Source organism: Phaenicophaeus curvirostris, chromosome 3 (genome assembly GCF_032191515.1).
Source record: "Phaenicophaeus curvirostris isolate KB17595 chromosome 3, BPBGC_Pcur_1.0, whole genome shotgun sequence".
In the NCBI taxonomy this organism is placed as follows: domain Eukaryota; kingdom Metazoa; phylum Chordata; class Aves; order Cuculiformes; family Cuculidae; genus Phaenicophaeus; species Phaenicophaeus curvirostris.
The window spans coordinates 53,409,084-53,481,172 of NC_091394.1; the positions used below are offsets into that span (position 1 = coordinate 53,409,084).

Genomic DNA, 72,089 nt, shown 5'->3' on the forward strand with positions numbered 1-72,089 from the left:
GATCTTAGGATAGAATAGAATTAGAAGGATAGAATAGAATAGAATAGAATAGAATAGAATAGAATAGAATAGAATAGAATAGAATAGAATAGAATAGAATAGAATAGAATAGAATATATGTCAGTTGAATGTGACCTACAACAAACATTCAGTCCAACTGCCTGACCAATTCAGGGCTGACCAAAAGTTAAAGGAAGTTATTAAGGGCATTGCCCAAATACATCTTAAACACTGATAGGCTTGGGGCGTCAACCAGCTCTCTAGGAAGCCTATACAAATGTTTGACCACCCTCTCAGTAAAAAAGTTCTTCTTGTTTGAACCTTTCCTGGCACAGCTTTGGACATTATCTTAAGACATAATAAACTATTAAAGTGTTGTGTCATAACTTTAGCATTTAATTTAATTATGGACAACAAAGATAGCTTACTTCCATTTAAGAAATTACTCTTGGGAAATAGTTAATTACATTTAAGATTTCAGTAACAGATTTTATATGAGGAATTTTAGCTATTTTTGTCCTTAATTTTAGTATCATTAGTTAATATAATGCATAATGAGAAATTTTGAGCCAATCAGGAGCACAGTCATTCACCTACTTTATAAGCATGATTATGTTGTATGTCATCTGCTATAGTAGTTATTCAGACAGGAACAGCTCTGAGGAATTAAAAGGAAGATGTCTCCACAACAGTTTAACTCGTTTGCGGTCCTTCAAAGTATTTCGATTGACACTCAAATTAGTCCTTAGTCAGTCAAAATGACCTTCAGAATCAAACACTCTAACTTAGTCATTTTTCCCTTTGGAAAGTGTGCAGAAAATAATTACAGTTATAAACACTTGTAATACAAAATAAAAATTCCTACTTCTCACTTTATAAATGACTGTACAAGGGAAGATGCAGTAGAGAGTAGTGGACTAGAGAATAACTACTTAATGGCACCTTACATGAACAACTATAAGCATGGTGGACCTTGTTTTCTAACCAATTGCACCTTTTTATATCTGCATAATGTTGTTGATTTATTTGAGAGAGCTTTTGATAGCTTTGATATCAATGAAGTGAACTGAGAAACAAGCCTACTCACTACTCCTCAAAAATATTAGTATGTATGATGAAGTACATTGGATTGCATGCCAATTAAGTAGAGAGCAACTTGTCAAGGCTATTTTTCTGGTGTTTTCTTTGGCTGTCCAAGATAAGCAACAGGCAGTACCTTGTTCTTTGTTTAAAGTCTGTGTGCCATAAAGTTCTGCAAAATCTCTGAAGTTCTCTGGAGTTCACTGATACATTTCTTCACAGTTTACCATAGCTACACCATATCAAACCACATCACACCTGAGTTGTCCTTTTCACTGTTTATGTTTTCCTGATGTTTTTATGTCTTTCATGATAGCTATTCCCTCAAAGATTATATAAAATCTGACTCAGATCTGAAACATTCAGCTGTCCTTTGTGTGGTTAAATGAAATTCAGGAGGAATGATTTAGCAAACCAAATCTACCTCTAGCCAGTTTTGCCCACCCTTACTTATCTCTCTTTTTGCAAAAAGCCAGATGAAAAAATATTGTATATTATGTAAATGAACATTAAACACCAAATGTATTCCACCTTCAGAAAACTATAAAGACTAAAACTTTTCTTACCAATTTAGGCTTTCTTTTCCTTCTTCTTTTTTTTTTTCAGAGATATGTATATATGATTTACTCCCAAACAAGACTAATAGGTACCTAAAAGAGCAAGGAATGCTCTGAACTGTGTTAGTTGAATGCTGTGGAAACCAAGCTGCAACATGTATGTTGATACAAATGCTAGTAGCGATCAAACAACATGATTTTCGCATACTCATGTACTCGATTTAACCCATATCAACACATACAAACACAAAATCTGCATTCAATTTCCTACTAGAAAACATATCTATGAGAGCTAAATCTATTCAGTGTAACAACAGTAAGTTTGATTTTGACATTATTCAGCAATATTTGTAGTTCTTAAACTTTAAAAGTGGGAATAATTCCATCTGTGTGAGTTATGTCAAAAAAATACTACTTCTGCATAAAAAAATATAGCTTCACAAACAGGAGATGGAGAATAGGTAACTAAGCAACAAGGACACAAAATATGTTCAAAGTTTTTGAGGATCACAAGCTGAATTTGACTCAAGATTTTCAGCGACTGCAGAAAAATAGCCTATAGGAACAACAAAATTATTTTCCTGATAACACTGATATATAAATAGAAGCACTGTTTGTGAGACATATAACCCAACTTTCTGAGCCACTAATCTCTGATAAGGCTTATTTCATGTGGGTCATTTGTAAGGTGCCTACAAAAGAGCTACAAGGCTCTTCAAAGGCCTGAGAAACTTGGCTTATGATTACGGCTTGAAAGAACTTGTATTGTTTAGTCCAAAAAGGAGGAGACTCAGAAGAGGCATCCTAACTTGTTTAACGCTGCTGCAGGAATAAAAAAGTAGAAGAGGAGGGAGGTATTTTCAAGATAAGTGAAACTGTGGGAGAATGTCTATACAGAGGTAACGTGGTCTGAGACAAAACAGAAGAAGATCCTTTTCCATGCCACTTATAAGCATCTGCCAGACCCTCAACCTTCACCCTCCCTGACCTTCTCTCCCATCCCTCCCTAATTCCCGGAGAGGTGGAGCTCTTCGAGAGCACTGCTGATCCCCCTTGACACAGGAACAGTCTCCCACTGCTAGTATCTTTCCTTTCCCTCGTGCCTCACTCGGCCAACCCCACTTCCTAAGTTAAGCATATATTTAACTGGTTTGTTTGATTTTCAGAGCGAAATAACAGATCCTGGAAAGTGGCATGTTTTGCCACACATTCTTCAACTGCAGAAGTAGTCGATGTTAAGGGAGAGAATAAAACAGGAACTCCTGGGGCTTGGTCTTTAATGTCTAAACTCATAACAGTAAATTCAACTCTCTAGAAATAAAGAAGCATTTTATTATTCGGTAGACTTATACTTAGTCTATAGCTTCTATATGTGAAAACTGATCTGAAATACATATAAAATAGAGATTTACTTAAAGTGCCTCTATATATGGACTGGCTGATCCCAGTGTTAACTGTTTGTCTCGTATTTAGATTACCTATTCATAGTAAGTTATTTTCTCCCTACTGAAATAGGTTAATTTCCTATTTTACAAACTTGTCACTTACATTTTTAAAGGCTCAAAACCAGGCCCTGCATTCCTTTGTTATCAGATACTTGTTAAACTGCAGGTCATCCACATGCTTTTTGAGGTCTGTAATCTTAAAGTACCATTTCACTTAACTGTGTTATCATTTTGTAAATTTTGGATTTTTTTTTAACTAACCAGGCATACTTGCTGATTTATATAAAGTCTGAAGGCATTTTGTTATTTTCATGAGAGCTGTATTGTGGCCAGAAAACAGAAACGTAAGAAATACAGCTGGAGTTTTAATCTGTTTAGGATTTTTTTCATCTTATACATGGATGCAAGAATGCATTTTACTCCACATTTTGAGTACAGATTGCAATTATAACTGCAGCTGTCTGTACTTTAAACCTGAATCACTGTACAAAATGAAATCTCTCCTGACAAAATTATTTGTTCTTCATTCTAAGGCTTTTATATAAATAGAGGGAATGATTACTCCTTTTCTTGCAAAGGGAGAAATAAACAAACAAAACAAATACTTATATCCTAAATATGGCAAACTGGACATGGCATTTCACCAGGCTGTTAATACATTAGTTATTGCAAACAATGATGATATTGGGACAACAAAATCATCTTGTTGAGGTAACACACTCTACTGGGAAGTACCTTGCAGGGATTTCTATTGGACACAGAAATTAGCCCTTCCTATAATAAAAGTATTATTGTTGCATGTAATTGTGAAACCAAGGGGCCATATTCCATAAGTTGACTTGCATCCAAGCTCTGTAGCTCAATTTTCAGATTCTTAAGAATAAAAAACTCATTTATAAAGAGGCACATAACTTTTGGGGCTGAAGTTTTTCTGGATTGCCTTGTCATTTGTCTTTATTTGTCTTTGTTTCTCTTTCCATGAGTTCTTGTATAAAGTACAGTGGCCTAGAAAACTGCAGTCCAAAAAAAAATCACATTTTTGTAGAACACAAAAGCATTTCCTTGTAACTACAAAATGTTTCTTCCTGTTAGAAGATATAAAAATGAAAATTATTGTTAGTCCATGGGTTTTCCACAACAGTTCACACTCTTTTTCTGGAATTCACACATCAAAAAGAAAAAATAATATTGTTACAACCTGAGGTTTAATATTGCCACAGTAGAAGTTGTGGTCAAATGATGAAAAGAAGGACAATATTTGGAAACTTATATTGCAACCTGTTTGTTTCAGATTCAGGATGGGAAGTATTTGGGGGTGAGGCTACATCCATGTATTTACACCATGAAGATTCTTCCCTTGCTGTTTAAAGTAACTCTCCAAAACATGTCTGTCTCTGGCTTGTATCAAGACAAAGTAGTTGATGCCTGTTAACATCCTCTCTTTCTTTTCTGGATCCAGGCCAATTCTTATTGAAGTCACCAGAAAGAATCCCTCTGGCTTGAGCAAGAAGTTAAATTTCACTTTCTTGGGATTGTGATATAGCCTTGGGCAAGACACAAACATTCTGCCCCGTAATTAGTTTACCCGTGTGCTGCCTTCCAATATGATAGCAAACCAAATAAATACTGCATTTGGAGTGTGCAGTTCTTTTATGTTGTGTTTCAAGCAGTTCAAAGCAAAGTCTTATTATAGATATCTATATATAATTCTAAAACTGAGATCATCAAATATTAGGGGCAGATAAAATCTGTAGGCCACACAAGGCTATTATAGAGTTGTTGGGTTATTTTTCTTCCAATAAGATAATTGACTTTCTGTTTATTATATTATCTAGAAAATGGACAGCATAAGATATGGACCAGTTAACAAAGAATAATAGTAATTTTCATTATATTTACATTTTTTCCTTAGGACAGCTTTAAAGTTATGATATATGGATGCATTAATATTATAAAAAATAGAAAATAAAGGATGATATATTCTACTTCTAATAGAAAAAATACCTTTCATAACCTGAAAGCCTTTTCTTATGGCGTACATTCAGTTTTAGGCAGGTAAGTTTCACATCCTGAGCAAATCTGTGGGAAAATTAAAAAATAAATTGCATACATGCAACTTTTTATTTCAACTGAAACATGGTTTAAAGGGCAGAGAATGAACTGAACTTGCTTACAAACCCAGGCTGAAACCATGTCCTACAAAAATCAGATCAATCACAGAATCAGTCTTGCTAGGCAAAAAGTATTGAATTTTTTTTACAATGTGGACTAGGTCTGATAGGTTAGGAGGATATGAAAGAAATAAGAAATGAAACATTTAACTGTTGTTTCCAAACAGCCAAGTTAAGTATCATGACCAGTCCCTGAAATGTAGTTAATATGGGGAATTGTGTAAGACTTATTTGTCTAAGTGAATGTTTACTACACTGACAGAGACATCTGAGATTAGGCTTTTTTACAGTCAGCAGAGATCTGGACAATAGTTGGTGTATATGTCTCATCCTAAACTAAAGGCCTGCATTTGGTCAGATTAATTTTACTCTGTGTGGCATTGATTGTATTTACTCTACTCCCACTAACTACAGATGGTGACTAGGTGACCCTAGGTTACCTATGTGACTAGCTCAGATGTAGACATCTACATCACGACACCAAAAACTTACATAAATGAGAACTGGCCCTTGTGATAACTGCAAACAGAGTTTTCTGTAAGGTTCACTTGTATGTTAAACAAATCTGATCAAAAAGCCTGAGCAAGGCATGGTTTAAAATATCCAACTGATTAGGTTCCTTTACTTTCTTGGAACAGGAAAGACCTTGGGACAAATCTTTGTGTTTCATTAGTCAGAGCAGGGACTGAACACTGTACATTTTACACCCTGTCAAAGTCTACTAACTATGGGGCTCTCATAGTTATTATTCTGATGTGAATGGCATTTAAAATTTTGGAAGATTCCGTTTTCAGTCCAGTGCACTACAGGATGTGTTTGAAGATCTCTGGTAGTTTAAAAGGACGGAAAAAATATCTTTTCCTCATTTCAGTTCCACACTGTTTTTTTTGCTAGTCTGTGCCTCCAAGGCATATTTGAACATCTAATCCTTTCGATCCATATGGTGGAATATATGCCCAGAGCAAGATTAGTTTAAAAGGGAAACTGATTTATTTTAATTTAAACATTCATATAGCATTTTACTATCTGTCTAACATGTCACATCCTTACCCAGTCTCTTGGCACACGAGTTAAACCACCCTCGGATTGTCTTAGGATTTCTTAGCCTTAGACTATGAAGGCTAAATTCTGAGATGATCTATCAGAAGAGCAGGGAATCCAGTGTGAATCTAAAGTCTACACGTTTGGCAAAATAGGTAAAATTAGATTACCACTAGAGTTTTTTATCATCTCACAAGTACAGTTACCTTAAATTTATATAAAGCTCATTTCCTGAAGGTGGCGGCATCATGACCAAATCTACATACAGCCTTCAATGCATGACAAAACCCAGAACGTGACCATGCAATTGTAAGTGTTAATTTAACAGCAGTGCCACACATGACCTTTTAGCATGTATAGCTGAGACTATGTTCTGTGCCTGCAGTTGGTGCAGGGTTTGCACTGAGTATTTCCTATTTTTTTCTCTTGATCTGTAAAACTTAAAAAGAATATGCTTCCTTTTATATATGCTTTAGCGTTACATGCTACTGGTCTTCATGTATTACAAGCGTTACATGACAAAAACGGTAAATATTAAATTTTTTTTGGCCTGAATCTCTGTTTGACAAAGGTCATTTTACATAATATAAGCACTGTAAAAGGAGTCACATTATAGATGTATTGTCTTCTCTGTCCATTTTAAAACTTACTTCGTAACACGAAATTAACAGTGTAGGGAGGTTGTATTTGTTTACAAGTTTGTTTGGTTTTTTTTTTACTTTATTGTTCATAGTTACTAGCTCTGTCTACTTATGCAGGCTGGTTACAAGAAAAGGAGGAGATAAGCCTTTCACCCACCCATGTCCCTATGTATACAGAGGCATGAATCACATTTTTTTTACATAAGCAATTATTTTTAAAACTTCCTTTGGCAGCAAACAGGTGAGATCATACTGAAATTCGGGGGAAGGGGCCGGAGGAGTTCCATTAAGCTTAAATATTATAGAATAAGCTTTTTATTTAACTAGATTTAAAACAGAAACAAAGTAGGTATAGGTCACTCCCTGGGACAGTCAGAGAGAATCTCACTCTTCAAGGAATGCAAGCTTTACTCCATCCACATCTCCTCAGTAAAAACAGGCTTTTCAAAGAGGGTGAGTCCAGCCTTTCTCACTTAGGCAAGCAGGGCGAACCACCCCATGCAGGGTAGCATAGCTACGAGAAGGTAAAGCAATATGTGGGCACGTTCCCCGGTGCTTCCTCCTGTAAGAAAGAATTTGCATCATTCCTTAATCATGGCTACACCTAAATGTTGCAAACTAGCCCGTGGTTCTTACTAGCCACTTTCTGGCATGCAGAGCATGTTTTCCAGTCCAACGGGACTCTTTCCCTGCTGTAGCACAGGCCTCTGGTTACTACATTCCCAAGGGAGAAACCTCCAGACCAGTGTTTTGTGTTTGGATCTTGTTCAGCTGTCAAGAGTGGCCTGGCTTCCCTGCACTTCTCCTGGCCTGCCGCTCTCTCAGAGGCACTCAGCAACCAGCTGGCTTTGTAAAGCACATACTGTTTAATAAGAAAGAGCATTGAGGAGAAAACACACCTTAAAAATGTTGAAATAGCACAAATAATCTTAGCTTACCTGCTGGTCACATGGTTTTTTCCACATCAAAATCCTTTAGAGGGTTTGCCTCTATCTTGTCCGGTCTTACGTCTGTCAGTGATGAGATGGGTAACATGCCTTTTCTCTTGTGTCAGGACTGAGATTCTCTGCATTTTCAGATCCTCCGTCTTCTAACCCTTCCCAAACCTGGTGAAACTAGTCTAAGCTAGTCCCACAGGGCAACACTTCAAAAGGCTTATTTTCTGCTTAATTTTAGTATTGCAATTTACCCTCATTATTTTTAGTTCCTACAGCAAACATTCCCTGTTTTAACAGATAAAACAGAAAGACCTTAACAGCTCTGTAAAAATGTGTATCTAACCTCAGTAAAGTCAAGAGAATTGCTATAGAATATACTGTGCTCCTATAACATCAGATGAAATGACGATGGTTCTGATAGCCTGTTATTTGTGTTGGGTAGTTCCTGATACAGCTTCTTTGGAATTTCACTCCAAAAAGTTTTTTATCAGTTCTGTCTGGCAACAATGCAGCTGTCAGAGAGCCACTGTATTGCCTCTGGCCCCAGCTCCACCAAGGCAGAATTACCTCATCTCTGGTGTGGTTGCACGATTGTGAGTGTTATAGCTGTGGTTTTGTTTTCATCTGGCTTACTTTACTCTCCAGGTGTGCTTGTAGACTGACATGTGAAATCAACACGTTGGAGTCTACCACAAAGAAAACTGATACTACCTCAGCTAATGGCAAGTGTTACTTAGACACCATTCTGATTATTCTGGATAAAAAATAATAAGTACAGTGAGATTTAAAATATATATATTCAACGGAGGGCAAAAGGTAAACTGAACAGAAATGAGGCCTGTGACTTCCCTCTGTTTCTGAAATAGAATTGTAGAAGAGCCCCAAGTGTAACAGGATGTATTGGCTGGATCGTCCACACACACAGCAGGGTCCATCACTAGAATGCAGTCTTTCCTGTACACCCTTCTGCAATGGTAGTTTGTCTGTCTCCTGCTTCTCTATCCACTCATCTCTGGCAACTGTCACACAGAGAAAATGGGAATCCCATTTCTCTATTCCTCCTTCCACTTCTTCTTCTCTAAAGAGATCTGTTTGCCTGATTTCTACCCTGAGCATTCACCCAGGCTATGACTACATAAGCCATGAATATTTTCACAGACCATTAAGACCTAGATGAGTGATTAGAAAGATCATCAAATTAGCTGCTGCTTATAACCTTTTCCGCCAACTGATTTATATCCCTGTATTTTTAAATTAATTTAAAGTTTTGCCTTTATTTTAAAGGCAGATTTGCCTTTAAATTAATTTAAAGTTTTTGCCATCATGCCAGATGAAAGTATATCACTTATTTTGATGAGTGGAAATGAATCTGTATTTGTGCAAACAGAAGTCAATGCAATTACACAATGAAAGCCTTGGAGCCTCTCCAGCATGCACAGGTTAAAGATGTCCAAAGGTGGTTTATAAAAAAGCAAACAGAAACGTACATGATCTCTTAGTCATAAGTAGAAAGTTTTACCATTGCTTCTGGTTGTTGTGCCTCCAAAAAATTTTCACAATATTTTTCTGGCAATGTGAAAGTGCCTGGAATTCATTGCAGCGATTTTCTCCGGTTAAAATTACAAATAACAATTCGTAATGTGCAAAGATTTAAGAAATATAATGCAACACAAAAAAAAAAAACAACCCCAAAACTTTTTAATGCTGCAAAATTCAGTGCTTCGGCTTTTATGGATTTTACTTAGAGAAAGACTCCAAATTAAGTGTTTCAATTGTATCTGAATGTCTAGTTCTTAAACAGATATCAGGCTTTCATGGGAACCAAGAGCTTCAGAAAAGGTTTTTTAAACAAGAGTGACTAGGCTTGGGAGTTTACATTGGCTGCTGTCCAAGTAGAAAGATCCAAAAGAGCAAATTACACCTCCACACCCAGTTAGAAAGTCTGCAGGTATTAAGTTGTTTGTTAAGTAGAGTCGTTGCGTTAGTAATTTTAGATGTGTTTGTTCTTTGTGGAAAGCAACAGGCTCTTCCAGATAGTTTCAAAACACGGCAGGGCAAAACTTGATCTTATTAAAACGAAGTTTCTACATGAACTGTTCTTTCTTGCTTCACAGGTTTCCTCTGCTCTTCTCAGCCAAAATTATTGCTAATGTATCTTTGTCTGTGAAATATTTTTTTTACAAATATTTATTTCTGAAACGGCACTGAAATCCTTTGCTTTAGGGAAAACAAACGAAATCACTGTGTTCACAGCAGACTCCTTTGCCTCATGGGCCTGTCTTCTTATCCTTTCGATTTTATATTTCTCCCAACTGGAAGAAAAATCGTAACTCTTGCAGAAAAATTCTGCTCCCTTTTTTCCTTTTTAATTTAAAATAAAACATGTTTGCACAGGTTTAGTAAATCAGATAAATGTTTTGTAAATTTTCCTTAGACTTCTGAATAGGACATTCCTGGGTTACTTAAAGCTGTAGCTGAATTCTGATCAAAGAATGCCTTATTATAAAGCCTGGTCAGAAATATTTATTTTTGTGAACAGATATGGCTTCAGAAAGCAAGAATGATAAGTGATTAGAGTACATAATGTGTTTCACTTGGTCCTTTGCTGTTGTGCTAGAAAACCGGAACTCTGAAATGAGTGAAAAGGACTAAAGCTGCCATCTTTCCTCTCTAATAGCAGTGAAAGATCCCAGCTAGTTTCAGTGAAGTGCAAGGCTTACTATAATTCATGAAAATGTAACTGAAGGTAGAGTTTAGTTCAAAGGCTCATATAATCTACAAGCCGAGCTTGTTCCTCTGGTCCATAGGACTGCTCACATGAGGAGGAAAAGCAGGATTGTGTTTTGCAGAGGGAGACTTTGCTTTAACTCTCACCATGTTAAACCACAATGCAACCCAGAGGAAGTCTGCTATGCAGGTATCTACAGTTCCTTGTGAAGATAATCTCCCTAGCAGAGGTCTCCAGTGCAATGCAGTGCTCCCAATCACCTGTATATGTTTTGGCTGTCTGCAGACCATTGGCATAACCTTATGAGACACATTGCTGTGGTAAGCGGATGTGCAGGAATTGCAGGCATAACTTTCTAAACTTCCTTTGCCTTGCATACTACCGCAAAATTGCTGTGCAGATTTCTATCCCCGCACTGAGGAGCTCAGCTATCCCTCAGGCTCAGTGACTACTGCCGACACTAGCTACAGAGGTTTGAATTATGCCAGCTCTCAGAGGTGATTCATCATTCTAGTGCCCATATCTCCAAGCACGCTCAAATCGGCATATTTCAACTTACATAAGGTTCCTAAGCCAAAAAAAAAAAAAAAAAAATTCAGCTGCCATCGCTGTGGACTGTATGATTGTATGGTTAATTTTCTAAGTTTAAGAGGCATGAATGCCTCCTTGTTTGCTGAATTTGTAACCTGCAAATGATAGGATAGATTTTATTTTACCTTCTCATGCCTTCATGGTATTTCTTGTAAGTTCAGCTGCAGCATAGACATTGGGGCTTGTTTTGCAAGCTATGCAGAAGAGGGCTGGTAACATATCTAAATGAAGCATAAGCCTTGAGGCTTCTCTTCCAGCCAGTTATAAAAGGTTTGAAACTATCACATGTTTAAGGCATTGAAAGGACTATGGAGCATGATCCTGATGGAATGTGTGGCATTCAGTTATCTCTAAACATTTACTTGTGGTGCTCAATGAATTAGAGCTGCAAAGTGATGAAGTAAAAGATGAAAGAAGCTGCAAAGGAGTAAAAGCCTCTGCATTTATAAAGCTGCTTAAAAGTCTGAGTTCACAAAGAAAAACTTTGGTCCTTTGCTGAAAATGTTATACTTTGAAGGATGAATAAATGATCTTGCATCTGGTTAGATTGCACACTGGTGGTACCTGATTCCACTATCATTTTCCATTTAATGGATAATTTGATCATTGAATCCAAAACATTAGTAGATGCTTGACCCCATGTCACAGATGAAGGGTGGCAGGAGAGGGAGTGAGCCACAGGTACACCCTAACCACAGAATCATCCTTCTCTCTTTTTAGGAGTCAGCTTTAGTTGTGTGCTTATTGTCCACAAAGATCTCCAGATGACTATGTGACCAGCTTGCAGCTAATATCATATGTAAACAGCCCGTACTGAAAAATCCTAAGGATTTAAGAGCGGTTTATTCCTTTATATATTGGCTTTGAATTTACCTGAAATGGCAATGTGATGCTGCAAGGTCACTGCAAAGACTGCTGAGGAATTCATTCAAACATCCAAAAGACAAAGTTTAGAGTTAGACCTGACATGCAACTCACTTAAGTCATGCAACATGGTTTCTGTAGTCACACCATGCAGAATAACTTCTACAAGTAGAGAAATACCCGTACAGTGGGTTTCTTCAGAAGGATGGAAAGCCTGCTCTCTGTAGGCTTCTAGCTAATGCTCTGACTTACTAAATGCTGTCATCCTGTGCTCCCTCTGTAGTCACTGGGAGTAGATAAGTGTCTCTAGTGAGTAATTGAGATCTTAGATGCTCTGATTCATATTCTACAAGTAAATTCCTCTCCACTGACTGCACAGGGAGACTGTGCTCCTATTTCATTTGCCCAAGTTAGGTGCATAAAGTTAAATGAACTAAAGATTTCTCCAGACTAGTCAAGAGAATTCCCATGAATTCTTCCCTCTTTGTTTCCTTTTTTGTCCTGGAAAACAAGTTACACAGAATTTGTATTTAGAATATGTCTACTCCACCTCTGCATATGAGAAAAGCATAGATAGTCTGGGCACGACATCCTTTTCTCACAGAAATGGTAAAAAAGGGGAGGGTTATTATTATTATCATTGACTATACTAAGACTTTACACCAAACATTTGGGGAACCGTTTGGGACCACTCTTTCCTCTCTAGCTATAAATCTTATGTTCCTACAACCAGAGTTTCCAGCCTCACTGATGGACCCAGTTTAATGGATGAAAGGAGACCAACAAAAAAAATCTTCCTCTTCAGATATGTTTGTTGCCTTTCTGGCTACTTCCTTCTTGGAGAAGCAACCTCTCTGAGGGATCACTCTTCCACTGAATGATTGCATGAGGAGGAAACAAGAAGGAAGAGCAAAGCAGACGGTAGCCTGGTGTGCAGGAGATTTATGGCAGGTAGAAAGGAAATGGAATAGAAGCTTTCAGATACAGTGTAACATCCCTCATCAATCACTCTTGCAAGAACAATTACTAGGAAATTTTGAGTGCCTGTTGCTCATCTCTCTTGCTTCTCTCCTTTCGAAGTCTGCTGTTGGTATCATGTAATTGGCCATGTATGTATTTAAATATAATTGCATAGTTCAGATGCAAAGAGAAGGAAAACAGGGAGCTCTTGATTAAAAGATGGAGACTGCTTTTGCAAACAGAGACTGAGGAAAAGGTCTTGCAGTTCACAATGCCTTTTAGGAGGAAAAGAAATTTGTGACTTTTGCTGGTGTTACCACTTGTGACTTGCAGCAGAGAGGTCCATAGATATTTTCATGTGCCAGAATTATGTACCTGAGTGGAAAATTTTTGCATTAGAGGACTCAGTAACTTCGGTAAATTAAGCCATAGCAAGATTCAGAATCTAGAATCCATATGCTAGAGAAACACAAGCTGCAATGCCATTTTTTCATGTGGAAATACAATATTAAATAAATAACCAGGGGAAGTGATGGAATATACAGCACTCAAAGGCTTTAAGTCAAGACTAATGCATTGCAAGTAAAATTATTGTAATGGTCCCCTCTAGCCTTAAAACATGTGAACTGCTTCCTCTGGTCTAGCAACACGATACAGAAGGCCAAGAGGAGAAGGAGTTTATTATACCAGCCGCTGCTGCTGTTCTTAAAACCACACCCCAAAGGAAAGGTGCTTGAGAGAAAATTGGTGCAGTAGGTTAATGAAAGACAACAGTGGCCAACACAAATAGAGAATTCATCTATACTGCTCTTAGTACAAATACCATTTGCACCAGCAGTGGTGGACCAGGAAAAGCATCTGGGAAATTGTAGCTGAGAGTGAAAACCAGGTTTTAGGAATGTTCTTCCACTGGTCCTGGTGGTCCATCCATTGTGGTTTGCTTGTTGTGTCTGTGCAGAGATGCTAGCCAAGTGCTACCTTTCTTGAAGCTCCAACAAAACATATCAAGTGAAAAAGATTACAGGTGCAAACTCATCTCACCACAGCCGCCACAAATTATTTATCTGCAGATTCCTCAAACTTTTCTAGATGGTGTCCTCCTATTCAAAAACTGGTTGAACCTGCATTGTATGCATTTATGAGATAAAGAATCAACTACAACATGGTTTAGAAAAATGTGAAGGCTTTGATGGCCTTTCATCAAATCATTTCAACTTTATGGTAAAATCAGACTTCAAATTGTTAATTTTTTTTTCTAGAAAATCAGAAACTCCAAGATTGTATCAACAGGTATAAATACATCAGATAGTATTTTCCAGCTATTTCCAGTGATCAACACAAAGAAGAGCAGAAATGGTGTCCGTAGTGGAAGCCAGAATTGGTAAGGGCTACTTTGAAGGATTGGCTTTTAATTCGTGATAAATCATGACTAAATTTTAACAAGACCCTTAGAAAAACTGTTTCCAACCCTAATCTATGGATTTGGTGTAAATTGAAAGAGGTACCTTCACTGAACAGAATGATAGCCTGGTTTTTTTGCTTTCTTAACAATTTCCGTACAAAACTAACATCTGTGTCACTGTCTTTGTCAGCAATTTCCCAAATCCAGTTTTACCAGTAAAGAGAGGTATTTATTACTCTTCTTTTCGCTTGTTTGACAACTGGAAAGGAAAAGACTGTAGGGTTATTTTAGAAGATCATGTATTTTACACGGAGAGAATCAACAGAATTTATAATTTGCAAAGCTCACCTACAAGCTTATTATAGGCACATAGTCCTATTTTCCAAAATATTCAGCATTACATTATTTGAACAAGGGGTTGGTTTTCTTTTCTTTTTTTAATTTCTTATAGGCTACAGGCTGTTCAGAAGGGACAGACAGGGAAGGAGGGGTGGAGGCATTTCCCTCTATCTCAGGAAAGGGATAGAATGTGAAGACCTGTCATTGAAGAGTAGCCACAAAGAGGTTGAAAGCTTGTGGGTCAAAATTAAGGACAGAAGAACCAACGGGAACCTTGTGGTTGGTGTATACTATAGGTTCAAGGAGAACCAACTGATGAAGTCTTCTTCCTCCAGCTACAGGAGGCTTCATGCTCGCAAGCTCTCATCCTACTTGGGGACTTCAACCACCCCAACGTATGCTGGAAAAGTAGCACAGCAAGCTGTAGGCAATCCAAGAGACTCCTGGAGTGCATTGAGGATAACTTCTTAGTCCAGCTGATAGAGACCCCCCATCCGAGGAGGTTCAATACTGGACCTTATGGTCACCAATACAAACAAATTCATTAGTGATATTAGGATAGGAGACAGCCTGGGCTGCAGTGATCATGCACTGGTGGAATTCAAGGTCCAGAGGGATATGGGACAGGTGAGGAGTATAGTCAGGACACTAAAGTTCAGGAAAGCAGACTTCCAGCTCTTCAAGAAATTACTCAGTAGGATCCACTGGGACATGGTCCTCCAAGATAAGGAACAGAGCTGGAAAGTATTCAAGAATGCTTTCCAAAAAACACAAGATCGTTCAGTCCCCTTATGTAGAAAATCAGATAGGGAAGGGAAGAGACTGGCATAGCTGAGTCGAGACCTGCTGGTTAAACTAAAGAAGAAGAGGGAACTGTAAAGGCAGTGGAAGCAGGGGCAGGTAACCTGGGACATGTACGCTGCCCGGTTGTGTAGGGAGGAAGTCACGAAGGCCAAGGCACAGCTGGAGCTGAACATGACAAAGGAAGTAAAGACTAACAAGAAGGACTTCTACAGGTACGTCACTCAGAAGAGGAAGGTCAAAGAGAACATACCCCCACTGATGGTTGGAAATGGTGGTCATATATCAACAGATGCGGAGAAGGCTGAGGTACTCAACAACTTTTTTGCCTCACTCTTCACCGATAACTGCTCTCCTCACTGCTCCTGGGTCATGGGATGGCAAGATGGTGATGAGGGGAATAAACCTCCTCCCACTATAGAGGAGGATCAGGTTCATGACCACCTGAGGAACCTGAACATATATAAGTCTGTGGGACCTGATGAGATGCATCCCAGAGTCCTGAGAGAATTGGCAGATGTGGTTGCCAAGCCACTCTCCATGATATTTTTAAAGTTATGGCAATCAGAAGAAGTCCCTGGTGACTGGAAGAAGAGTAACATATTGCCCATTTTTAAAAAGGGCAGAAAAGATGACCCTGGGAACTACCGACCTGTCAGCCTCACCCCTGTGCCTGGGAAGATCATGGAATAGATCCTCCTAGAAGCTATGCCACTTGCCACAGATCTCCATCAGGACTTTGAGCCTTTGACACAGTCCCCCACAACACCCTTCTCTCTAAATTGGAGAGATATGGATTTGCTGGGTGTACAGTACAGTGGATAAGAAACTGGTTGGAGGGTCATGTTCAGAGAATAGTGGTCAATGGCTCAAAGTCCTGATGGAGATCTGTGACAAGTGGTATCCCTCAGGGGCCCGTACTAGGACCAATGCTGTTTAATATCTTTATCAATGATATTGACAGCGAGTTGGATGAGGCCTTGGGCAGCCTGATCTAGTGGGATGTCCCTGCCCATGGCCGGGGGGTTGGAACTAGGTGATCTTTAAGGTCCCTTCCAACCCATACTACTCTATGATTCTAAGATTCTAGATTCTTTACATTTCTGGTTTTGTCTGCTGTTCCTTTCAAGTCTGAAATAACTGAGCAACTGCTTAGAGGGGAAAAAAAAACAAAAAAAATCTTTTCAAGAAAGATTCTGTTGCACACCAGACAAAAGTTTTCTTGTTTCCCCAATTGTCATTACCATTATTAATGAAACAGTGGATGAAGTGTTCTGGCTGTCCGTAGAAGCTTATTACCTTATATGTAAGGTAGAGAAATTTTTTATCAGTTTCCTGAGTCAGTAGCTGTTTTCTTAGGTGTGTGCCTGTACTCAGTGCACTATGAAACTGCACCTCTCCATTTTCACCACTGTCATTCTCTCTCTAATTACATGTGCACGGTCATACTTTTCGGAAACCAAGTGGATAACTTGCCAGTATTATGACAACTCTTTCAGTGGTTGTTTTTGTTGTTGTTGAAGCATCACGTTTATATCTAAAAAATACTGAGACGTTTGTAGTATTTAATCTTTGCTTCTTCTGACAACATTCTTTATTCATCACAGTCATAAAGGTATAAAATACTGATAATGCATTTACTGTTTTCAGAACAATACACTAGTGTGAAAACCAGTATTTGAAAACTTATCCTTGCAATTTCTTTTACTTTGCTTTGCACTTTTTGGATTCACTTTCTGACCCTTTGTCTTTCTGTATGACGAAATCCAAATAGTTTAAAAGTACCTTAGCTCAAGGATGCCAATCTGAGCTCAGTAGTATGCAGTTTTTATCTAAATTTGCTATAAGATATACCTTCTTTTCAAAGTCAAAGTTTGATACATCCCCAGCTGAGGAATGTATGTAGGGGGAAGGTGAGGAGGACTGTAAATTCAGACAAGTAGCAGACAATTTGATGTTGTCTGAACTTACACAGGTATCTCACCATCTTTTGACAGATGCAAGGTGTTTATATATTCCAGTTATATTCATTTATTTGTGAATGTGTATTCAAGTATGTTGTCATATTTCATGCATGCGTTAGATAGACCAAACGATCAGAAATAGTACCTGAAATACCTTGTGCATCTTCCATAGCAGTGAGGGAGCTCTCCTGAGAGAGGACACCAGAAGGTGGAGACTGTAAAGGTCTAGAGGGTAAAGATCCTCCACTGCATGCACCAGAGAAGGACCTACCACAGTGACCACATTTACTTTCCTGTGAGAGAACCCTGAGACACATCCCAAAATGCTAAGGGGCTCATCACAGTCTCAGAAAGCACATGCTCCTCCTGGGGGTGTAGGACAGGACCTAATGAAAAATGGTCACTTTTAGATTTGCATGGCTTAGATCTGAGCCATTTTATCCAAAATACCATGCAAACCAAATTAGAAAAATACATATATGCTTGTTTAAAAGTATTTTCTAGAGGCAATTTTCCCATGTATACCAGAAGTGGGAAAATAACAGAAAAAAAAAAAGCAGTCAACATGGAAAATACGTATTTCTCTAGATTTTCTAGCATACCTAGAAATCTAGTATATCTAGATATTCTATTATACCTAAGTTCAAATACCTTAAAGTAAGCACAATTTTAAAAATGTAATTTCTCCTTTAGATAACATACACAGGATGAATGAGAACCCAGCATAAATTTTTGCAGTCCCACTGGCTCCCCATGTGCTCAGAGGCAGCCCTGCTGTCACCTTGCACTTTAGGACCTCAAGCTACTGCAGTGGGTGAAAACTGAAGACAGACAACAAGGAGCAAGGAATTTTAAAAGGCATAGCAAAACATGCATTAATTAAACTGGAAAGCAGTAGGAACCAAAACTTTGCAGAGCGGCAGTGCCTTTCCTCCATGTTATGGTGACCAAACTAGAAAATTAGTCTCATGGGATTCCAGGAGAAACAAAACCAGGGTGATTTTGTAAGAAAAATCTCAATAAAATGCATAACTTTTTAACAAACTTAACTCTCTGCATTGTATATACATTAATTGAAATTAATAGACAAGCAATTTTGTAAGAAGTATTTTAAAACAGAAGCTTCAATAAATGTCAAAGTGGATATTTGCTTGCACAGAATCTCATTTGTACATGTAATCCTAGTAATTGCTTCCTTTTAATTAGACTTGTAATAGGTACCCAACCCAGTCTAGATGTTCTTCAGCAACTTGTCTGAGTTGTCTGTGGGCCATATTGCAACAGAAGCTGACATAGGTAAGGTGGAGCAATGCACGTCATTAAGTGACCAGTGTAGGGGTCAGCCACCTCTTCAGTTCACACACAAATCTCATCTGCCTGACTAAGTGCCTACCCATCAAAGGCGTAATGTTAGGAACACAGTCACTTTGACTTTCTAAAGAGTCAAAAAATGCCGTCTCTGGAAGATCATCTTTCAGCTGTCTTAAACAGATGTCCCTCTATCGACTATATATGTATTTGTGTTGCCTACTTGAGGCAGATGATATGAATCTAGGCTTTGGAGGAGTATGAAGGAGAGCTGGTCAACAGAGCAGGCATGATAGGCTATGGGAAACAGGCTGCATTGTACCAATAGCAGACACTCAACTTATTAAATACTTTAAGCCTCTGGCAATTCACTTTAGTCCCTTGGGGGACTTATTTCCTGGATTTAATGATGTAAGAAATCTCCACCATCTGTTCTTCAGCAGAGCATTTGCAAGGCCTAGCAAGGGTGGCTGTTTTGGGTCTTCTGGTACAGTGTTAAAATACACCTGTGTCAGGAGAATAAATCAAACATGATTCACATAATTTTGAACTCTGATTTCATGGATCAGCCTCCTGTAGAGGCATTTCTTGCTCTCCTTAGTTACATAAATTAGGGAAAAACCTCTCATCTACAGAAAAAGACCAAGGGACCTTTTCCAGAGTTCAGCAAACTCAGAGACATCCTTTTCCATGAATTCAATAGTCTCTGGGTCAGTGACTTCCCTGAGATGAAAGACAGAAGCCAGAACAACTGGAGAGATAAAGCAAGCTGATCCTTATTTCCAGCAATGCACCGCGTTCATCCTTAATGGTGCATAATGACTGTTATTTGCAGGAAACCTGACTCTTGATTAAAAGAGAAGTTTAGCAGTCATTCTTAGAAGGTATGCACTTTATTTAGTTGTGTAAGTCCACATTGTTCAGTAGGATGCCAGTGAGTGACCTCGAGAAGGTGACTAATGAATGACTACCTGCTTCTTCTCATAACAGAGTGCATTCATTGGAATAATCAGTCCTCATATTTAAAACAACAGAAGGAAGGACTTATTCACATGGCACATAACTCAATCTGACAAATTCATTGCCAGAGGAAGTTTTGGTGGTATAAAAGAGTTAAAATAAATTAATGAAAGAAAGGTGCATTAAATACTATTAGGCATAACCATACGGATGCAATTTCCAGCTCCTGAAGTTCCTAACCACCAATGACACTTCTGGGAGTTCTTCGTTGCACTAAGTAACTAGTGTTGGCCATTCTCAAAGGCAAGCTAGCAGGCTAGAGGGAACTTCAGTTTGATGTCTATGGCTATTGGTGTGAAGTATTCTTATGTCATTATCTACACTTAATAATTTTATTAAGACATCTTCTCACTAATTCAGTATGCAAGCATAGAATATGCAAAGATCCTTGGGCAATACAATGTTCTATAGGCTTTATCTGAAACAAAAACAGTTCAGATGCCTATGTTACTAGTGCTCATATAAAAATAGAAAATAACAATGCCATTGTATTAAAGAAGATGATGTGTAATATGTTATATAAATAAAAAGTAAACTAGAAGTACTACATTATGGAAATACTAAAATACATATTTTAGGCTCAAGCCTGAACATTGGCTTTTTCCCCAAGAAAATAAATAAAAAATCTGACATCTTAAAATATTTTTTGTGCGTGATGTGTATATTTGTCATAATTTCACAAAATTTGGTTGTTGAAATGAACAGTTATCACTACTTAGAGATTCAGTACCTTCTGTTGGTGACAGAGTATTGAAATATCATGTTTCTCTGTCTTCAAAGGGAAAAGAAAATAACGTTAAATTTATTCAGTGATTTCCTTGTCTGATTACTAACTTTTAATACAGAACTGTACTGAGGAGATGGGTTTGTCTTTATTTGTTACTGTTCCCAATGGTGATATTTTAATGATGATTGTCGAACCACATGAATTCCACTTTCTCATTACCTAAGCACTCAGATGCAGACTACACCACAAAGATCTGCTCTGAAAAAAAGACATGGGTATCCATACACCAAGATAATTTGGAAAGGTGGGGCAGCACCTGAAGTTATTAACAATGTAATGATGATTAAGACAGCAAAAACATCCAAGCAAATGGCTGCTTCTTCAGGGGCCCAGTTCATACTTGAATCAGGCTGGTTTCAGAATGTCTTCGTGCTATTAGTCATGCAATTCACACAGCAGTCACTGCCTGAGCAGTCAGATTAGACAAGAACACGCATGCTTTGATTGTGGCTCACATACCTGCTCTATACAGTCAGTTGAAAAGAAGTGATCGTATTCCTAGCAGTGTCAAGACAGCTGTTTTTTAGTGCTATGGAAGTGCAAATGCTCCCTGAGCCTTAACAAAGGTAGCAGATGAAGACCACTGACCATGTCCTGCAGCAGCATATGCAAATATCTGGTCATTGCTACCTAAAGCCTGTGTTTGGATTCCTCTTCAATCACCTTCAAGATTGCTTCAATCACCTTCAAGATCCTTAATTAGCATACAGGCTCTAAGGGTTAGAAGGAGAGGCACTGGTTTCCTTTCTTTCATTTATCCTTTCTTTTTTCCCCAGGAAGAGGCAGTTAAGGCATTAGTTCTTCTCCCACCGCATGCACCCAGCAAAACTCCCAACTGTCTTCTAGCTCCACGCATGAGAGCTGGAGGGAGAGCAGTCTGTCTCACATGACTTGCAACTGGAAACAGATGGCTAGAGTCATACACATGCTTGGGAGGAAGAGATATTCTCAAATTATGGTAGAAATAGAGGTGGGACAAGAGTACAATACCAGACAGTCTAATCTGGTGTTTCATAGCTAATTAAACTAGAAGCAAGTGAGTGTGTATGCATGAAGTGCTAATATTGACAAGCAGTTTATTCCAAGAGACGTCTGATGCTAGCCAATGGAGATTAGGATAGGAAAGCTCAATAAAGTGTTATAACTTTAAAACTCAAAGGTGAAAAAAAGGTAAGATATCTCCTCTAAGCCGCTATCCAAAGTTAAACAAAGCAATCCAGTGCTGTTGCAGGTACCCAGCTCTAGTGCCACTCCTAACAGACAGCCCTCCTCAGACCACTTATCTTCATAAGTTCTTGCCTTTAGCATCCTCTCATCCACCCATCCTGCTCAGCAACTTTCAGGGGGAGGGATCCAGGTATATATCTTGTGCAGGGTGTCTGAGATAAGGCAATCATCCAACCAACCAAGACTTTGAGTAAACTAACATGGGAATGTGGCTTTCAATCACCTTCTGTTGGCAAGCGTGGAAAAAAAATTGAAAGTAAAACTAGGATGACAGCATTATGCTTCATGAATTTATTTGTCTTTGGTTACCAGAAGCAGTAAGACCGGATAACAATATAACATTGTTCAGGGTTTGGAAACTATGGATGTTTTAGTACAATATATGTAAATTGAGGTGGTGACACTGCTTATGTGAATTTAGACATACATTCCTGGTTTATTTGGGGCTGATCATAGGCTGAAAATAGAGAGATATACATATATCCAAAAAATCTAAACTGTCCAGTCAAGAATGTTCAGCTTTTCAAGTTTATGCACAAACCTCATCCTTGGTCTTTACTTCTCTAGTTCCTAAGTGGCATGTGTCCTTGCATGCCCTCCACCTGTGAAAACAGAATTCTACAGGATATGTGAGGTAGCATCACCATTCAGAAAACTTATTTTGAGGCAAGATCATAATTTTTAGCTGCAACTGATGTCAAAAGGCCAAATGCACATATGTTTGGGTCTTCCTAGCAGCCACATTGTAAATATGTGAAATCTCAATATGGACTTTGTCAGCTGGGAGAACAAACTGCAAAATTGAACTGAGTCACGTTTTAAAAACACTGAAAGTCAATTACATTATTCTTAAAGCTCAGAAAAAAATCTCCTTACCATGTACAAAAGATTAGCAAGTCAGCTGAGGGAGGCACACAAGAAGAGTAAAGAAGCTGTCCAGACACAGTTTTATAACTTTTATGTGCAGGCATTTTTCTGGTCTTCTACTTGCTTATCTGAAGCCAGACTTGCTGAAAAAGATACCTAAATTTTCACCATGTAAAACAAATTCAGCTTTAAATCATGTAAGCACCGGGCTTCATGCTTTAGATTATAAGCCAAGATTCTCTAGGTCTTTGGGTTTTTTTTTGGTTTGGGGTGGGTTTTTTTAGTTGCTTTTTAAGTTAGACTCTTCTTTTGAAGTGATGCTGTGATGCAGTTACTCAACTTGATTTTCTATTAGCAGGTCTGATTTTAGCAGCACTAATCAGGTATTGCTTGGTATATTTGGAAGTCATGCTACTTGGATCGTTGGACATGACTTTACAAGCCTTTCAGAAATGTTGCTTCAAGTTGAGCCTCCACTTGTTACAGAATTAGTCCTGGGTAGCTCCAGATTGCTCCTATAGGTCTAGAGCTTTTTTTCTTTTCTTCCTTCTTTGGTTATTTTCTACCTTAAATCTAGGATTACAGATCTTCTTTGTCCCAGGACAGAGGTTCCCTTCTTTATCTGTAAACAGGATAGCTCATTAGATTTCTAATGAACTTACTGTTAAACAAAATACAGGGTAAAGCAAATTTTCCAAATTAATATTATAGTTTTGCTCTTTAGCCACTGAAAAGCATGAAAGTGAAGTATAGAACACATTCCAAAGATTAGGACTGATTTTAATTTATCCACATTGGTTTAGTCATCCTACTATTCCCAAAGCCTAGCTTTAACTTCCTTCACACACACTTCCCTCTTGTACACGGATATAAGCCTTGGCATTATTAAAAATCCAGAAATGTTATCATATCCCACATAAGATATCTTTCAAATAACACTGGTGATTCAAAAAACTGAAATACATAATTGAGCAGATAATAATGTTATAATATTTGCAATGTAATGCAAATAGTGGTTTGGGGTTTTTTTAAATTTAATAAGCTATAATGTCCGCAAGACGTCTGGAGCCAAATGCGTATAGATATTTTATTTTAGACATAAGTACTTTGGAAAGTATTACACACTCTCTGAGGGAATCAGAGCAATGATGTACCTGAGATGCCACTCTTTCTCTACTCTGTCTCTTTGTATACACCGTGTACACACCTAGGGATGTACATGGATACATGGGATACAATATCACCTGAATAGTTATGGACTTGTTTTACAGCATCCATATGGTGAATATATGATTTATTCATAAACTGTGTATTATGCTGAACTATCAAAATAATTTTAAGTGCATTCTCAATTCAGAAAACAGAAAAGAAAGCAGGGCTACTAATGGAGAATTGGAGTCACGGCTGGTTTAATATATCGACCTGAGATTGAAAACTCATTTCTAAAACTATGAATCCAGTTTCTGCACTGTGAGCTCCTCAGAAGGAAGACCCTCTCAATTAGTATAAGTGTTTTAGCAACAAACACAATGGGGTCTGATGCCTCTGGGCTGTTTCTGTGCATTACTGCAACACACAGGTTCAATCATATGAGTTATGATCTGACTTCTGTTTGATTTTGATATTCAGTATAATACGAAATACAGCACTGGCCTTTAAAAGAATACACATTTCTTGGCTTCTCATGGACGTTTCAGTTAATATTATAGTGTCTTCAATTCTATACTTATACCACACATACTCCAAAGACCAACGTTCTTAATGCAAACGTTTTGTGAAATCATTCCCAAAGCATTCTGGTTTTAATTCACATATTTTTTTTTACAAATCTAGTGTCTACTTTTTGTGTATTTTAAGGTGAGAGACTGATTGTCCTCCAGTGTTTCTGAAGTCAAACAGTGTACTTTTTATTTCTGAATCTATGGATCTCTGTTGTAAGCCTGATTCTTTGTCTCCAACCCTATGTAAGAATAAAAACTTGCAGTGGATTAAATCTAGAAGCTTTGAAATGCTGACAAGACATTGGCACAGTGCAGGAAAGTACATCTACTTAATCCATGTCCAAAGTAAGTTGGGCAAGTTATCATCTGAGACAGATTTCTAAGTTGACCAGTCTGGTTAAGGCAATGTATTAGATTAACAAGAAGGAAGGTAATTATACATTGCAAATGCTGTTTTAATCATCCTGAATATAGAAAAAAAACAGTAATATAAGCCAATTTTTGCACTCACATAACCTTTGCTTATTGTCTGAATTAAACAGATTTTCTTTCTCCCACTGCATTAGAATATTTTATAGTTTCTTTCTCTATTTAGTAAACTAGGAAAAATGGATCCACTATACAGGCAGCTCTGTCTTTTCCATGCAGCATCCCAAATGTTAGTACCCTGCAGTGGAGCTGCACACAGGTCCTGCCACTGACCTTTCTAACCTTCTCATATTAACCTCCTTCCTTGGCTCATCAATAATTACACCTCTCCTCTGGTTTGTTTCCTGCTCCAAGGTTGCTTGTCTTCCTCCCTAAATATCTCCAAAACAGCAGCATGTAAATCACCATCACAAACTGATGCTAGCAAGGGTATGGATTCATAATGACTTTGTGAATCCCTCCAGGAATACAAAATGTTCATCTTTTAATAATATAAACCATAAGTCTCTAGCATTATTATTTTCTGTAATATTTTGTAAAAATTTTGCAGAAGTTACTAAATGTCTCCTTCCTTTTGTTTGAGTTTAAAGTCAAAGTTAGGCTACGCTTTCTTCATGATGGATGCATTTAGAATTTCTCGCTGTGCCAGAAGGCCATTGCCTTCACCTTGGACCAGCGCTCTTGTTACTGTCCAGAGCTGTTACTGTTACTTCCAGTTTTACCAATCCATATGGGTAAAAAATTGCTGCTGAAACCTCATGTTCAATATCAAGTATGCGCTTTCTACTTCTTAGTATCAAACTGACCAGGGGAAATGCAACGTTCTCCATATTTCTCCACTGCCACTATCTGCTTGTCCTGAAAGCAGTTAAGTCCCACACTCTTTCAGCTTACCTGGGCTATGCTACAAAAGGTAAAAAGGACATCATATTCTGGGCCTATCTGAAGGGATTAAAGCACGGACTTCAGTCTGATGGACTGAAGACACTTTATTGAGTTAGTTACTTTTTTATATACCCTTTTGGGTTACATAACAGGCTGTCCATGAGGCTATTTACAGTATATTATTGGCTAAAGGTAGCTGTAAAGCTATTACTAACATATTATTGGCTAAACAACTGCGCATGCTAAAGAAACAAGTTACACTAAAATTAACTATGTTGATATTTTTCTTCTTTTGTTTTTCTCTCAGTCGGTACTTGTTCCCACCGAACTGGCTCTTGTTTTTGTCTCGGCTGGCTCTTGTTTATCAGAAGGCTGTCTCTTCTTCCCACCAAAGTGGCTCTTGTTTTCCTCTCAGTTCCCTGTTTCAAGGTCTTGTCAGAGTTGCTCCATATCAACAAGGCCTACAGCATCAAGTCCTTCTTCCCTGTAAAATGTCTCCACACCTATCTGTTACTCTGTCTGGTGAAAAAGTGATAGGAGTAAGGATCATCATCCATATCTTTAAAGGAATAATTCGTGAGACTGACCACTGCACAAGAACCTCGCCAGCCAAGAAAAGATCTGCTTCTTTTTTGGTGCTTCTTTCTAGGGCCTATTTGATGTCTATTACCCTGTCTTAGCATAGCATAGCGTAGCGTAGCTACAGGAGGGAAGGGAAGGGAAGGGAAGGGAAGGGAAGGGAAGGGAAGGGAAGGGAAGGGAAGGGAAGGGAAGGGAAGGGAAGGGAAGGGAAGGGAAGGGAAGGGAAGGGAAGGGAAGGGAAGGGAAGGGAAGGGAAGGGAAGGGAAGGGAAGGGAAGGGAAGGGAAGGGAAGGGAAGGGAAGGGAAGGGAAGGGAAGGGAAGGGAAGGGAAGGGAAGGGAAGGGAAGGGAAGGGAAGGGAAGGGAAGGGAAGGGAAGGGAAGGGAAGGGAAGGGAAGGGAAGGGGAGAGGCTATTACAGCTGGAAGGGACCCATAATGATTAAATAGTCCAACTGCCTATCCAATTCAGGGCTGACCAAGTTAAAGTATATTATTACAGGCATTGTCCAACTGCCTCTTAAACACTGACAGGCTTGAGGCATCAATCAGCTCTCTTCCAGTGTTCGACCACCCTCTCAGTGAAGAAATGCTTCCTCATGACCAGTCTGAACCTTCCCTGGCACAACTTTGAACCATTCCCATGTGTGCTGTCACTGGATATCCGGGAAAAGTGATCAGCACCTCCCTCTCCACTTCCCCTCCTCAGGAAGCTGTAGAGAGCAATGAAGTCACTTCTAGGCCTCCTTTTCTCGATACTAGACACGCCCAAAGTCCTCAGCTGATCCTCAAAGGATGTGTCTTCCAGGTTTTTCACCAGCTTTGGCCACAGAATTGAACTCTGAGGAACACTGTTGGAGACCAGTCACCAGACAGATGTAGCCCCATTCACTACAACGCTTTGAGGTCTGTCCTTCAGCCAGTTCTTAACCAGCGCACTGTGAACTTGCTCATCCCACAGCTGGAAAATTTGTCCAGAAAGATGCTGTGAGGGATGGTATCAGAAGTCTTACTAAAATCCAGAAAAACTACATCCACTGCATTTCCTTCATCCACTAGGCGGCTGACCTTACCATAGAGGGATATCAAATTATTTAAACAGGATTTTCCCTTTATGACCCCATGTCAACTGTGCCCGATTCTTTATATGTGTTTCAGTAGTATACAGTATCATTTTATCCATAATTTTTCAGGAACTGAGGTTAGACTAACAATTCTGTAGTTCCCTGGGTGTTACCTCATGCTTTTTGGAGATGGAATAATATGGACTAGCTTCCAGTTAGCAGACACCTCACCTGACACCTAAGACCTTTGACAGAAGACCAAGAGGGGTCCCGCCATAATATCCTTTAACTCCTTCATTATTCCAGGATGAATCCCATCAGGCATCATGGACTTAGGATACAGCCAGTCCATTACAATTTCAGTGTCCACAAATGGAAAGTGACGGTTCCTACACCCAGGGGACAGGGCAGATACTTCAGTTCTTTCTTCCTAGACACTGAAAATATTTTAATATAACTCAATGAGAGAAATAAAAACCCAAACCAATTAACCTCTTTTCCTCTAAGTGGTACAGTGGCAAAAGTGAGGAAGCTTGGGATGATTCGGTAATAAGTGAATCTAAATACAGATATGTTAGCTTTTCACAAGTCTTCCACCCATGCCCATGTTGACCAACTATTTTGTCTTGAGGCTCTGAGGGCAAGATTAATTCTGACTCCTGAATTAACTCTTCCTCAGGATGTAATAATGGATAAGAGAGGATACCTTTGGGGTCTGAGAAAGATGGGGAGAGCTATCTGTCAGGGTGGTTGAATCATGGATGTCCCATCCCTGGAGGTGTTCAAGGCCAGGTTGGATGGGCCCTTCGGCAGCCTGATATAGTGGGACGGGTACCTGCCCATGGCAGGGGTGTTGGAACTAGATGATATTTAAAGGTCCCTTCGAACCCAAACTATTCCATGATTCTGTGGGCCTATAACACTTTCTTGACTTTCTACCACAATACTTGATGAGCTCTGAAGAACCTCACTGGTGGCACCTGAAATGTTCTCTGACATCACTCCCCAGCTGCTGCCACTATGGGGACATACCAGCAAATTTTCTATCTTAGACCATAAGTCTGTGCTTTGTAGCTGTAGACCTACCTTACACAGAAAACTCCAGGAAGTGGCACGGTTTGCACACAGGTCTTGGAGAGTTCCTGGGTCATGTAGCTGGGACCAGGAGCTAAGAAGTGCTCTTATGCTTGTAGAGAGAGAGAGAGAAAGTAGTAGAGAGAGAGAAAAAGAGCAAGAGAGAGCACAAAAGCATTAATACCAATGTAAAATAGTGGGATTTATCGTGCAATGGGAGGCACGGTAGTAACTCATGCAGTCAACATTCAGCTGCATGTAAGCCTGGAGCCTACTGCAAACCTGAGAGTCGGTGAATTTGGCTTCACCAGAAGATAAAATTCACTAACTGTTCATTATGAATAAAAGGAAAATTGTACCACAAATTGAGAGAATACAAGGCAGCCAGGAGATGCTAAATGCTTGAAAAAGAAACAGGTGACTGTTACACAGGGCACTTATGAATGTGAACATTTTCCTGGTGCTGTTAACTCCAACAGTTTGACAGAGAAGGCAGGCATCATCTCAGAGTGAGCAATTTCATGATTGCATTGCTCTAATCATTCTAATATCCACACACCTTATTTTTATTCCTTGCCTTCTGCTCCTTGCATCATGTTTAATTTTTCTATTTTTGGTTCAAGGCTGTCTTTCTGATCTTCCTAGGTTTTCTACACACATCTTCAGCAACTCAGATATGACAATGTTATCATCATGATTATTATTAACAACAGTTACTAAAAATAAGTAAGTTGAAATGGATAGGCAGCAAAAATCAATGTTCTGAGTAAGATAAAAAATTGCCTTTGGCATGACTTTACCTAAATCAAATTTTAGCACTCAATTTCTTATTCCAGACAGATGGGTCGATAATATAATGTGTGATGATGTTAATGAGGCTGATAGCAAGAGATATCACCCATCCTAAAAAATCTTTTAGTTGGAAATAACTTTTTTTTTGATTGAAAGGGGCACTTAGCAGTCTGAAATAATAGGTAGCCTTAAAATTTTATGAGCAACAACAGTGATCCTGATGATATTTAAGTGAGATTCCCAAAACATATCAAAACATGCCAAAACTTAGGAATGTCAGATCCTCCAGGTAAGTGCTGGGAAAACATGCTTCCTTTAATCAAGGTGATCAGGGTATAGCAGAAAGTTTAAATAATTTAGCTGTTGACTTTTTTCACTTCACACACAGGAGACTTTCACTCAAGGCTAAGTCTGAGACTACAGTATTAGGAGGTGTGTTCATTGTTATCTCACGTAGATCCAAGCCCTTGCTACAGCCCAAAGGGACTGTGCTACCCATCCTCTGCCCCTGGCATGACACCCACAGCTCTTCCCCTCTGCTATCATCTGCTCTGGATGCTTGGTATCTTTAAAAAATGCAGGCTGAAAGGTGTTTAGGAAATTTGAATATTATATGAAGCCTATCACACAAGTGATTATATGCATGTTCTTTACAGCTGTGGGTAACATAGTTAAGAAAGCTTAGTTAAGAAAGAAAAACTGGGAAAATAATTAACATAATCTTTTTGAAAACCCAAATAAAACCCAAACAAACAAACAAAAACACAGAATGAAAATCCCCCTAAAAAAAGACTGAAGTAAAGCAAAGCAAAAAAATGTTAAACTGAAAACTAAATATTAATAAAACCAAAAATCTTCACAAGATGTGATTGATATTATTAAATTGAAGAACTAAAGGGAATAAATTAAAAGTGATGAAGCTTTTAATTTAAAAATTCAATTAAGACATCCACATTAGCCTGCTCTGTAAAAGTCTAATAAAATCATGATGAATATATCATGATTCAGTTCTGGGTTTATCATCCCAGAATGTACTATGCTTACCTTTAAAGGCAGATTCATTTTCTTTCATGTGTTTTCCCATTACAGAACAACTCCTGAGTTAAGATTGTGTGCTTTAGCCTACTAGAACTTTAATGTTAGCCATGTATGAAAATACCTACAGCGTACATCTGACTGAGATACTCAATCTGACACCATTTCCCTGATTCCCACTTGGTCACCTCATAACTCATGCTGAAGGGAGGGCGACGTGGGAGCTGTTGATTAGCTCTCCTTGAGCGAAGCTTTCCACCAGCCCTCACACTGAAGCAAGTGCTAGATATGGATTTAGGCCAGCTGGAATTTCTCATCTGTAATTCAGTTATCTCTTCATCATCAGTGACTACCTCCTCCTTCACCGGTGACAAAAACAAGCTAAAAAAATCATATAGCCTTTCCTTTTGTAGTCATTTCACACTGTAGGATGATACTGATTCTTCAGATCATTTGTAGTTAGAACATGCTTATGGGTAACTTCAGATCATATTGATTCCATTTTCATCTATATTGCAAATGACAGATAATATGTTGGTCAATTTTGCTCAATGAAGAGCAATAATTTAAAGACACAATTAACAATCACAGTATTGACAGAAATTTTATTAAGTGAAAAAAAATTGTCATTTTTTGCCAACTAGATGGGACTCAAAAGCTGAACTTAGCTGTCAAAACATTAAGAAAGTTTCTATTGAAATTAACCACACAGAGCAGCACTGTATTATTGCGATTACTGCTTTTTTATGTATCTTTCTTACACTACTAGCTTTTCCATGCATCTCCTACTCACTGAATATCTTACAGATTCTAGGAAAAAAATGAACTTTTCTGTTTTAAAAATAGTGAGACCACTACAGCAGGAAAAGCATGATTTCTAAAGAACTCAAACACGTTAGTTACCTCATGCAAATGGGAGTCACTGGGAACTGGGCTCTTAGCTGGCTTTGAAATATCAATAAGTGACTGGATTTTTAGACATTAAAATATGTTTGATAATCTTTCCATTAAAGCAAAAGTGGAATTTTAATTAACTACATTATATTCAAATTATATCTTGAATTATACCTCTCTGTTTACACAACGATCCAAGATCCTATCCTCTGCTGTTCTGCAAGGTGCTAACAGGGGTAAGACAAAAACCACAAAAATCTTCATATAAAATGTAAAGGAGAGAAAAGTTCTGAGAGAACAAAATGAGTGTTAGGTAGATGCCACTAATTCTGTCTTACTAACTCCAGTATTTCCAAAGGGAATATTAAAAATAAAAAGATCACTGTCTTGGGATTTCCTGTTCAGACTAGATCAAGCTACTGTACCTCTTCTGTCATTTTTGTTTAGACTAAACCATTTTTTAATTAATTATTCTTCAAATCACACTTTTGTAAGTTAAACATTTGTTTTTCAAATCCCATTTGAAATTACATAACAAGATTTCCCATTGAATGATTTTTCTTATTTATCTTTTCTGATGAGTCCACGTGCAATCTTCTGCATAAGGAGGCACAGAGAGACATAATGTAAGAGCTGGGAGTTTTGTTTTCACGTTTGTAGGATCTATTATTGTTGTTTGAGGCATTTTATCATCTTTTGTAGATCAAATTACCTTCTGTCATGAGAAAAAAACTGACACAACAAAAATGAGACATTATGATCTGCAAAAGACTATGTATATTTTACACAATGTCTTCTATTCATTGGTCAAAATGGAAATCCAGAACTGCTAGGAGCAGTTTTGAATGACACACGTGTTCAGCCTTTCTAGGTTTCACCAAGATTCCTACATAGCTTTGACATGCATTGACTACTCTATAATCTAAATAAAATAAGTTTTTTCAATCTTTTTTCAAGGATATTCCAAGAAAAGGTCTGTAGAGAAGTTTGAGAACTAGTAATTCTGAATTTGGGTTTGCCCTTATTCTAGACAAATATTCTATTTCCATTTCATAGACATTACAGAATTAACTCTGAAATGCCATAATACTAGCCCACCTCAACCATTGATTATTGCATTGCTAATATGGATATTTCATGTATTACTGCACTAATGATGATATCAGCATGGTATGAAACATTAAAAAACATTTAAATATAGCACTGAAAATTCCTCAGAATAAGAAAATTAACCCTCCACACCAAACATTTGAACAATTTAGAAGGAAAAATGTTTTTAAATTGGCATTTTTTGAAATATTTGATTAAGCAAAATGTGTTAAATCAGATACATTTGTTCATAAAAGGATTGTATATATGAAGCATATATGAACAAAAGATGCCTTTTGATTTTTACATAATCCAAAAGAAAATTTAGTATCATTGAAATTTTTGCAAAATAAAACAAAGAAACTCTAGATGTGATACTTTTAACATTTCCTGTCCTAGTCTGCGTCACTGACTGACTGCTGAGCATGTTGAGCTCAGTACCAAAAGCTAAGTGACAGCAGGGACATGCAATACTGGCTTTGGCAGTTCTAGCCAGCTGCAAGGCAGCAAAGCGCTTGTACTAAGCCACGTGTAGGCACAGCATGTTGTGAAGCTGCTTACCCAGCAGGAGCATGAGATCTCATCCCAGGAGATGCTGAGTAACCCCAGAGGTGCTGAGCTTTCTTTTCCCATCTTGAGCTCAGTCCTGGAAGATGCCCAGCACTGTGGTGGGCTTGTCAGGCTCAAGAGCACACAAGCTTCAGGGGTGAAGCATGCACCCTCCTCATAGGTTCAGTAGCTCATTATGGGGCAGTTCAGATGTCCCAAGGACACGAGGAGGAACTTAATGCCTCTGCTGCAGAACAGAGGGACCTCTTGCTGAGTAAAGTGAGGAATCCTCTTTGATTTCTCCCTCCCTCACATATTTGCGCTTGTGCCATCCAAAATGAGGCAAGAAATGAGCTGTTCAGCATATCCTCCTTTGCTATTGTTCTAAGCAGCTCTCAGATTTCTCTGGCATGGGGCACATGTACATCATCCTCTCCACTGTGTCAGGGAGAGCACAACCCATAGGAAAGGAAAGGTATGGCATGAAGAGCCTTTGCAGCTGGTGAAAGCAGAAAGTCTCCTTCCTCTGTTTCAGATATTCTTGTAGCCTAATGAACACTATTTTTTCCCCAAAATTAATGTTAACTTTTCAATGACAACCCATTCTGCTCTGAATGCTGCACTTCTGTGAAGGTGCATGGAACTGACTTCATCACACCTAGCAGTAAACGAATGGACATAGATTTTAATTCAAAGTAATAATTTGTTAAAGTCCATATTCTTGATGGTGCTATTCATTAAGCTCTTCTGTTACACTTGGTGCAAGGAGAAAACTGGTAATTGCATTCAAAGCAATGATAAGTTACCATTTTAATGATTCCTTATGTTGTGAGTAATTTATAAATCACTTGGTATCTTCCCAGCGAAGCTTGCCTTCTGTTTTTAAAATGTACCCTTTCGTATCCAACAAAGGGTTTCAGTGCAATAAGAATTAGGGCGTGCCTCTTAGCTTTTACCTGCAAGCAATAATGATGTTGTCAAGCGTTTCAGGTGAGACCAGCCCAGGATTTTGGGGTGGGGAAAGACACTCTGTTATACAGCATCTTCAGTGCTTCCCTCAGAGGGAGGCAGAGACACCTTGAAGGGCTGAGTATAAGGACATCTACTGAGTGTCTTTTTAAAGGAACACTAGAGTTGGGGGGGGAGGGGAAAAGGAACAGGCTTGTAACCATAACTCACTTGGACTTGTATCCAAGAAGTCAGATGCCATGGATTGGCTCCCTCACCGAACGGCTCTTTTTCTGTTCCTTTTATTGGTAAGTCAGATTTTAAAACTATATTTGTACACTCTTTGATTATAACAGTTGGGTCTTTCTCAGCAGACCATTACTTTTTACAGTGAAAACTATACCCAGAAAAAATCTTGTGAAGTTTAGCATAAAAAATAAAGCTGTCCTTATTTTAAAATGTACTTCTGAAGATCCTTTAAAAATTATTTACTTTTTCATTAAATGCTGACAAATGTATCTTTTGATTATGAATTTATGCAGTCTGTTGATGTTCAATATGTGACTTTCTATTTAATGCATGACTTTTCAGGTGAACATTGTCTATGGCTACTATTTAAGGGGTCACAGATTATTATAAAAATCTGAGCGTTGTAAAATCTTAATAACTTGACTGGATATTATTTGGTTCTATGTCTTTTTGGTTTTATCGCTTGAGAGAACGTGAAGAGCAAATCTCTTCTAAACTGATTCTTAAAAGCACTTCAGAGCTGACAAAATCTTACCAGTATATACCAGGAAAAAAAAAAAAGCATTCAATTTAGTGAAGAACTTAGCTGAGTGAAAATTAAGATTTGGCCTATTATTTCATTTCACAAAGCATTCCTGTCTTGTGGTGAATAAGTTTCTGAGCCGCCATGTGCAGAGCAAGTGAATGCATGATGGAGGTGTCACTCTTCAGGTTTGTTTTTCTCGCTCTTAAAGGAAAGTTGTGGCTATAGTTAAGTGGCATAGTTGTACGATGTGATCATCATGGCATGGAATTACCCAAAAAGGACTTAAAAACATTACAGACACTCTTTTACTCCTGCAATCTGATTTTTGCACATGTTATTTTTACTCACCTGTGCTGCTCTTCTGAAATCGGGTAGGGTTTTAAGACTCTGAAGGTTGAAAAGAATATGATTTCTATTTTAATTAAACTTTTCTTTGGCTTTCATTTTAAACAACTGAGTGTAAGTGGTTTTTTATTAAGTGTAAGTGTTTTTAAACTTCTTGTTACCGACCCTTCTACAAATGTTGCAGTCAGTGAAAAAAAGCATTATTGTAGAATATGAAATCCTACAACTTACTCTGAAAAGATAATCCATTAATTTTAAACGACAGCTCTGCAATCAGTTAAGTGGAACTAAGCAACACAGGGTAGCTGCCAGGCAAGCAACAACAAAAACTGGCAAAAGCAAGTTACAGTTCGGATGAGTTTCTGCTTGTTTAATGCAACACAGATGTCTCCAAGATTGGCATGTTGCACATCACACTAACACTTCTGGATTTTCATGTTGCATTGGTGACTATTTGTTTTACTTAGTTACCTGGTGATGCATACTCCTGATGTGTTGAATTTCAAAAGAAAGCTTACTGTACTATATCAAAGATCTGCCAACGCAGAAGAGATTTTACTGCTTTATCTTCTCTCAGCAACTCTGACATAATTTCCATTCTTTCAGTATATTATTATTACAATTGTGACTGATGAAGGATATGTGTTAGGTTAGGAAAAAGGAGTAATTTTGAAAACTAACATTATGTTTTGAGGACTATCAAATATTTGAAATTTTACTGCATAGAGGAAATAATCTTATTATGCATTCTTTTGCACAGCGGCGATCATGGTGACCTGTACAGCTTAACAGTATCTTTCAGCACTTTATAGGAAGCTGACAGGAAAAGTGTAGGAATTATATACATAAGAAATTATGTATCCAATTTTAGTGTATTCTGAGAAACTGTCTTGGTTTTCATCTTGATTTATCTTTCATGAAAATCACCCATCTGAATGGTATGTCTGTTTCACGTATTGATAATAAGTTGTATTAAATAAAATTGCTCTGGAGTTATAGATATTTCAGTATGCTACTACGCTTTCAAAAAGAGAAAACTTACCAGCCCTGAAACTAATAATTTTCTATATGCATTTCACCATTGGTGGGACTGATTCTGCAATCCTTGCTCACGTGGCTTCAAAGACATTATTCTCATGAGTAAGGGAGTTCTGTTTGTGATGCATGCACAGACACATTTTATGGAAATAACCTGTTTGATCAGGTATGACTCTTCTCCTGCCAGCTATCATGTGACAGCTAATAATTTAAAATTCACCGCATCTCTTATATGCACTTTTGTCTGGCCACATTTTCCCATGTGTTATCAATGCTTTTTTTTTTTTTTACCCAGTTGTTAAGCTATGGTAACATCTCCTACTCGTAACTTGGTTGCATGTAAAAATATTAAGGGGCCAAATCCTCTCCTTGCATATGCATAAAAACCATGTACCAGGCTGTCACCAGGAACTGGCCAAATAATTCCATTTTAAAAATAGAAACTAAAGCAGTTCCACATCCACGAATTATCACCTAAGATTTGTTCTTACATTCCTAAGCAAAAATGATCCCTAAGAAAACATGTATTTGCAGCTAGAGCACTCCAAGCCACATTAGAATTCAGTTTTTTTTGAGGAAGTGTATTGAGGAGATTTAGCAAAACTAATTTGAAAGTTATAATGGCTTACACCCTGTATTATTATTCATTTTCTAATAGTTCAGATAAGTTAATGTAGGGAAATTCTTTATTTTTGTATGACTTGTCCGGTGTTATTTAGATCAGCAGAACAGAAACAATCTAGGTGGAAGTTTTCCCATAGTGGTCAATTCTTTGAATAAATGTATTTTAAAATAAATAAAACTTTGGAATATATTCTTTTGACTGGCATGAGCACTGTCATACTTGTGCTAAAACAGCAATATATTCTCCATCCTGGGTGCAATACAAAATATTGATGTCAGCTGCTAACACAGGAAGCAACAGAAAAAACTGACTTCTGCAGAATTAGAAAACAAAATGTCAGAAATATTATTTTGGAAAACTTCCCCTTTAAACTGGAAGAAGCTTGTTCATTAGTGACCTAAGAAAATGAAAAGTATAGAAAAAAACTAGTTACATTTTGATTTAAAAGTGATCAAATGGTTTCTTTTTGAAGTATGACATTTTGTCTTACGTTTCAACCCATTATTTCATGTGCACTGATTTGTTACTTTTTAAAGAGATGCAGAATGAATAAAAGGAAGTGTTCATTATTTCAACCCTTTACTAGTCAGAGCTTTGTCTGAGTAAGAAAGGTGTAAAAGTCTCAGAATGCTGACACAACCAGAGCTACTATAGCACCCTGATGACTAATATAATATGTGTGAGTTCTCAGCACTCCTCCCATCCAGGCCAATAACAATACCGCCATTGACTTCAAAGAGAGAGAAGCAAATCCAATATGAATAATGCTGGGAAGAAGTTAAAGGTGTGTTCAGTCATTTAAATTTGAGTAGGTGGAGAAGGGAGGATTCCATAATTACATATAATATTACTTGGCAGTCAATTAATGATTAGTTAATTCTTGTTTGTAAATTGCTTTGAAGGTGCAAAGAACCGTATACATCCTATGGGCCTAATTCTATTCCCAGTAACATCAGAGTAAACCTAGTATAACTCCAGTGTGATTCTAACACATCATTTTGGACACGAGATTCAGGCTCTATCATTACAAGAAAAGACAAGCTTTCAGACAGGCCACTGTGGAAATGACCATCACCATCAACATGATTCCAACCCGCACCTCTCCCAACCTAAATCAGAACATGTGCAATGAGTCTCTAGCTTCTCTGCAGTTTCCATTTGTTCACAGGACAGCAAATCTTGATATCATTCTGACCAGCTTGCCTACTCCAAGATCTACTGGATTCATCCCACACGTTTCAGTGGCTTCTGTTACTTTAACTATCATTAATCACTGGGTTATGGGAAGTGCTTCATGTAGATACTCAGCTACTAATTTAGAAGGCAAATTTATTCACTACCTAGAACTATACTGCAGTTAGCTGCTAGGAGACAGTACTTCTCTCCTGGAAACAGCATTTCTTTCCTGGAAAGAGCACTAGAAAAAAAAAGGGGTTGCATTGCAGAGATATTAGAAGTAGACAGCTGGGGTAGAAGCAGCCTAACTGCTGATAACAGTTGAGGACTGGAAAACATTAGTTGAGGAGGCAGAGGAACATTCAGACCTGGATAAAGTTGGATAGATGTCACTTCAGAAATGTTGAGGTTTAGCTGGTGAACCAGGCAACTTTGTCTGGTGTCTGCCTGCCCTCCTTCCTATAACACAGCAGTGACTGAGAGAAACATACCAAACGGAGACATCAAGTTCATTGGATCAAGCTTTTCAATTAGAATCACAAACTTTACTAAGGACTTTGGATTCAAAACCATCAAGACATTTTTCGAGAGCTTCCATTAGCAACATACAGCAGAATGGGGTTTTCTTTAGTCAGCACAGGACAAATATGGAAATACGGGGCCTAAACATACAACCCCCAGTATTACTGATGAACAAATTCTTGACTTTCTCATTTCTGGCACTTGAAAACGAAGGATGAAACTCCAATGTAAAATGTGCATGTTTCACTGCTTGAAAATAAAATTCCCTATAGGCTGAAAGCAAGTATTTTATGAATATTCATGTCCTTAAAGAACAGAATTATTTGCAGGTATAACTCGTATTTCAGAGACACTCAACAGAATTCTTCAGTTAGGCCTGCTGAGCATGAGATTGATGAGTCTGGATGTGAGATATTAGTTAAATAACAGAATAGGCCACAGGATGCAGACACTATACAAGATTCACTAAGGCTCCCCTGGGGGGTGCATACCCATTCTTTGTTGGGTCAAGGCAATTGTTTGCATGCCTAAGGGCAGAGAGTATTTCATTGTATCTACCAAAGGAGGCTCTACTCTGCTTGTGCCTCAATGGATAAGAAATGTTCAATCAGGGCTGTTTCTGGTGGATTTCTTCACTCAGCTTCTCTGCTGAGGGTGTAATCTGCCCCTTCTACTCTCTCCCATGTTTCTCCACACTCCAAGGGGGATTATAAAAGGACCAATCTGAACTCCCATTGGGATAAAACAATTCTGCAGTTTAAATGCGGTTTGATATTGTCCCTTCTTTGAGATGAGTTATGACTGCACATGAATTTGAACCCCATTCAGCAGCTAAAGATTTAAATAGTCACCAAGATATAAACTGAGATTAAAAAATTTATTGATGCTTTTAGCACAACCTTAACATATTGTAATATTTTCCTGCAGGGTACTTTTCTTAACCATTTATGTCAATAGCTCCTTCAAAGAAGCAAGAAAAAAAATACTTACTCCATGAATAGTCAATAAATTTCAAAGTATATGCCCTCAAAATGGGCAAATCCACACTCTAAATTCCCTCATTCAGAAGCAGATTAGGACAGCCATCACGTGCCAAGGTCACAGAGAATGTTCTAGGCAAGACCAGATTATTGGAGACATTACTTTGTAAATGATGGATGGTGGACCTCTTACAGCTCATAGGTAAATGGGGAAAAGAAGAGAGAGGAAGGAGGATGGAGCTATGGAGCTGTTGTTCATTAGCTGTTGCATGTAAGAGGTGGTTTTAACATGAAGTGGAAAGAAGTCCCACAAGGCAAAGATATCATAGGGAAAAAGGTTGTCTAACCACCAGATAAAATATGTCAGACCAAAAAAAAAAAAAAACTATTGAACAGTACTGGGAAATGAGAAGAAAAGTGGAAAATTGGTAACTACAGCTGTCAACCAAACTTTTTGAGTCACCTGGGTATTTTATTCATTATACATGAAGCAAGTATTCAGTCCTGCAAATCCTACTTTCTTCACCCTTTGTTGCCTGCAGAAAGCAGAGGCAGGTCCTAAACCCAAAAAAAGATGCTCTGAAGAGGTAAATTCACCAAGTGAACCTCATTTTCACACCTTATTTAGGAATGGTATTAGTAAAACTGTGTGTTTTAAGTTGTGCTAATCAATAAATTAATGATTCTCTATTATTTCAATTTTAATTTTAAAGTAATTAGTTATTGCATCTGATCCTGCCACCTTTATTTATTAAAAACTTTGGTTTCATATTTAGACATCAAAACCTACTGCACTCCAGGGAAATCTTTTTGATGACTGCAGTTGGCTTTCCATATTACGCTGAATCTTTTCAGTCTCCGTGGAAAGTTTCAAGAAAGTATTTTCATTCTTTGTGGTTAAACTACCTAGTGAGTGCTCAAGGTTTACTGCAGACTCTCTAAATAAGAAATAAATAAATAAATAATACACTCTTCAGAATAAACATATGCTCCATTTCTAGTTTCCTAGACATACTTTTTAATAACAACACTTGCAACTACTTCTCATTCCAGCTGAAGTTTTACACTTAAAATTCTGTCTCAAAGCTATATTTTGATGTAGGCATGACTTCAAATTTATTATGGCACATCTATTAAAACTCAAAGTCCTCCCTTGAAAGACAGCATTAATTTTGAAGGTGTTAACTGTCAAAGAATTCAAGTGGTGGATATAAAAAAAAATCAATTACACAAAGTCATTTGCGGAAATTCTATAGCTACTGCTAAGACAGGCTATTGCAATAGACTTGACAAAAAGTACTTCTCCAGTCCTGCAGTATAGCAATGTATGGCAGTTGTGTTTTGCATACTTATCTGCATCTTTACATGCCAATCTTCTTGTTCTTGCAGGTATTCTTGGATTTCAGCACAGGATTTCATGTAGAGGTAATATATATTTCTTTAGAAACCAGTTTTCTGATCAAATGAAATGTAACTGTTGCAAAAATGAAATGGAAAACATCGAACTGAGGCATTTCTGAACTTGAAGTTTGAAAGCACATTTAAATGCAAAGCAGTCACAGGTAATAACTTCTCACCCTCCCAAGAGAAGTTCTCCTGAACCTAAATAATTTTAAAGTAAATATGTAGAGTCTTGGAGTTTAGGACTTGCAGACACATTACAAACGGCACCTTTTCTCCTTATTGTTTAAAATTCTAAATGTCTGCATTAATTTAAAATGGTTTGAGGTTACTGGTCATATGATACTGGAACTTTCTGTCACAGGTAAAAGAATGGGATGAAAATGGAATGGCAAGATGGAAAACCTTCAGAAGACAAAAACGTGAATGGATCAAATTTGCTGCAGCTTGTAGAGAAGGAGAAGATAATTCTAAAAGGAATCCAATTGCCAGAGTAAGTAGAAAGAAAAACAGAAGTGTTCACAAGGAAGTTTTTCTAAAGACAGACTGATAAAAGCAGAGAGATTTAAAAGTATACTTGCTTAGAGCAGTGAAAGCAAGGAATGTAGAATAAAAGAAAGACAATGCAACATTTCCAGCTCTGCTGAGACAGTTTCATAAGATGAACCCACATGGCTGCTAAGGAGTGACCAAAGACTTTCTAGAAGATTGCCATCAGTCTACTTCCTAGACAGGTCTAACCATAATCTCTTCATGTGCAGTATCTCTGTACTGGATCACAATATTTTTTCTTTTCTCTCTCACCCTGAGAAACACCTGAGCCAAAGTTTAAGGATAGTGCGTGACTTCTGTGGGCAACAGAGCAAAGATGTTTTCCTCCCTTACTGAGGTCCATCCACAGCATGATACTTTTGGAAGTTTCTCTCTCCACTTCCCTGCCAGATTTAAGAGAAATAGAAAACCAGTCCAGCACTTAAGGGGCGGTGGATCTGTCGGTTGATCGTTTCGTAGAAAAGCCTTCCATTTGTTCTGTCAATTGAACCTTGTGATATGTGGTTGAGAAGGTGAAAAGAGATGGATTTTTTCACAGGAACTAGTTACAGGAAAAAAAGCCCTCCATGTGTCCTCAGTAAACTGTCGTAAATTATTGTTATCTATTATTGTAGATCCGATCAGATTGCGAAGAAAACAATCCAATCACATACAGCATCTCTGGAGTTGGAATTGATAGTCCTCCCTATGGAATATTTGTTGTTAACCCCAAAACGGGAGAAATTAATATAACATCGATAGTGGATAGGGAAATGACCCCAGTATTTGTTGTAAGTACTCCCCTTTCTTTTTTACTTTTATGATGGATCTAGGGTGGGGCAGGAAAAACAGGAGACAAATTCATTTGTTTCAGATTGCTACTTTGCTTGCTGCATTTTTAGTTTTAAAATGAGTAAATCTCTTCATCTAGATACGTTGCTTTGCTAAACACTCAGTGACGGGTGCAGATCTGGAAACACCTCTTGAACTTCGAGTCAGAGTTCTGGATATAAATGATAACCCTCCTGTATTTGCACAAACTGTATTTACAGGATCTATTGAAGAAAGCAGTATGGACAGTAAGTAATGATATTATAAATATTATAGTATAGTTAATAAAGCTCCTGGGACACAGTTAATGTAAACCTAGCATGCTCATGCTACATTTTCTTAGGCAATGATATATATTGGCCAGTGCCGCATAGGAAGGAGTGGCAGATGCTTTTCCAAATGCCATTCAAGCCAGGGCCCAAGCTTAAAATTAGGCGGTAGTAATTCCTTCTCCCTTTCCTCCTACACATAAATGCTGAATGTTCTAGTATCATGCAAATTTTTTTAAGATGTGAAAATTTAAAATAAATCAATTCATTCCTTCTCATTAAAAAAAATTAACATTACACCTACACTTACTCCATTTGAGGGTATGTAAAATATGTTTTTCCCATTTTTTCTATTTCAAATACTTGTATTTGTATTCTGAGTATTGCAGCAGAATTTTACTAAATAAACCCTTATTTAAACCACTAAAATGGTTCTTTTTACTAAAAGTCCCTATGGTGACTTAAAGAAGTTCAGTAAAAATCTGCATTACTCCATCTGACCTTACTTTTTAATACATTTTAAAGTCTTGGACATACATTCAGAATCTTAACTACAATATTATTTTTTGTTTTCTTTGTCAATGTCAGTGAATAGATAGCAGTCTATCATATACATCAAGATTTAATATTGTCTCAATGAGTTGCTTGCAGATTTTCTGATTTGTTTTTTTAATTATTATATTTTAATTTTAGACACACTGGTGATGAAAATAATTGCAACAGATGCAGATGAACCTAATCACTTGAATTCTAAAATTGCCTTCAAGATAGAAAGTCAGGACCCTTCAGGTCCACCCATGTTCATTATGAATAAATATACTGGAGAACTTCATCTTGCAAATTATCTTGACAGAGAGGTAACATTTTCCCTTTCCAAAGTCAAATAACATGATGTTATGGTATATATGTGTTATGAGAGTGGGGGGAAGCTGGGGGACTGAAAAAAAGAGAAAGGTGGTGGGGTTTTTGCAAAAAATAAGGGAGAAATGCATTTTTTCTAGATGTTACTATAAATTGCCTGAGGCAAATTCTTGCATTAAGAAACAGTAGAAAGACATGAATACTTATAACATTTAAGAAGTACAGGTGGTCCTTCTAACACACTCATTTCTCTTTCTGTGACAGCAACATAGTAGCTACACTCTTGTTGTGAAGGCATCAGACCGGGATGGAGCTGCAGATGGAATATCATCCCTTTGTAGCTGTAACATTAAAGTTATTGATGTCAATGACAACTTCCCAACTCTTGCTCAAAGTTCTGTAAGTCTTCAGTACCAAAAGAAACATAGCAGTTTTTAAACCTTGCTCAAAAGCTCAGTTGATAATAAAGCCCCTAAAAACCCACAAGAGTGCTTTCACATTTGAATGCTCCACGGGATTAACAGGCTTGTTTGCTTGAAGAGTCCTCAAAATCCAGTCTGTCACTTGCACATCAATTCTGATAACATGCACACAGATTATTTTTGTATTCAAAGAACTCAATCCTGAAACTCTTTTCTCTGTATTCAGAAAAATCCAGTCATTCAGGTGTCCAGGTCCATGAAATACAGTCAGACTACATAATTAACACAATCTTTACATGATCTTTTCTTATTGAAAGCACAAATCCATTTCCTCTTTATGGCCTTTGCAAATACTTGAGGTGATACAGCTCTTCAGATCTGCAACTATAACCACAATTTGCCCAGAACTCACCATTTTTATTAAATTGGCATGGACTGTGGACAGGGAATCCTTCAAAAGAATCTCTGCAGTCAACTGTGTTTTCCTCATATTATATATTTTAGTGTTTACTAATAGGTATTCATCTGTCATTCCAGTTTTCAGCAAGTATTTCAGAAAATTCACTCAGTTCAGATCTGCTACGAATACAAGCTCTGGATGCTGATGAAGAGTTTACAGACAATTGGTTAGCAGAGTTTTTCTTTATATCTGGTAATGAAGATAACTCCTTTGAAATTGTTACAGATAGAGCCACGAATCAAGGAATCCTTAGAGTAATTAAGGTATGGACAAATACTGTGTTTCAACTGTTGAAATAATCATCTTAAAATAGTTTTCATTAATTGTTAACAAAATTACATTAGCTAAAAACACTGTAAATCAACTATTTAAAATAGACAACACTTAAATAAAATTAAGGGAACTATTATTTATTATCTAGTTCTCTGTGGTTTATCTTTTAGGAATTGAATTATGAACACCTCCAAAGTCACTCACTAATGATTGGCGTCAGGAACGTAGCTCCCTTCCACCACTCTGTTGTGAATGACTACAAATTGTCTGGAACACCCCTCACTATAGAAGTAACAAATCTGATTGAACCACCAAGATTTCATCCAGCTACAGCTGTGTTTTCTGTATCAGAAAGCACAAGGGCGAATTATGTTCTAGGAACATACACAGCCATCGATGAGGACACTGGCATCACTGCATCAAACGTTGTGTAAGCTCTGCTCTGCTTAATTCCCTAGATGGAATAATTCTTTTAATTGAGATTTCAATGAGATGAGAAATAGGTCTTTTAAGAAAAAAACCCTTAAAAATGGTATTAGGTAAGCAGTAGAATAATAGCAATACCTTAGATTATGATACCACTTCTAAAGTATAAAGGACTTCTATGCAATTACTTTATTCATAGTTTTCTAGTCTACATCTTTTGAAGTCTACAGGAATTTTGCCTGAACTGATGAAATACAACAGAACATAGCACAGTCTAGAGAAAAATATTCAAAGCCACAAATATTATTTGCAAACTGAATATATAATACATATATTCGTGAGATTAAGCTGAGTATTTTTACTTCACCAAATACAGATATAGTATAGGACGTGATCCAGGTGCCTGGTTCAGAATCAATCAAAACACTGGCGAAATCACACTGAGCAAAGTTGTTGACTGGGAATCAGTCTATGTAACCAATGGGCAGTACAAAGCAGAGGTTCTGGCCATCACCAGAGGTAAGAAGAGATTAAATTTCCTGAAACAAAATCTCTTTGTTCCAGATTTCTCTCAACATTTTCTCCTGCTTCGAGTTTTCCCACCTGAACTGTATTGTTTATAGTATCAATATTCTCTCCTGCCCACAAATATCTTCTTTTCACAGGGGTTCCTCGATATACTGCTACTGGCACCATTGTGCTTTCAATAAGAGACATCAATGACAATTGCCCAACTATAAATACTGAATTAAGGAAAGTATGTATGCATTCTCCATCAGTGATTATCACAGCAAAGAATGCAGGTGGTGATTCATATGGTCTCCCCTTTACATTCAGCATACATGGCGAACCTCAGACTACATGGATTATCAGATCAATAAATGGTAAACTAACCTACATTTTATAAGAGAATAAATCATAGTAATAAACTCTTATTTAGCAGATTAGGATAGCCTTTTAATAACAAAAAACCCTCAGTTATTAAAATTGATTCTAATCTCACTTAAATGTACTCTTATGTCCGTATGAATCCAAGAAGTTGCGTATCAGAACTAGAATCAGAATTATTATATATGCTTTATCTAGTTACTTTCTTTTAAAGGAAATTAAAAATACACTGATAAAAACAGAGCAGCAAAACTGTACCTTACTTGAGTGTAACTACAATAAGCATCTCTATAGGTCTAGAGAAATCTGATACCTTTTTATTTCTATATTAAAATTCTAAGCTGTGACAAAACTCTCGAATTTATTTATTAGAGTGTAAAGTTATCAGTTAGCAAAGTTTACCTTTATGAGAGGCATATGAAAACTGAAAATAAAGATGGCAGCTTTTGCAATTTAGTATACAAATTGTACTTACTTGTATTTCTTAGAAAAAGGTTTAGTCAGTGCCCAGTGAAGCTTTTCCAGTTTCCTCCAACAGGATATGACAAACTAATGAATTAATCAAATTTCATACATTACTAAATGACAGAATTTGCATAACTTACTGTATGTAAAGAAGACTATATTAAATGGTAAACATCACAATTACAAACACTCTTATGTCTCCTATTTGTCCAAAACAAATGTAAATGTTTTACCTTAAATATTCTAAAACTATTGAAAAAAACTTTTGAAAATTACATGTAAGTTCATGTGAGAATTAAAAACACATAAAAGTTGTGATTTTTATGTTCACTAACGTGTGAATAAAAATCTGGAAAAGCAGCAGTAGATATAAAAAAGTGCATTTACGCGTTTTATATTTGTCAGGTTAAAACATGATGACTAGACTGATCTGGCTCAGGTTTTCAAAAACAAAAAAAACCTAGCATAGATTAATATCAAAGTTTCAGCTTTAAATAAGTATCATAGATGCATAGGTAACTCAAGACCTTAGAATGGGAACACTTTGTCTTCATTTGGTTCTATGAACATTACTCATAAAAGTTATCAATTGGTACAGTATTTGTAGTCAATACCTTAATCTAAATATTTTTCTTTTTTTTTCCATCCAAAGCTTCCTCTGCAGAATTAGTGAATCAGAACATTGACTTTTACATGTATAGGATCTATGTCAGCGTAAGAGATAGCCAAGGCCGACGCTGCCTTAAACCACATATAATTCCTGTGCAAGCTTGCCAGTGTGATAGTCGTAATTACTGCACCAGTGGGGCCACAAGAATAATTATCATTGGTGGTGGTGGTGGCAGCAGTGGTGGTGCTGGTGGTGGCAGCAGTGCAGGTGGTGGTGGCGGCAGTACTGGTGGTGGTGGTGTTGGTGGTGGTGGTGGTGTTGGTGGTGGAGGCCAGCAAGGTGGAGGAGTAACAGATCAAGAAGGTGGTGGTGGTGAATATAGACCTGGAGGAGAAACCAATAGCAACACAGATTGGCAGTATTACACTGGTTCATACAGCGAAGGTTATGAAGAATATACTGCAGCCACTGAAGATGCTTACAATGGAAATGGATATTATGGCAGAGAAGCCGAAACTGCCACCACACTTAGTGGTTCTGCCATTGGCCTGATGTTTCTTGGTGGATTAATATTTGTTCGTAAGTATAAAATTAAGAAGATTTTATTAATTGTCTAAGAAATATAGTGTTTTAATTATTCTAAAACAAGGTGTTAAACTGTTGGTTCCCGTGGGCCATTTGAAAAAGAAAAAATTTTCTTTTAAATTGTAGCAATTCCTGTACAGTTTATACTCTACATATTTCTATACATATTTCATTCAGTAATAACTATTTCCCTCCTAAGACTTAGCGGTTTTTTTTCCTAAGGACTTATCCAGTTCTCAGACCATAAGACAGGGTAAAATAGTTTATTAGGGGATTCAAAGATTTTGAGCAAGATCTGTCACTGTCAATTAACAACTTCCTTCACATTGCAGTTCACACCTCCATTACCCTACTAAAGGAAATGGATAAGTATCAGCTCCAAGATGGGTTTGAAAAGATGTAAAGAATAAGCTTTCTTTGAACTTAAAGTGAGATATGAGAAGTAAAACAATAAATATAATCATCTTAAATTTTGAACCTTTTCACTACTGCTGCCAAATATCACATCTGTTAAAAACAAATGGCATTTGTGATAACAGGATCAAAACAGCAAATCATTCATTCACATCTTGGCATTTTTTAAGAAATATGAGTTTCAGGAATAAGTCAAGTTAGAATTTATGTAAGCAATTACTTATCACACCACCTTAATCAGATGTGGCTGTCTGTCTCTCATGGTCTGGGCATCAAGCAATCAACATCTGAAATTTCCCAGCGTAGAAAAACTGATTACAAAGCCAGAGGAAACCGATTTTTTTGAAGTGGGATGGAGGACAGGACATTTGGGTGTTTGATCTTTGATTAGTAGTAATCAACAAACTGAAAATTTTGAAGCTGCATTTTTTCTAGTTCCCAGATGGCAGACTGTCTTCCCGCCTTTGGAAATCTCTGCTGCTAGCTGATAGTCTGCAGTAAACATGTCCTTAGTTGAGAAGTATGAAGTAGCACTTTGTACAGTGTATAGCCCTTTCCCCTTTTCACTTCACCTCCCTTTGATGTTAAACTGGGAGTTTTAGATGCTTTGCTTAGTTTGGTGTAGGCAACTGTCTCTCTCCACTCCTGCAGTGATAGGAGGCTACTAACTTAGCCATCTAGGTTAAGGACATAAAGACAGCCAGAATTAACATTGCACTGCCTGTCTAAAATGAGCAATGTTTTCAGTGTTAACATTTAAAGCACTAAGCAATTTCTAACACTGAGTTCTTGAAAAAACTAAAAGAACTAAGCATTATACAGCACACTGGGAAATCTGACTCACTCTATGTAATCATTTGTTAAAACTGGGGTCAGGGGTCTTCCTCTACTGTTTTTTCAAAGAAAGCATTACGTATATGTGATGTGAAAAATGCAACTGGAGCTTTAGCCAAAGATCACTATAGCCAGATGAATAACTCTCCACTGATTCTCATATGCTTATTATTATTAAAGAGTATTTCTTTTCAGTTACAATATCTGAAGAGACAAATGTATGCTTATGCGTCAAGAATATCACTGAATGCAATAGATAGCAAAACTGGTTCTGTTTGTTTAATTTTCATCTATATGCAACTTACATGCATTCAGCTGAGATAGATCAAAGTCTGTTCCCAGGTGTATAGGCATATATTTGGAGTAACAGCCTCACTCCACTCCCTCTTTGCTTTGCTCTAACTAAAGGTAATTATTCTGAATTTCCAAACACACACATTTCCAGAAGCAGCCAAAGATTCTGACAGCCAGACTTGCAGGCTGCTTGTTTTGCAACATTTTAAAAGACATATTTTAAAAAGTTCTTGAGCACTCGCCCTCTGGGAAAATCAGCTATTTCTACGAGGAAGAGATATTCTAAATTCCTGTTTCCCATTTCTTTCCTGTTAAGTGATTCCAATTTTGATGTCAATGAGTGACTGTTGCGGCTGTGGACCTGGTGCTGCAGGCGGAGTTGGAGCTGGATTTGAACCTGTACCTGAATGCACAGAAGGAGCAATTCATCCATGGGGAATAGAAGGTGCACAGCCTGAAGACAGGGTCAGTACATCCCATGTTTCTAAAACCTACAGTAACTCATATTTACAGATAAGACTGCATTTGACTAGAAGCATGAAAGTGATGGTAGCACTGTGTCATCTTCTAAAAGAAGCCTGGCATTGTGAGTAATTGCCAGGCAGATATTAAACGTGATTCTTAATTAACATTTGCAGATGTGTTTTTTGTGGTTTAAGTTGTGTCCAGTTAGCCTGGCACCACAGTTTGGTGTTACTATTGCCTCAGCTGAAACAAAATAACTAGCAAGCTCTTTCAGTGCAAAGTAGGACAAGATAACACAAACCATCTTCACTGATTAGCTTTTATCTTGAAAATGAAAAAAACCTGGAGAGTTTTTTATTATTATTGGAGATGTTTATTAATAGCTATCTTTAACAGTATTGACTGCTAATTCCTTAACATCATTTTAAAATCTTTGTCTTCACATGGGAATTTCAAAGTCATCATTCAAGAAATCAAATTATTGTTTTCCAGGATGTCTCACACATTCTTGCCCCAACAACAGCTGCAGGAGGTGATTTTGGTGAACCCTCTGGTAAGATTTTTTTATATGCATTGTCATAAAGCTTTCAGAACTTCAGGTCTTCTGATTCAAGGATCACTTTGGTTTCTCAGGTGAAACCCAGGCCTTCCAATCTTACATCTGCAGATAGTCAAACTGATTCCAGTACGAATAAAGGATCTGAGGTTGGAGCTTTTGAGCAGATCAATCTCTGCAAACTACATTTATTTTGAAATATCTTTGAAAGCTTTCAAATGTCACACAATTTTTCTTTACCATTCCAGAAAGTGAATGGAAGGACTTCTCAAAACACCAGTTTTAGCAGAAATCAGTCTTGAGGGCACAATAAGTTAATTTTCTTTCATAAGTCAGTGGTGAAAGGTTTAGTTCTCAGTTTCCAGGCTCTGCTTCCCACAAGAGAAGAACCACAGGAAGTCACTTCCTACAGGAAGGACTTGTCAAGTAGCTGGTTAATTATTGACCATTTATGCACAAGCCTAGACAGAAAGCCAGGTACATAGCATATTCATGTTTCTGAGATAAGGTTTCCCCAGAAATTTTATGGCCATGGAGAATAAGTGAAGCTATGCAGTGCCAATTTCTCCTTTTCTCTATCCCTCACTCCACAACAGGAAGGAAGGATGCTCAGATCCATTTTCACAGAATCACAGAATCACTAGGTTGGAAAAGATCCACAGGATCATTGAGTCCAACCATTCCTATCAGCAACTAAACCATGCCCCTCAGTACCTCATCCACCCATCTTTTAAATACCTGCAGTGATGGTAACTCAACCAGCTCCCTGGGCAGCCTGTTCCAGTGCCCAATGACCCTTTCTGTGAAATTTTTTTTTCTGATGTCAAGCTTGAACCTCCCCTGGTGGAGGACCTGGCATTTGGCCTTGTTAAACCTCATGCCATTGGTCTCAGCCCAGTGGTCCAGCCTGTTCAGATCCCTTTGCAGAGCCTCCCTACCCTCCAGCAGATCCACACTTCCACCCAGCTTAGTGTCATCCACAAACTTGCTAAGGGTGCACTCAATGCCTTCATCCAGGTCATTGATAAAGACATTGAACAAAGCTGGACCCAGCACTAAGCCCTGGGGAACCCCACTTGTAATTGGCCTCCATCTGGAGTTAACGCCATTTGCCACCATCCAACCAGTGTTCCACCCAGGAGAGTGTTAACCTGTCCAGGCCAGAGGCTGACAGTTTCCGAAGCAGAATGCTGTGAGAAACTGTGTCAAAGGCTTTACTGAAGTCCAAGAAGACCACATCCACAGCCTTTCCCTCGTCCAGTAGGTAGGTCACTTTGTCCTAGAAGGCGATGAGCTTAATTTGGCAAGACCTGCCTTTTGTAAACCCGTGTTGACTGGGCCTGATCACCCGGTTCTCTTGCATGTGCTTCATGATAGCACTCAACATCACCTGTTCCATGACTTTCCCTGGCACTGAGGTCAGACTGAGAGGCCTGTAGTTCTCTGGATCCTCCCTCTAACCCTTCTTGTAGATTTTATTGCTAATGTATTTATAGAAAGATTTTTTGTTATCTGTCACCAACTTGGCCAATTTGAGCTCTAGCTGGGCCTTAGCCCTCCTGATTTTTTCTCTGGACAATCTCACTTCCTCCCTGTAGTCCACCGAAGACATCTGTCCCTTCTTCCAAAGCTCATAGACATTCCTCTTCTTTTTGATGTTCCTCAAGATCTCCCTGCTCAACCAAGCTTTTTGACTAGCTTCTGAAAAGAAGAAATGTCACTCTGCAAGACAACTTCTCTGATGACTATTGATTATTCAAAAATGTTCTCATTCTTAAGTTAAAATCAAAAGAACGTTTTGGGGCATAAGCATGAATTAAGAATCTTCTTTCTCAGGGAAGCTCTGCTGCTATGAAAACTGAAAAGTTTAAGACTTACAGATGTGATTTACTTTATTTCTGCTGTTCAGTACTACTTCAATGAAAGCGTCTGATTCAAATTCTTTAAACTGAGACCAACAAGACTAAATTAAAAAAATATATTATTTAGCCTATGTTTCTTAATGTAATCACAGTCGAGACTACAGTGGGCAAGTGGTTTACTATATTACATGCTGATATTTAAGACCACTCCTTGTTACCTCATATGAAAAAAAAATCTGGAAAAGACAAAACCATGCAAGTATGACTTTAAAATTTATTGTAAAGGTCATTTTCATTCTGCATTATGAACACTGGTGGTTATTATGATCAACTGTTATTCTTCCAAATCCTGCTTAACAATCTAATGACAGGAAAATGTGAAGAGACCTACAAAACTATTTCTTTTCAAAAAACAGTTTAAGGGAGAACAATTTTAACCCGAATGTGATCATAAATATGTATTTATGTTTTTTCATAAATATCCATAAGCAGTACCTGATTTCCTAAGGCAAATCCCATGACAGCATATATGAACACCGGACAGGGGAATCTTTCCAGCCAATTACACAAGTAAATCATTGATTTTCTAAAGCATACTTTTAAAAGCTCAGTTATGTCATTGTACTAGTTGTAAAAATACTAGCAAATTTACATAAATTTTCACAGAGCACAGGAAGAACAATTTTTATTTTTCTATTTTCAGATATATATACAAACACATATGGAGGAGGAGGAGTGGTAGCCTCTGGTGTTGAAGAAACTACAGGGGTTGGGTATGGCACTGGTACTGGCTATGGAACAGCTGGAGGAATTTCTGGAACAGGGGAAGCAAAAGGATCAATTGGAGGAACAATAAAAGAATATCGAGAAGGAGGGGTGAACATGGCCTTTCTAGACAACTATTTCTCTGAGGTAATTACCTGATCTTCTTTGCATTATATCTGTGAGTCTACTGTTAGATTCACCTCCTCAGGTTACATGGTGGAAATCCAAAATAAATCCACTCAAAGTGAAACTTCCATGATATAAGACTGATGTGAGAGCAAAGCTGATCATACTAGTAGGAAAAACAAAGACACTAGTAGTACTGCTTTGGAGCTGCTGCCATAGTAGATTTGATTGCTCAATAGCCTTTTTATAAAACTGAGGGAAACACTGCAGGTATGAGTAGCAATTAAATTATTTCAGCTTTACAAGTGATGACAAAATTTATATCTTTTCCACCTTTTTCAATGTATAAACAGATAACAACCTTGTCAAATTGTTCACACACACCTCCTGTACGGCTTCTTTAATGAAGTGACTTTAACCCTTAAAGAACTGTGAATACCAGTTCACTTCCTTCTTTATTTTTACTGTGACTTATGAAAGACTTGTGAACTGCAAGTGACACAAATTTGCAGTTTTGTAATTGGCAACATATTAATTAGCTTTTACATATGGGATAAAAATAATGCTAAGTTTTTTACATTATTAATGGATTAATGGGATATATTTTTATAATTAGCATGAAATGTGAGGTATAATTACTGTAATTCCATACATCACTAAAATATCAATTAATACATAAGTATTGATGCATTTCTAAATGTAAACAAGATTCCATGAAGGAGAGGACAGAGTAGTCTGTAGTCCTGAGCATGGAATACTCCCAGAACACAATCTCCCTGCCTAGGCTATGAGTATTACATATTAGCTGGTTGCCAGCTGTAGGCCCCCACAGATTACCTCTTCTACTGACCATCTCAATCTCCAAACCCTCTGCCTCTCCCTCCCAGGACTCCTCTTCCATTCTTCCTGGCTTCCTCGAAAATACCCCTTCACTCACTTGAAATTCTCCTCTTTCCTGCCCAGTCCCTCTGCATTGACCACCCCACCATCTCCAAGGCCAACACAAAACTGTGATCTCCATCCTGCTAAAAATGGAATCCCCTCTGGGCTCACCAAGGATTCCCCACCGCGGCCAACCCCTCCCATCCCACCCCCTCTGTCCTGGCCACTCCACTGCTTCTCTCACCATCCTGCTTCACACTTCTTCCTACTGCTCTTTCTGGATATTGCTGCCTGAAGAGTACATTTGTTCCCCTGTCCCTTTCACTCTCTCCCTTCACCCCAACAGTCAGATCCACTGACAGCAGACCAAATTTGAGATACTAAGTGTTTGCAGAAACAAGAATAAAATATCCATAATATTTGAATAAAACTTATTTCAAGATCAATAAAATGTTGATGATCTAATTTGTCCTGTTGATGTCCTATTTATCAAGTCAGCTGGGTGTTACTGTGGCTAAGGAACCCTTACTAAGATTTGAGTATCCATAGTTAAAAACATGACAAAAAGTCACTCTGTTCTACATTTTTTTTCTTTTTTTGCAAACTACAGAAAGCATTTGTGTATGCAGATGAAGACGAAGGTCGGCCAGCAAACGACTGCCTACTAATATATGATCATGAAGGAGTTGGTACTCCCGTTGGTTCTGTGGGCTGCTGCAGCTTTATTGGAGAAGATACAGATGAGACGTATTTGGATACCTTAGGACCAAAATTTAAGACTCTGGCAGAGATCTGTCTGGGCAAAGAGATTGAACCGTTCCCTGATGTCAACCCACCCTGGCCAGGCATTAATGTCACCTTTCCCAGCCCTGAAAGTGATCTAAACCTCCCACCACCTGGAACAACCATCATTGTCAATGGATCTGCACCTATTCCTCCCCCAGTCGGCACTACAACGGTTGTTACTGAAAATACCTACACGTCTGGGTCAACCATACAGCCCCCAAGGCCAATGCCAGATCCTTTGCTCCATGGCAACATGACAGTGACTGAGACCTACACCTCTGGCTCCCCCTCTCTTACTGTTGACCCTCTGCGTGGATCCAACGTCGTTGTAACAGAAAGGGTTGTTGGTCCTGCATCTGCCTCTGATTTGCGTGGCATGCTAGATATCCCTGATCTCACAGAAGGGTCCAATGTTATTGTCACAGAAAGAGTTATCGCGCCTAACTCCCGGCTCCCAGCCTCTCTGAGCATTCCTGATTTGGTAGATGGATCAAATGTGGTGGTGACAGAAAGGGTCATCAGGCCTGCCTCTGGCATGCCAGGCAGCTTAATAAATATTCCCTCAGAGTTATCAAATGCCCACAACGTGGTGGTCACCGAGAGGGTAGTGTCAGGGTCTGGCATGAGCAGCCTGGGGGGCACAAGCCTGGGAGGGACAAATCTGGGAGGCCTGAGCAGCACAGGTCAGATGCTCAGTGCTGACTGCCATCTCGGCCAGGCAATGGGCACAGCATCCCCTGGCACCTCCCGGAGAAGAGTGACAAAGTACAGCACCGTGCAGTACACCAGTCAATAAGGCCCCTTCCTACTGAAATTTCCTTTTACACTGACACTCTTTAGCTGCCAACCATCAGGAATAACGTTATTATTTATAACTAGGAAGTAGTGCTAAAATTTCAGGGATTCCTACTTATATGAGGATCTCCAAAGGATGCCCCATTTCAAGGTCAAAAGCAGGACTTTGTCAGTGAAGGGAAAGTTGAAGTTGGCTTTAAATTTATTTCTTTCTCTCCACCTAGCACTACAAATGTACAAACAGGTACCAATGATCTGAGGGATCTGATTACAGAGCGGAACAGTGAGAGGGGATCCTTGTGTGCATACAGCATCAGCATGAATTAATGTCATATAAGAGAGTGTTAAAATACTATACTGCTGCGTGATCTCCCACAATAAGCAGATTTGGGTTAATAGCACCTCACTGACAAGACAGGAAAAGAATGTAATTAATAATTAGTCAACTCAAGACTAAATAAGCACTTTCAAACGCATCACTTTACTTTGCAAGTAATTCAAGGAGCGCTACAAAACGGCACTTTCAATCATTTTTCCCATCACCAGCAATAGTTATAAATAATAATCATATAAACATAATATATTTTCATCACTTTCTGAAGTTCTCAGTAAAATGAAAACCCCATCATGGCCTGCCATGCTTTTATTCTCATGGCAGGAAGCGTGATCAGCAATTTGCAACCGTTGCTGCCACATTGACACTGTCACCCAGCAGGACATTGGCTTCATCTTTTCTCCGTACTATTACAGATTTACTTAAGTCTAAAAGGACTTCAGTGATAACCAGGAACTTTTAGTCAGATTTTCGTGCCAAACTATGACTACTATTTAAGTCTCCAAAGGCAGGTTATATTGAGAGGGCTATAATACACTGTGCCAGCTCTCTTTACTAATACAGGCAAGAAAATAAAATCTTAGAACCTTTGTGATGTGAGGAGGCAATAGCAAGTATTCTATCACTGACACTGGTAGCTGAAGTCCTTCATGAAGAGGAAAAAACACTTGCGAACAATATAAGTTTGCTAATAAGCAACATGGAAAATTGTTATTTCATATGTCAATGTATTTTGCATTGATATTTTGAAAGCTTATTTGAATGTGTTAATTGAAGATGTCTTTATGATTCTAGAATCTTAATTAAATCTGGCTTTTATTTTCCCACAAAAACAGCTCTACTGGATTCTGTTATTCTAATAATACCTTAATGTGGCTTAGAATATGATCTGAAGGAGCAAAATATTGAAAAATATTACCTATCTCATTTTAGTTCTGTATCATATGTATAGTAAACATAGTGTACACAACATGGTGTAAATACAACAGAGTTATATAGAGGGTCTAGCTTTTTCTTTTGCTAGATCACCAAATCAGTAGTTTTCCCTCAAATTTTGCTTCTTCAGCTTTGACAGATAGGTTAGCAAAAAGTTTGAGACTGGTCTGTGAGCCTCTCATTCTAAAAAATGGCGAAGTAACTTTCAGTTGCATAATTAGATTAACTCATGTCAGAACTAGATGACAAGTTTCTGAGTCTGCTATCAGGAAAAGGCTTTTTAAAAGATGCTTCTTGATGCCCTTTGAGTCAATGCCACAGACATTAGCACTAGTAATCCCCAGGAACCATGACTAAACTCCATACTACCTCAAGAAAGTGTCCCTTCCAGGGCTTCAAGTTTTTCCTGAAGCAATCAGGCATTCAATGTGCTCTCCCCATAATATCTGAAGTATTGCTATTTTTACTTCATCCTGTAGCCTTGATTATCTTAAGTATCACTAAAATTGCATTGGCTTCAGTGGGACTGGTATCTCCTATATCTTACAGTACCAACTATAAGTATGGTTTCTGGAAACATTCTTTAAAGAAGGAAAAAAGGTACTAGTATATAAAGCTGTATTCTTTTATATCTGGAGAATTTGTACTGAAATTTACTAAAATGTTAACAAGCTCTCTTTCATTTTGCTAACCATGTATTTAGATAAAAAGGCAAATATTTGATATATGTATGACTTTCTGGAAATTTGGAAAGTCTATGCCATATAGCCAAAGCCCATCAGAGATATTTTTTAATGTAAAAAGAAATGAAGTCCTGTGTAAATATTTCCTCAATCACCTTTTGCAAATCAGAAATATTTTTCCTAATTGTGCCTTATAGTAATATCTAGTCTTCAGAAACACATGCTGCATTCTTTGTGACCCTACTGAACAGGAATGCTGTGTTAAGTATGAGTTCTGAACTACCTATAGTCTCTTGCATGTCTAGATATAGAAAGGGGAAGAATTACTAGAGAAAAAATGAATTTTCAAAGTACAGCTTTTGATTATGCAGTAATTGTCTACTTCTCGTACTACCTTTTACCAACTTTTTATTGATAAACAGCATATTGTTTAATGCAGTTTCTTGAAAAGTTGCTAGCTGTTTTTAGTATTGGTGTCTCACATCAAACAGCAATCACAATATTATCCCTCAGTGCAGCTCCAGTGCATTTCTGTATACAAATTTCTACTGTTGCATAATTTTTACAAACTTTCTTAAAAGTTGCTTTCTTAGTGAGATGTGGACATTTTTCAGTTACTGCAAATCGTGGGAGAAAAATGTATCTGAAAATGTGAGCAAATGCTTGGTTCATTAAAAATTCTGTGCAAATTCTTTTTCTAGCTTTATTCTTTAAAAAGAGCATACAGTTTAATCCTGACTAAAACACTTTATTTTTGTTTCTTTTATTTCAGTTGTAATTTAGAAGCCTGCTGCCTATCTTTAATCATGTTGTTTAATAACGAAGACTGAATGCTTTTCAGGAAAGGAAGACAACTTTGAGCAGTGATACTAATCCTGGTTAAAACCTTTATAGCAAAAAAAACTTATTAAAGTGTCAGCAGTGTGCAACATTGAGTCTACGGCTCTCTTATTTCACTTGGGTTTTGTAGAGCAGGATCCTACAATTTTACATGGGCTCACTGAGATCTTTGCAGCACAAAAATGTACACTGCCATGGAAGAAAACAGAGCCACAAGCTGAGGGTCTCATTAGATTTCTACCTTGGGAACACTATTTGAATTTAAAATGTAGACTTCTTTTTTTTTTACTTGGTCCTGATTTTGTAGTAATAAATAAGATATTTAAACTGTTGTGAGCAGCACTTACTGCTTGCTGTATTAAAAGACCATGCAGTTTAAGCAAATATTTACAAAATCTACTATTTTGCTTGAATTAACATAACCAAATAATTCAAACGCTCCTCACTCTTGAGTAACCAAATGTATGATTTTCAATCTATTTGAAATATAACTAATACTACAGTGTTATTGTTACAGGCTTTTTTCCAACTTATTAATTAAAGATTTTATTCAAGTCAAAATCTAGGTAAAACAAATGGTAATTTTGTACTTGCAGCTTTGATCTTACAGTCATCCAGCACCAAAGATTTGGGTGAGGGTCTGTTCATGTGCCAGTCAACACAGCCTCAGGCTGTCAGCAAAGTGAATCATCTTGTGACACTGGATCGGGACTCAAGAGACAAAGATCTCCCCGGTAAGTTGTTTAATTTAATGTATCCCAGTAAGTTGTTTAATTTTTCTGAATTTTCAATAAACTGTCTTCGGAGAGGGGAATGGCAACTTAACCCCTTCCCCTTAGCAATACGATTATAAATTCATCAATGTGTGTAAGATGCTTCGGTGTTAAAGTGTTTTGGTAATACATATAAATATGTTGCCAGCAATGTGCCTGTAGCATGCATACAGAGGACACTTCTTAAGTTACTGATGCTTAATATCTATTAAAAAGAATGCCATTTGACTTTAAAATCCAACCTACATCAATTAATCATATATAAATAGAAAACTAACAGCTATTGGACATGCAATATTTTTAATAATGGCAGGAAAGTAAAGCTTTTCTTGTGTTATTTCTGGGTATGCAAGTCTGACTTTTATCTCATTGATTTCATGAGTTAATATATTACTGAATAAAGAAGACCATGGGAGTTACACCACTAACAGGCTTAGAAAGGGACAAGTAAAATTCATGTGTAACAGGTCTATAAATACAAACTAAATAGGCTCTTCTGGGTGAATACTAGGGGTTGAACCACAAACAATGGCCAGGCTTGCACGTGGTTGCTAAATAGCATCTCCCATTGCTACTGTCAGAGACAGAATGAAAAATAACACACCTGTTTTTCTTCTAAGTCTTCTCCATTATGCTCCACTGTCATCCAGGAGGTGTTTTCAATTTCATCACGCCCGAGTTCAGAGTCTAATCCAAAAATTCAGTAGGAGTATTGCTAGTGATTAAAAATAGCTTTCTTGATAACCTTTGAAAAGTATCCAAGTCACAGTTCTAGGAGATTGTCTAGGAGTTGCACTATTTATAGAGGAATCATTTGAACGCATTTGAAACAGGCAAGTCTTAAAGGAAAGTTGTCAGTCTTAACGTTAACATTAACAAATAATGTTTGTATTTTCTCACATTCATGGCTATGTAACCACCAGGAAAAAAACGAATGCAGCCCTAGGGTCACTTGAGATTTTTTACCTTTTGCTATTCAAAATCAGTATATATTTTGATTTAAGAGAGTATCAGTGATCTCGAGGTGGTGAAATACACATCCTGTAGCCATCCCACACAGAAACGTGCACATCTACAGCCCGCTCTCACAGAAGTCTCACTGGAGCCAGCACTTATTTTGTTTTATTGCCATTTATGATTCATAGAGTAATCCTGTAATCGTTTTATCAATGTAATTTTATACTTAATAAAGAAAATAGTATTAGGGTAAGTGTGTGAGAGGCATCACATTTTGCCATCACCCTTAACATTTCATTTCTCTAAGAAAAGCCTATATAGAACAGCTGTAGTTTTAATAGTTGCATAAGGCCACTGCGGAATAAATTCAAAAGGTCCAATGTGTGACAGACTTGAAGCACTTTAGTGTACTTCATATGCATGCGTTTCAGTGTAATATGTCACAAGCTGTGCCATACCACACACTATAAATTTCATAGACAAAATAATCAGCAAAAGTTTCTACGCAGAAGTTCCACTGGCTTTATCACACATAGCACGAATTAAGAGCTTGCAGGACAAAGTTATCATATATAATGAAATGTCTGAATACAATATGCCCTGATGTCCCTCACACTGAGGTAACAAAAAGCCTTTCTCCCTCATGAAGGAAACTGTTCCTTATTTTTTTTAAGTTTACGTTCAATTGAGCTCTCTCTTTAAACCACCTGTGGCTGGATTGACTCACTTGATATTTTAAGCTCCTGGAAGTATAGATTGTTCCTTCCTCATTTATCCCTGAAATAAGTTTCTTAACTGAATTTAGTTAAGATTGAAGTATCTTCACTTGTGATATGCCTATGCCTTTGAGTCTTCTTAATAGCATTACTTCTTTCCTCATTTGTCATCAGTAAGTACTTGTAAAGAGGGTCAGCTATGCAAAAGCCCTACACTATGAACATAAAGAAATGAAGAGTGAATCTAGGATTCACAGTAAAGCCCACAAGCAATATTCACGAGAATAGGGGCTGAGGTACAAAATTCATCTAAAAGTAGGCAATATGGCAAATTCTTGACAATATATATTCCTGTTTTGATTTATATAAGAAAAGAGAAAGAGAAGGTGAAAGAGCACATAGACCTTTCCCTTGGGGAGCAAGGTAGGGGTTGCGGTGTGAGAGGCCGAGAGGGGAAAAGAGAGGGGGAAAAAAATAGAAAGTTCTAATCCTGAGAAGTGCTTTTGACCTCAGCATCATGTATTCAAGTCATTACAACAAAAAATCAAGTGCACACAAAGTCTTACGGTCATATTCTGCATCCCCAATCACAAATGAACAGCACCTGACTGCATCAGCAGCCCCTCTCAGATCAGCAGGAGATTGAGAATAGGAAAGCCCATTTAAACCAGACCTTGCAGTCCCATATAACTGGTTTGTGTTTTATTTAGTTAAATTACCTTCTGTTGATGAAAATGGGAACAGAAGGGACTCAACACAGGATTGACTCTACTACTATCTTTCCTGATAAATGGCCATTCGAACCCTAGGACCTTCCAGTAATGAAGATTCAACAGCCTCCTAGCTGGAAAGTTCAACTGAAAGCTCAAACCTTGCTTTTTGCAGTTTCACATCATCTGTAAATGCAAAAAAACACATAATCCTTTTTTCTAATATACCTTTTAAATATCATGGAATCATAGAACAGTTTGGATTGGAGGACTCTTCAAAGATTGTCTAGTCCAAACCTCTAGGCTTATGACTCATCCTACTTTATTGAAGCTACTTGGACTCTACGAGGACACGGGAGCCAAGGTTTCCTTTTATCTTCAGATTGACTGGTATGTCTTTATTAGTTTGAATCATGTGACTCCTCCTGAGTGCTCTTCTCACTCTATCAATCAAAGACTTAGAAAATTTAAGGATGTGTATACAGACTGTGTCCTGAGGTTTTCTGATTTTCCAGTTAACTTGGAATTATTGTAATTAATATATTGCTATCTCTTAATTATTATTATTGTTTACAATATTTGCTTAGCCCAATGCACATTCTTATTTATCCTGCATAAAATTTTTAGAGAATACTAGTAATCTTTTAGTGTAAACACCATTAATGGTACCGTATTCCAAAATCAAATATTTCTTTTGACAGTTTAGCTATGCAAACTACCTCAAGAAAAAGAATAAACCAGCTAACTTCATAAGAATGATTAACAAAAAGCCGATTCACAAAGTTCTGTAACAACAATCCTTCAGGAAGTCTTACAAAGAGTGACAGATCAAATTTCAATTCCATAACTTTTTTCAGCCTTGAATGCTTTGTATCACTTTAGCAGATTTCACTCTTATAAATATTTCACTTTGTTATGATTAACGTCACTACAGATATATGTGAGGTAACGTCCATGCTTGATGAGAGAATAGTTATTCTTGCTCCTAGGCTTTTCAGCCAGTCTGATACGGCTCTTTGCAGCTGGCATGAGCTGAGTTATTTTAGGACTTTTTTCCCTGTATTTTTTTTTCTTTTACTAAGAGGGTAGTCAAAAACTGAAAGAGGCGTCCTAGAGAGATGACAAATGCCCCAAGCCTGTCAGTGTTTAGGAGACATTTGATCAACACCCCTAACAACATGCTTTAACTTTAGGTCAGCCCCTGAGCGGTCAGGCAGTTGGACTGGATGATCACACCTTCCAAATGAACTATTCTGGTCTAATCTAGTCTTGTTTGTTCTACCAGTTGCAGGGCAGAATCTCAGCAATTGCTTCTATCTACCTAAATACTCTCTGTCCTATCAGTTTTCCCTGAAGGAAAGTCATGCCACTCTGAAAAAAACGTCTACAGGCAGCTTTGGAGTGGCCTTGGTTGCTACGCAGAGGAAAACAACAAAAGAGTTGCTCTGCCACACCTTATTTTGTACACATTAAAGACTGTATTTCATGCTGTCAGGAGTAACAAAAAGCCTGTGTTCAGGGCAAGGATCTGGTCTGGCTTTTACAGCTCCACCAATCCCACAGCTCGTGGCTGGGCAGGCTGCAGCCGGCACCTGGAAAGTTAAACAAACCAGCCACAGAAAGAAAAACCAGGCAGGCAGCAAACAGGAGAGTGGATATAGGGGAAAGAGCTTCAGAGAGAAAAGCGAGAATGCAGCAGAGTGAGAGAGAGGAGGCAAAGCAAAAGAAAGGGGAGGATTATTCCTGGTAGCTACAAGGGACTAAACAGACTGAAATTGTTTCAACAGCATAACAAGACGCATGGATAATCAAAAACAGAGTTAATGCACGTGAGAAAAACAATAGCTCTGTTCTGAAAGTGCCAACCATTTACTTCAAGTAACAAACCCTCTCACTAATGTACTTCTCTCCTCAATCCATGCATTTCCTGCCCCCCAAGTGCCCTGGTCCTACAAGCACTTTCAAGTTGCTAACTGTACCTAACGCAACCACTCCAGTCTCCAGAGCTGTCCAGGGGTTAGGAACTGTCTCTTGTGATGTGCATATTTTTTCACAGAATATGTATTGACCATTAAATATGTTGAGTAACTAAATATAATTTTGATATATTCATGTGCAGCCTCAATACACTGTTTTCTGCTGGGATCTTTTCGCAAAAAACAGGTGGAAGCTGGGGCCATGGTGCGTTAAAGAATTTTTAAACAATACAGAAAATATTAATTACATAATTTGAAGCAAATAAAAAATATTTCCATAATAGCTTCATAGCAATCATTAATTAATTTCAACATTTCATTACTAAGAATATTCACTGGATTTTCCACCTTAATACCATTTGCTACATACTGCATTTGTCTCATCTGATTGAATCGCTTGTCTAAAAGAAGAAACTACTTTTCTAGAAAAACCAAAAAAACCCAGAAACTACACAGCTGCAGTAAAGTTACCTTTGCTTTTGTAAGAAGCAGAGCTGGACTCTGCTGGTCTAATCTAAAGCACGTCCTTGTCCTCCACCCCAGGGAAGCCAGCAGCTGCCTGGCACTGCTGTAGAGGATTACTCAGCGTGGGGAGGGAGCGGCAGGCATAACCAGGGGCAAGACAAAGTTTCTGGGGAGTCACCAAGGGCCCGTCACTGCCCCCTACAATGAGTCCACTTAGCGTCATCATAACTCACTAGACTACTTGCACTCACAACTGTTACTGCTGAGAGCAAACACTCTCCGTCCTGAGAAAAAATAGGTTGTTTTAGATGATAAATTATTTGCTGTTAAAAGCTTATCAAGAGAATGTAAACAGATGTTTGTACTTTGAGAAAAGAACAACCTGGCACATGCCTCTCAACCTGTAAAGCCACCTTCCTCACCAGTCATTGAAGAGCTCGGCTGCTTTTATGATTTGAAAAGCAAAAATGAATATATGAATATCCTTCTTGTTCTGTGGTGAACTCTGAAGTGCTGTTATCTCCAAAGGGAAAACAAAGATCTAATGTTCCATGGATCCTCCCATGCAAACTGACTGTAGGGGTAAAACTGCAGCTTAGTTGTCAGAGGCGGAGTGTTCAGCAGCTGAGCCAGGCTGAAGTGGAGGAAAGGCAAAAATAAATTCACATTCAATGGGCAGTGATACAGCTGCTAGTTTGATTGATTGATACTGTTTCATAACATCAGGCAAATTACTTCTGTAAAATATGAATAATAGAAGCTTTCCATACAAGGGAACTGAGGAACCTTCATAATATTTAAATTATTCCTGCTTTGATTGATTAAACAAGTAAAAAAAAAGCCCCAAACTTCTTATATGATGACTGACAGTCTTGTAGGATGTGCAGGACGTGTAGCTGACCCACGTGAAAATTTTAAGCAACATAAGAACAGATGTCTAAGTTCAGGCAAAACAATTTGCAGAACAGCTCTGTGAAGAAGAGATGATTCTGCTCATTCCTCCTGAAAACACACAGGAAAATTCAAAAGGAAACCAATGCTAAGGATTTTTCAAAGGAAAATAAATTAGCTTTTTACTCTATCATATTAGCATTTAAAAAATGGCAAATAGCTGTAAATATATATATTTACTAACACTTCACTAAGAGTGTGTTGGATAGGCAACTAAAAACTTCTCAGAATTCCAGGGAGCTAACTTCCAGTTTAAGAAGGAAGTCGTGAATCAAGGCCCTTCTCTTGCAGGCTTTTGATGTGAGGAAATACTTTCAAATTTAAGTAGTAATTGCAAACTTAACCATTAGACTAGGAAACACAATATACAGCTAGAATCAGAATCTGCTTCTAAATCACCAACTTAAAAGTAGTATAATATGAAGCATCTCTGAGACATGCTCTCCCTCATGTATCTCAAACAGGAATTAATCAAAGAGAATTTCACCCTATTTTTACTAAGAATAGCTGTATTAGGTACATTGGCTGTTAAAGCTGTACTAAACGACCTTCCTGCCCTTGAGACACCCTGAAGAAGATCCTCAGAGGATCTCGGAGTGTATTCTTGTGCTAACATACACATTTCTGTTCAGTTAGAAAGTGATCAGTCCAGCACAGTTACTCAGTGAAAAGAACCATCAAAGAATATGGAAACACTTGATATCATACATTTTGTGTATATTTTTTTCTCTGTTTCTGCCTTTTTTTTTTCCTTTAAATTAAGGAAATTGTGTACTGCAAGGGTATCAGTGAACTCCGTAAATTGTGATATTGTAAGTAAATAATACAAATTGTATCCATTAATTATATACATAAATTGTATACCTTATATGCATAAATTCAGAGTTAGGGTTGTTTGGGTAGAAGAAGAGAAGACTCCAAAGGGACCTTATTGTGGCCTTTCACTACTTAAAGGGGGCTTATAAGAAAGAAGGGGAAAAGCTTTTTAGCAGGGCCTTGTAGCAATAGGACAAGGGATAATGGTTTTAAACTAAAAGAAAAGTTTAGATTGTGTATTAGGAAGAAATCTTTTGAGTGAGGGCAGTGAAACACTGGAAGAGGTTACCCAGTGAGGTGGTAGAAGCCCCATCCCTGTAAACATTCAAGGTCAGGTTGGATGGGGGTCTGAGCAACCTGATCTGGTTGAAGATATCCTTGCTCACTGCAGGGTGGGCTGGACTAGACGACCTTCACAGTCCCTTCCAATCCAAACCATTCTATGTTTCTATGATTCTGCAAATACATGGTGAGGTAAAACTGTTCCCTTTGTGATCCCTGTGTAAATTACAACTGTTGCAGCTGACATCATGCAGAGCATGAAATAATTTATCACACACTGTTACACCATGTAATAGAGGGACCTAAATGTAACTGGAAAGACTCCCGTACGGAAGGTTCCCTCATCAAGCCCTAGCAGCATCACAGCCAGCTGCTTCAGAAATTATGTATTTATGACAACTGCGTGTGATTTTAGAAAGATTAATTAGATAAGTGCCTCAAAGAAGAGAGGACATACGGGAAGCATATTTAATTGTGTTAATATCACGAAGAATCAGCTGTGCCTTCCTAAGCAACACTTAATCAGGTGTGTCCAGGAAAGATCTCTGGCAGATAAGAGCAGGAACGATATAGCTCGGAGCATATTAAAAAGAAGCTTACAGGGAAGGTCACGCTAAAACAACTCACAGTTTTATTTTCCCATGGGACTGTATTCCCCCCCGTCAATTACTCGTTAATTTTTCGCTTTGTCGCTTCGCACGCCTCCCGCGGGCTCCAGCTCGCTTTTCTTCGCGGGTGGGGAATGAAAAAAATCCACCTCGGAGGGAAAGGGGAAGGCACAGCCACAGGCTCTGCGGGCGGAGCTCCCCCCCTTAACCCCCCCTCCCCCGCAGCCCGGGGACGGGACGGGCGGTACCTGCTCCTCCCACCCGCGGCTACTTGCGCATCCCTCGGGCGCTCCTTCTCCATTCCCCTGGCGGGCGAGGTGACCCCGGGTCCCGGGCAGAGCGAGGAGGAGGAGGCAGCCATGTGGCGGCTGCTGGCGCTCCTGGTGAGTCGGGGGGAGTTCCCGGTGCCGTGATGATGCGGGGATGCGATGCGCGGATGCTTCGCGGGGCGAGGCGCGGGGGGACCCGAGCCCTAGGGGAGAAGCCCTTCCCGCTGCCCGTTTGCGGCTGGGAGCGGGTCTGCTCCCTTTCTTTGGAAAGAAGGTAAAAAGCAATTCACCGTTTCTCTGCCCGAAAGCAAGCGGAGGTAGAAAAACCCCCGATAAGGACGTTATCGCGGGTGGGTGTGGGGTTTTTGAGATGCCAGGAGGAGCAGGAACGCGGTGAAGAGTTCATCCTGTTGTCGTCTTCATGTCTAGCACAATATCTGTACTAGCAAATTGTGTTGCCTTGTCAAAAGAACAGCGCCAGGAGGGAAAAAGTATCATAAGATATGATTTAATGGAGGTCTTTGTTGCCTTAGAGAAATGAGACCAAATTCTTAACAATCCAAAACACTCCAGGCTTCCTTCTTCCCTGCCCTCACCGTTTTGTAGCTGTCACCCTTTAGACTTTCCATCCTATCAGATATCTTTTCAGGCTAAAAGCGAGGAATGTCACATAAAGTGATGCCAAAATGCCTAGTTTGTTTGATTTGGACCGATTTTGTACTACAACGCTGTAGCCATTCCTAGATATTTTACAGGAAGCTGTCCTTCAGATCTGCAGCATTGTTCTTCAGCTCTTCACCTTTCCAAGCTGGCAAAATGCCTTGCGGAAGTCAAGCCGCCGCCGCTGAGACGAGGGCGAGGGTGTAGGCCAGGTCGTGGAGCTGTCAAGGAACTGGGCAGCGTTCAGTAACAGCTTCTTGCGTCGTTAGGCTGGTGGATGCTGCAGACCGAGACCCTGCTCCCTGAGCTCTAGATCCCGCAGAATCAAATTTGTTAGGTGGAGATGAGTTGCCTGATAACTTTAATGTAGACTTGTGGTTGGCCACAAGTCAGCCAGCAACAGTTATCCCTGTTCTTTGCAGCAAGCTGGGAGTTACAGTTAGGTTGGAAAATGTTTTCTCCTCTTTTTTGCCCAAAAGAGCAATGGGAAACCTGCAGAGTGCCACTTGTACAAAAGTTTTCACCAATTCTGTAATTCCTGAAGTCACACTGTTATCCAGTTTGGTGACCTTGCCGTGACTTAGGATGCTGCTGCTTTTGCATGAAGAAAAGAGGATAATTACTTTTCTCAGTCCTCATCATCCTCAGTCTCAGCCAAAGCTGGGGCAGGGTATTATATATTAAGAGTGAACTCAGTTTGGTGCCCAAATGCCTTGTTGTTGGATAGAATATTAGAGCAAATAAAGCTGCCTTAGTTGGTTGATGTCAGGAGAGAGAGAGAGAGAGGCGCTGCTGGGTTTTGCCTTTTTGTTTGTTTAGTTTTCTGTTTGTTTTTTTTCCCTCTAATCGGAACAAAGACATTTATGTGGTGGAAAGTCTAGTTGCTTGTTTGAGAGCATTGGATTACAGTAATTTCTGGTTTATGACATGCAAAATGGCACTGATAACTTAAAAACCTTAAGAAACTACTGAAAACCAAAATAATTCTAAAAGCAGCGCCTTCCCAAAGTGTGTTCTACCTTAGAAGCTTTGAGAACTGCAAGTTCTTCCTCTCCCTGTTTTTCCTTTATCTGTCATCTGTCTTTCTCTCTGCCTGTCGGCTGCATCCCTCTGTCTTCATTGTTGGGTACCTCATGGAGTTCACAACTACTATCCCCATATCCCTACTTCCAACCTTTTTCCAGGGATATCCAGGCATGCTGGAGAGTATTGCACCCTTAGGGTTGGACTTGACTCAGCATTTGCCCAGGGCATGCACCCAGAACCATGGACCTGCTGGGAGGGCACGGCTATTGACGATTACTAGGCTGGGAGGTTTCTTGGTTATTTCTGAAAGAGGTGAACATTATGTCATCAAGAGAGGAAATCTTAGAACACTTACTATATTTGAGTGAAAGAAGACATGACAGGTATATTAATCTTACTACACGAGCAGACAAACTTATTTCTTCTCTGAATGTCTTCTCAAATTGTACTTCCTTGATGGTTGGGACGTCAGACTTTGACTGGGTATAATGAAATTTAGTCCAGAATACATTAGATCACTATTGTAATGTCAGAGCCGGTAGCAATTACTTTTCAAAATTCACAGAAAGAATTACATTAAAAAAAAAAAATCTGACACTTAGTTTTAGAATGAGCAAAGGTGAGCTGATTCAAAGCAGACTAGTTTCTATTACCATGTTAAAACACGGTAAAAATATTTACGAGCATCTGTGCACTGATTCAACCACTTAACAACTTGTGAGACTTCATCTGAAGTATTGTGTCCAGTTCTGGAATATGAGAAGGATATGGAGCTGCTGGAATGTGTCCAGAGGAGCGCCACAAGGATGATAAGGGGGCTGGAGCACCTCCCATGTGAGGACAGGCTGAGAGTTAGGATTGTTTGGCCTGGAAAAGAAAAGGCTCCCACGAGACCTTATAGCAACTTTCCAGTACCTGAAGGGGGTACAGGAAATCTGGGGAGGGACTTTTCACAAAGGCTTGTAGTGAGAGGACTAGGGGCAATAGATATAAATTGGAAAGGGGTAGATTTAGACTAGATGTAAGGAGGAATTTCTTCACCATGAGGGTGGTGAGGCACTGGAACAGGTTGCCCAGGGAAGCTGTGGATGACCCATCCATGGAATTGTTCAAGGCCAGGTTGGATAGACCTTCCAGCAGCCTGGTCTAGTGGGAGATGTTCCTGCCCATGGAGGGGGGTTGGAATTAGATGAATTTTAATGTCCCTTCTAACCCAAGCTGTTCTGTGATTCTATGAATATTGTTACAAAAAAGGAGGAAAGACCAGTGCTATGGTAAAATGTGAAAGCAGATGAGAATTGCATAAGATCTAGTATTTTATCCAGCATGTGGAACTACAGTGGTGTATTATTTTGGATACCAGACAGGAATAAAGTGAATGTGAACATGAGAGACTAGAGGAAAGCAAAAAATGTGATCTAAAATCAGGAAATTTGTTTTTTTGTGATTCTTGAAGAGAGATTAAAGAACGGGAAACTGAGAAAAGAAAGTGCATAAGATGCGTGATAAATTTCAGAGACACAAAGTAATTGCAAAGAAAAGGGGAAAGAGGGGAAAGGCAGAGAGGGAAATTCAGTTTGAGATTAAGACATCTCAATATAGGTGTTTGAATTTCTGTTATGGTAAGCAGAGGGTGCAGTAGATTCTGACACCTATTTGATTGGATCAATTTGTGCTTCCAAAGCAAATCTCCAAAGTGTGTGAATCTGATCCCTCCTGGGTGGATCTGTGTTGGGAGATCCATCCAACTGTTGTGTGGGTTTGGTCTGTGGGACTAGGAAGTAACAGCCACAAAACATGAGTTGTGAAGTGTTGAGTTCTCAGCAGCAACTGCTTTGCTCTATAAATCGTCTCGTATTGGGCTTACAAAGTAGACATACTCGGTGGAGTCCAGAGAGAAATAGTAATGTGGGCTGGCTTTGGGGCACATTAATGACTGTCTGATGTCCTTGTCTGTATTGGCTGTATTTATGGTGTTTATGCTTAGTGTAACAGAAGTTTAGCCACTTAGCGTTAATTTAGAGGTGTGAATTTGCGTCCCTTAGTCTGAAATGGAATCTCATCCAAACATCAGTATGATCAACCTACAAAGAACTAAAAATTAGGATAATAAAATTAGTATAAAAAATTAGCAGACTTTTCCATCTTTAAAGCTGGATAAATTAAGGCACCATCTTAGGTTGGCTGGTGAGGCTGTGGGACCTTCATCATTCACTTTTAATAACAGGTTAAACAGCTGTTGGGAAGCATTTAGTGTAGTTAATCTAGCTCCAGGGCCAGGAGATGGATTAGTAGATAACCTTGGATAGTCTCTTCAGACTACTTCTCTTAAGTGTGGAAGATCTCCACTTGCCCATTGTCTTCAACAGCAGATGTACTTATTGGAGGTGTGAGATCCATATCTCCTGATGTACGTGAAAGACGACATTTCTTGGACTTACTGTTTCATAGTGTAGCGTGCCTCCTAGCTTGATCAGTCTCCATCTTTACATTATAAAACTAAGGTGTGTGCTCAAAATCTGTCCTTTAGTCACTTCCTGACTATATATGAACATGGATTTAGGCAAGAGCAGCCTTGTACTCCCCATATATGGCAGTCACACCCTTCTTTTTCCTGCCCTTTCGCCTACTCCTGCTGCTTTCTTGTAGCGTTTCATTCCATTTCTATTACTTCAGGCCTCAGGTTTTCCACCTAATTTTCTTGAACCATCCAGCTTCCTTCTGACAATGGCTTCTCAGCTCTCTGTCATCAACAGATGTCATCAGTAGATATCATTTTTTTGTGCCAAGGCTATGATCCATATCAACTCACAGACGGGGCTCTCCTCCTCCTAGTAAGCCATTTAATAGAAGGCAGCTCTAGGATATTAAAAAAAGGAAAATTCAGAGTTCATCACCTGTTAGGTGACGTTTCACTTTTCCTTAAAGAAAATATCATTGAAAAGTGCTTTTCCCTTTTTTAAAGTTTTTTTAGCCTTTAAAAATTTTCTGTAAAAATGCAGGATCCCTTTATATATTTGTTCCACATGTATTTACGCATCTTGTAAATAAAATTGCAACTCTTAAAGACCTTCTGTAGATATCTTAGAAGTCCCTTGTGAGATATTCTGTGAACTATAGATTGGCAAAAACAAGAGCAAAAGCATTTTTTAACTGTTTTACTAATAAACCAGAATGTTTTGAGTCTGCTTTGCCTACTAAGCAAACAAACTGATTTTTACTTTTAGTTATCTTTATGAAAGACACTGATTATAATGACTAATGGGATTTTCTCCGCTTTCACAGTATGCCTCTCAGAGGAAGACCTGCTTATTCTTGAACTTCAGATGCTTTTGTTTGCACAGCAGTTTTCAGGTTTCCAATACAAGGAAACTTCTCATCTTGTGCCTTTTGTGTCCATTCACTATTGAGACAGAAACACTTACCCTTTCAGCTTACCAGTAAGAACAAACAAGGATGTTCATAATGACATCTTGACAACTACTCGACTTCCAAAAGTCACAGCTTCTATTGGAAAACTTTGATTAAGAACCAAATTTCTCCTGTCACTGTTGCTGGTACAATGTCATTAATCATAAAGATAAATTTTAAAGATCCATAGAGCTAAAAAATAAGAATATTCATGAAAGCAACTAAGGTGTAAGATCCTGTAGCCCTCACAATGCATATCCGTTAGGGAACTTAATCCTTGCTCATTTTTGTCTTCAGAATACGTGTAGTGGGAAGGTTACCATTTGAAAAGCAGTTTTGTTGTGCAAGTCCAAACAGCAGTCTGCTGTATTGCTCAACACTGTCCACAGCGTTGCTGTATTGTGTGGGAAAGAGATCATATCTTTTTTTTCAAAACACTGTTGTTCATGCAGCAATCAGAGCTGAGTCAGATGGAGGAATGGGGAGAGCCCAATCAACAGTATAGAAACCAGTCAAAGTGAATGTAAAGAAATACTCCCTGACTTATTTGAGCAGGAAATCACCTTTTCTGCACCTGCTTTGCCTCTAGTCATTAATGTTAAAAAAGAAAAAATCACCTAAAAT

The 72,089-nt window shown here is 38.3% G+C and overlaps 2 protein-coding genes across 3 annotated transcripts in view; both read left to right on the top strand.

The window, feature by feature from the left end:
- The first annotated feature begins 33,875 nt into the window (after positions 1 to 33,875).
- Positions 33,876 to 58,300, top strand: LOC138719089 (desmoglein-4-like). The gene is made up of 16 exons (XM_069854021.1): positions 33,876 to 34,098; positions 40,641 to 40,676; positions 41,017 to 41,145; positions 41,819 to 41,974; positions 42,115 to 42,262; positions 42,977 to 43,140; positions 43,409 to 43,543; positions 44,104 to 44,289; positions 44,470 to 44,729; positions 45,102 to 45,244; positions 45,391 to 45,609; positions 46,731 to 47,267; positions 49,132 to 49,280; positions 49,773 to 49,833; positions 52,402 to 52,610; positions 54,082 to 58,300. Exons 1-16 carry the CDS (start codon positions 34,051 to 34,053, stop codon positions 55,051 to 55,053), a joined length of 3,552 nt encoding a protein of 1,183 aa, XP_069710122.1. The 5' UTR covers positions 33,876 to 34,050; the 3' UTR covers positions 55,054 to 58,300.
- An 8,157-nt stretch (positions 58,301 to 66,457) lies between these two features.
- LOC138719090 (desmoglein-2-like) overlaps positions 66,458 to 72,089 on the top strand; it is a 22,979-nt gene continuing 17,347 nt past the window's right edge. The window contains exon 1 of one of the 2 annotated variants that reach the window (XM_069854022.1): positions 66,458 to 66,482. In XM_069854022.1, coding sequence (XP_069710123.1) covers positions 66,459 to 66,482 — 24 coding nt within the window. In that variant the 5' untranslated portion in view covers position 66,458. Of the gene's footprint in view, positions 66,483 to 66,671; positions 66,686 to 72,089 lie in introns of those variants that run through there. The other variant, XM_069854024.1, reaches the window with a different exon arrangement.

Coding starts and splice junctions, on each gene's coding strand:
- LOC138719089 (XM_069854021.1), top strand. CDS start 34,051: ATGGATTGGCTCCCTCACCGAACGGCTCTTTTTCTGTTCCTTTTATTG. Junction 45,610..46,730: donor GATTATCAGATCAATAAATG/GTAAACTAACCT, acceptor TTCCATCCAAAG/CTTCCTCTGCAGAATTAGTG. Junction 52,611..54,081: donor TAGACAACTATTTCTCTGAG/GTAATTACCTGA, acceptor TGCAAACTACAG/AAAGCATTTGTGTATGCAGA.